Genomic DNA, 72,089 nt, shown 5'->3' with positions numbered 1-72,089 from the left:
CAATGATATATTGACTCCATGCAGGTTCAATGTTTACCTGAAACAATGTCGTGTGATCCACTGGTCATTTGGCACTACATATAGTACAATTGTTAACATAAGCATGTATGTCCGCGTACATAGTTGGCCAATAAACCCCTAATTTTTTCAGTCATCGCTGGTGTGTTTTCACTGTTGAACAATGAAATGCACAATCCTGGACATGTGCTTCTTCAAGATAACACTCGAATTCTTCCAGATTTATACATAATCGTAGAATTTGGTCCAATCCTAGATGATACATCCGTCCTGCAATCAACTGGAAGTTTTTTGTTTGTCGAATTGTTTGTTGTTTGGATCTGTCTTCCGTGTTATCAAACCTACCTGCAAAGGAAAGAATGCTAAAAATTTCCTGAGACCATTTGGGTATCATTTCAATATTGAAAAGCATCTGGTATGTCATCATCTACTCCTTCAAGGGCTTCCTCGTTGTGCAGCCTTGAAAGATGATCCGCCCGTAGATGAGTTTTACACTTTTTGACTACGACTGTGAAATCAAACTCTAGCAATATAATGAGCCATTGTACAATTCTCACTGTATTGCATGGTTTATTTACCAGATACAAAAGAGCTTGATGATCTGTAAAGAACACAAATTTGTTTGCGAGCATATAATGCCCAAATTCTTTTACATCATAAATCATTCCTAACCCCTCCCTTTCGGTGGTTGTGTAGTTCTTTTCCGCATTATTTAACTGTCGGCTTGCATAACAAACTGGAAAATCCATTGTTCCGTCTCTAGGTCGAGCCAGAATACTCCCGATTGCATATGCAGAAGCATCATTGTGAACATGGAATATCTTTTCCCAATACGGTGCTGATACAAGGTTTTTGTTTAGCTTTTGGAATGAAGTTTCACACTCCTCAGTCCATTCGAAATTGACTAACAAACTATACAGAGGTTGTACGATGGCTGCATACATATATATGAATCTTCAATAATATCCGCAGTGTCCCATGAAGGATTGCACTTGTTTCGCATTAGTAGGCCTGGGCAGGTCTACTATGACCTTGATTTTGTCTAGGTCTATGGTTATGCCCTTTCTTGAGACAATGTGTTCTAAGATGCGGCCTTGCCTAACCATGAAAATGCACTTTTCTGGGTTAAGACAGATTCGATATGTTCTGAATTTTTCAAATACCTTTTGCAAATGGTCAATATGTTCCTCTGGTAGAAGAGAGTGTACACAAAGATCATCCATGTATATTTCTAAGAATATTCTTAGGTATTCCTTGAACGCGTGTGTCATTAACCTTTGAAAGGTAGCTGGGGCATTAGTTAAGCCAAAAGGCATAACTCGATACGCATATATTCCCCATTTTATGGCAAATGCTGTCTTGTGTTGATCCTCTATTGCAATTGCCAGTTGGTTATATCTTGAAAATCCATCTAGAAAGGAATAAGCCCGTTTCCCGGCCACCCTCTCAAGTACATGTTCTGTGATCGGCAAGGGATAATTGTCCCTTATGGTGGCTGCATTTACCTTTTTGAGGTTGACACACCCTTGCAGTTTTTCGTTCTTCTTGGGCACTACCACAATGGGTGACACCCAATCTGTATGTTCGATTTCATAGATGAATTCAACATCCATCAGCTTGTCAATCTCCTCTTTGATTCGCTTGCAAATGTGTCATTATATGTATAAGGACGCTATTTGCTAGGTTTGGCATCTGATTTCAAAGGATTTCTATGTTGACATATCGATGGATCAACTCCTTTGAGGTCTTTGTAAAACCATGCAAAGACATCTTTATACTTCTTGAGAAGTTGTGTTAGCCGTTCTTCTTCAGGCTTTAAATCGGTTGCGATATAGATCGACTGAGGCTTCTCACCTGGTTAAGCGAGGTCTATCCCTTTTGCATTTTCTGGCCCATCGTAAGATTCTTGGTTTGTTCTTTCCCTGACAGGTGGTGTCATTATGATTTTTCTGTCCTGAATGGTGAATTTCCGATAGTGAGATGGTACATTCATGTTTCCTTTTTTCGACCCCCCTTTACCATCACTATCTTCCTCAGTAGTCCATACCTCTCGTAAAGACCGTTTTAGTTCTTGGTATTTCTGTTTACGCTCCAGTTTGGTCCACTCTGGATCTTTTGTTGTTTCTTGTTTTGATTTTTGAGATTTTTGTGATTTTGTTTTAGCTTTCCGTACTTGTCTTATTGGTCTCGCGTTCCTTCCCTTCGATTTTTTGAGAATCTTCCTGATATTTGATCTTTTACATAATCTTCTGCTTTTACAAGCAGTAGATAGTGAGTTTTATCTTTCATCCTGGGCATCAAGTTCTCTCTCATTTTGTTTTCTGCTCGTTTTCTTCTATAGCGTTCCTGGCGTCTAGGATGTTGATTCGCAAAATCATAAAACTTGATATTCTCTGTTTTCTCCCCACGCTCACTTGAGTTGTCTGAACACTCATTATCTGCATTGTCATTTACCTCCAGATGCTCAGAGGAGTTATAAAAATCTTCTTGTTTTGGTGGTTCTACCATCTCATCTCCTCCTGGTATAAGGCTTACCATGTAATAGGGTAGCACATCATAGCCATCCTTATCGCAAAATTTTGTTGTTGGACTATCTGTAATGGTACAGACATCCAATGTTGCTAGTATGTGTTCCCATTCCAGAGGTTCCAAGACATCTTCAAGAAAAGGTTCCGGAATATAATCCTTGTTCTCAATTGCTCTATTTAAGACGCATTACTCTCTTTTTAAGCTCCCACAATGTGAAGCTCCGCACATCCATAGCTCTTTTTGTTGCTCTAACCATGCTCGGAGTTCCGACCCTGCTAATGTAGCTGAATCAAACTCTTCCACTGGTGTTTGGTTCACATCTTTGTAACTATGGTCTTTCAGGTGTATTTTGGTTGTAGTCTCGCCATGTCTGAGGTATATGTGGTCATAACCCCAATCCTGGACCATCTTTAATTTTCTCATGAATGGTCTTCCCAAGATGATCTCGTAATTGTTCTTTTTGTCGAAATCGACTATTTCAAATGTATGCTCATACTCAATTCCGCACGAGGTGACAATCACTTTTTCTAAGAGTCCTAGAGGCTTCTCCATGAACCCATCTACCAATTGCAATTTCATTCTGGTAGCTCTCAAAGTTGGTTTTCCCCATTTCTTCCAGATTTCCTTAGTGGCGATAGCGACTCCTGCTCCACTGTTAAGAATAGCTTTGGAAACTACTCCTTGGAATTCGACTGGTAGCGTGGTGTTTCCATCTTGTCCCTCGCAATACTCTCCAACCTTGTTTAATGGTATTGGCATAGTGTTTAGTTGAGGCATGTCCAATTCTCTGATCCCTTCCTGAAGCTTCGAGGTGGGTCTTTCACTCCAAATTTTTCTAGGCATTTGCCTACTATGGTCCACATGTTTGGTCGTAACCTTAGGAGTTTGGCTAATGTGATTGTGCACGCCACCGGGGTGGACAATAACTCAATCAACCCTTGTGAATCCATCACTCTATTAGAGGAAAGTCTTTGAGATGGGATTGCTCCCACCTCCGACTTGGCTTCATACTCTCCTAGGTAAGAAGGTAGAGTTTTCAGCGAGTTTGGTTGGCTGTGCCGCAAACTAATTGACCCCTGGTCTCCCCCTTGTGAATGTATATCAAAGTTCATTTGTGATCTTGCCTCAAATTCTTCAATAGGAGGTAAGATCTCATTTTTCTCTTTTCTCGTGCTATTCATGTGGTAACTCACCCTATTAGCTTCGTTGGCCTCACAGATTTGCTTCCACAGATCATCTAGACCATTACAATCCTTACCCATTTCTACCAATGTTTTAGGCTAGAACCCGTCACTTGCCTCATATATCCTATTTGTCACTATGATAGGCTCTCCCCTAGACTCATAAGCCTTCGCGAGTCTTTCCTTTGTTTCTACTTGTTCCTCTAAAGCTGGTCTGATAGGGGTTGGAGGTGGTACTTCATGCCAATTTGCAGGTTTACCAAGCGGGTTTTCTATCAAATATTGAGTTGTTTCAATCATCTTTCTACACATTTCCAACCTCTATTTTTCTATTTCAGCATATGGATAAGTCATTCATCTTTGCTCTTGGGTTTGGTTCTTTTTGAGTCTGGCTTCGTAAGATTTTAGAAGTGCATCTAACTGTTCATTTAACTTGTCTGCCAGTATTGATCCTCCTGATCCTGCACTTTTGGGTTCTACTATTTCCTTGGGTGCTATGGTTGCCGCAGTGTGGGAGCTTAGGCTAGCTAGATCCTCTAACCGCTCTAATCTATCCTTTGTGTGTTTTAACTCCTCGGATAGAGCTGTTTGCTCTCATTCTTTCCTGGCTCTCATACATGCTTTTCTAGCTTTCCAAGTGCTTCTCTGATTTTTTGTTTCTGAACTTGGGGCATCGGTTTTTGGCTCTTCAGTTATGGGTTCGTTCGTCATTCTTTGAGCTTGGGCTCGCGTCACTGCCTGAATAGGTATTATTGTGTCATTTTCTGACCCTCCACTGGAAGGCACTGCTTCCAGCATGTTCAAGGTAGTTTTTGCTCCTTTGCTTGGGTTCTTAGGCAATTAGGAATCAAATGAGTAACTCCACACTCGGTGCAATATGCGTTGACTCTAATGATTTCATCATGAGGACAGTCTCTTAGCCAATGGTCTCCACCACACTTGTAGCAGGGTCCTTTAGGCTGTTGAGGTGCTCCTTGAGCTCCTCTTTGCTGGTATGCATGTCTCTACCCGCCCATGCCCCCGTTGGTTATGAACAACAATGTTCGTTCATCCAAGCTACATCTTCCTTCTCTTGCTGCCTGTGCAGTTGTATGTGGTCTTGCATTTCCTATCATGCTCCATGGTTCTGGTGTTGAGGGTTCTTCCGGTGGATAATAGGCAGGATTTGCAGCAGATCCATTGGGATCTTCATAATACACATACATAGGAACCAAAGCCTTCTCTTCTGATTCGGTTACGGTTGGTGTGTATCTTATGCGAACTGGTCGTAATCATGGTAGGGGTGGTTGTTGCCCCAACACTGGTTGTGGTCATTCTACATCTACAGGTTCTGGTAGGTTGCCTACTTGATACCTAGGCATCCGTGGAATTTGAGGAGATGCTACCTGAGCTTGGGGAGCATAAGGTCTCTCTCTCACATATCCCTTGTTATAATAACATTCCTCCGTCCCATGGTTTGTCCATTTTTGTTCAATACCACACCACTTGGGCTGTTTAGCCTGGGGTTTGGCGTACAAGTTAATCTTTTTTAGCACTTCCTCTACAAGCTGCTCCTAGTTTACAGCTACTTCTCCTTTCAGTGTTGTCTTAGAAGACTTGCTTCCGCTTTGTTTTGTGAGGATGAATCATTGTCAAGATCCTTGAACTCACCCTCTTTGTAGACCGCGCAATTGTCTACAAGGTAAAGAGCCTCCTTAGTTAACTCATTTAACGTCGTGCTCCTCTTCATATGTAAGTCCTTCTGGAGATCCGCATTCCTTAGTCCTTGGATATATATAAGCATAAGTATGGACTGAGTTGACAGTTCTTCCACAGGGCAGAACTTAACATATCTTTTTAGTCGTAGGGCTTCCTTTCGCATTGGTTCCCCGTCTTTCTGTTTGAATTTATGGATTTGTGAGACTGTATTATGAGCTATCCCCCTTTGTGAGAATTCCTCGATAAACTCGTCAAATACTTCCTCCATAGACTCAAAGTCTCTACGCTCCACAGAGTCAAACCAAGTAGCAGCGTCATCCTCTAGGGTTAGTCCAAACCCTGCAAATTGGGTAGGAAAGTCTAACACCTCTTCCGCTCTAATGACACGCACAAAGGCTGCTACATGATCTCTCGGATGTTTGTTTCTCGTGTATTTCTTGTTTACCCATTTTTGCACTTGAGAAGGTCTAATTCTACGATGGTCTACAAATCTCATCATTGGATCTCCATGTCCTAGTTGATATACCTCCTCTGGTCTTTTGTAGTAAGTTGGTTCCTCTCCCAATGGTGCTCCTAAGCCATAGTTTCTAACAATTCTTGCAAGAGATGGTTCATCTCTCCGAGCTCGTTCTATGGGTGGTCTTCCAGGCTCTATTGACCCTTGAGTCTTTGGCTTACTCTCTCCTTGATACCGTGAATAGAGTGGTGGTTCTTGTAAATCCCTTAGCCCTCGTGCGGCTTGATAACCATCTTGATTTTGGTCTTGCTCCAATGTTGCACTCTGTCAAAGCCATGCATACAATGATGGCTGAGTTGCTGGTTGGTTTTGGTTGTTGAGTGTTTGCGGTCGGGTAGAATGTGAGGTCGCGTCATACTCTTCTGAAAAGGGATTTGGCGACTTGCTAGGGGTGTAGGTGGCTCTTGGCACTTCCTTGGGGGCATATGTTGATGCTCCTAGAACTGTTGCCTTTTCTACCTTCTCTAGGAGAATACGTTGATATTCTCGCCCGTACCTATCAACAACAATGATATCCTTCCCCATAGCAATTTCATAAGAGAATAAGTAAAGAACCTTGTCTTTGCTTAACTCCTTTGGGTATGGTTCTTTGCAATGAAAGTAGGAGACTATTCCCTCACTCTCATGTTTGTAAATTCCCACATTCTCATTATAAGTTGAAACCCTGATTGTTTTCTTATCATACATAAAAATCGCTCCAGGTCGATCAATGTTTGGAGGCGGTTCTTGAGTTTCTGAAACCATTTTTCCCTTCGCCACGTTATCTCCATATCTGTTGTAATCTTCAGGGTTACTAACTATCAGATAGTGGTTCCCCTTTTCGTCCCGGAATCTATCTCCATCATCATAGACTCGAATTATCTCTAGTCTCTGAGCCGGTCTTTCCTTGATACAAATACACTTGCGTCCTCGATAGTCATAATAAACTAGGGCTCCCCTCAAGTTTGTTCCTTCTAAGAAGATCATAGTGAACTTGGAATCATTCAAAGGATTTAGGGAGGTTCTTCCTCTTGGCATTGGTCCGTCATAGGTGAACCCTCCTGACTGTTGACTACCCATCATGAAGAAGGATTTGTCTAATAAAGTGTCAGTATCACTACCCTCCTCAATAATCGGTGCTAGTGGATCTTGCCTTGCTTGAGTTACACTCTGCTCGGTGGACACTAAGCTACCTTGGTCACCTGCTCCTTTTGGTCTCTAAAAATATGTCTTCCTAATCTTAAATTCATCAAACTTATCAATGCAATTTATCACAAATCCAACCACTCACCTGGCAAAGGATCAGTCTCCGCACAACTTCTTGCTTTGCTGCTGAATATACATGTACACAAGCGTTTAATTTCGGCAATTGAATCAAAGCATCTAATCGCTAGAGGTGATTTTAGTAATGATTGGTATAACTGGAGAGTTAACCTCAACCACTACTGTATTTTATGCACTGCTAATGTTCTCGATTAGGTCTGCTAATCTGGAAATGTACTTCCCTCGGATGTTGGTCAATTTACGTGAGAAGTTTGAATTCAGTCTTTGCTCCGTCAAAAGGTCAAACAAGGTCCAAATTCACTTCTGAAAGAAGTTATGGAACCCTTAAGCCAAATGAACCTCACTGTATAAGCTCAGTCAATTTTTCTCTTCACTAAGCCCCAGTAGACATCCTACGCGTAGGATGTCTCCTGCTTTGTTTTGCTTGGATTTTTGCAATATGGATTCCCCTTGATGTGTTGAGTCCACAACTATTTTTACTTTTTTATTTGGACACCTATAAGTTGGTCAATGGATCTTTAATCTGTTTGGACAGCCTGTTGTTGCTGGTCTTGATCAGTCTAATCAGCTCCAATTTGGACCAAAATTGACTAGGAGGCTTGCCTAAGGCTATACAACACCCTGCCAGGCCTTCTGTTAGTATCTGGCTTAAATTTCTTGCTTTAGACATTCTACGCGTAGCATGTCTTTCTGCTCAGAATAGCTTCAAATGCAAAGCACAGACTCCTCTTGAGGTGCTGATCACTTTGATATGCTCAAAATTAGGTTAGGAGTGCAAAATCACACAGATGACATCCTACGTGTAGGATGTCTTTTTGTTCTGTTTGACCCCAAACTTGACCCAGAGCTTCCCCTTGATGTCAGCAACCCAGTGGTATGCTTAGATTTTGGTTTGGATTTCAAAAGTCCCCAATTTTAGCTGTTCTAGCCTTTTTCCAGTCAAAAGTGCTAAAGTCTGCTTAGAACCCAATTTTCTCACCCAAATGAGATGAAACCTCTCTCAATCACTCAATATATCATGCAGATCATGCTCATGCAGACATCCTATGGTTTTGGTCTTAAAATAATGCCTTGGCACAATTTGGGTAGGATGTGTGGCAGTTTCAGTATATCTGGCCTTATCCTGTCAAGATATGGTCAAATTTTCACTTTCCAGGTGAAAACAGGGTAAAACCTACCTTCTGAACACACTGGTCAACTCAAAATTCCAAAATTCCCACCAGATTAGCATGTAGACATCCTACGTGTAGGATGTCTCCTAGCTTAAAATTAATTTTTTTTCTGACAGAAATGCTCCTGATGCTCTGCAGCTCTATCAAAAATACTCACATTAACTTTTGGACTTCACTTCAGCTTTCAAACACACTTTTGTGTCTTTTACAACCTTGTGATGAATCTAACAAGCAAGTATACATGCATGAAGTGCTCTAGATCCTGAATCATGATGTCCTACTTACTCTACTCCTACTCATCATGTGAAATGGTGATAATGGTGTATTGGTTGCTTCCTGGCCTCTCCGGACTCTCAAGCTCTCCTCTCACCGCTTCCCGGATAGGTCACCTAATAAAATGTAACCTATCACATGAGTTCAACAGAAGGGTATTTAATGTTCTTGAAACTTACAGAAATATATATATAGAAGGGAATTATTTTTTCAAATTTGAAAAAAACTTACAGATTTTAAAAGAAAAGGGTACATTATATTCTTATCAAAATTCACAGATAAGGGGTTTACAAACATGTGTTGAACGCACGTGATATGGTAGTTTTACACATAGTGAACCCTCCGAGCACCGCTTCTACCACTCCAACTCCTACTCTTTACAACACAACTCAACTAAAAACTACCTAAAACCACCTAAGTCTACCTAAGTCGAAGGATCTAGGCAAGACACACCCTCCCTAGACTGCCTCTAAGACCTAGAGAGTCCTCCACCCTCTGATCCTATCTAAATGTAAAATGACACTCTGGGCAAGCCAAAGAATCCCTATCCTCAAGGACTAGTCTTGGTCACCTACCTAAGGTTTTCGTCCCCGGCAACGGTGCCAATGTTGGACGGATACGCCGCGACGGACGTCAAGACAATGAGAACTCACCTAACAAGATTTGTCAGCTAAGGACAAAGCTCGACCCGTAGGTGCGTGGAAGCAAGCATAGGGTGTCAACCTACACTCGACCGACTCCTAACTAATTCCTACAGAGGTCTCCCTTTCCTTTCTCCCCTCTTCATATCATGGGGTAATCATCGCTCGCTTAATTTGTTGATAAAATGTTATGGGCGTTTTGCCGCTGATATTATAGCGTAGCACTTACCATGTATTGTCCCTTCTCACTCCTTCCACCCATTTCCTTCCCTGAACAGAACCGTGCCCTTTTCCAAGTTAAATTTAAGAAAACCCTAGCATCTCTTACTAACTCTACTAAGGCCTTGCTCGGTGCTTTTACCCATGTAAATTTGCTTTAACGTCACTCTGATGCTTTAATTTTTACTCAAGCCTTCCTTTTGCGTTACCTTTTACAGCCTCTTAACAATTAGTTTGGTTTTATCTGCTACTCTACCTTTCCTGTCCTTCGTTTTGCTTGCCCAGCTTATCTCTACCTCCCTCTCCACCATCGCCTCCCTTCTGCGCGTTCTCTTGTCAGTCAAACTCTTACATGATTTGCTTGCACAAGTACCCTCACACTCGCCCTTGGCTCCAGAGCCTCAACACTACAACAAGAAGTAGGCTATGCTGCATCACGCTATGCTGTACTCAGTCAACACAGCAAGACGATCTTCGGATAGCTTCCTCCAAGCCAATCTTCCGACTCAGCACACAAGCAGAGCAAGCCGAGCTTCTGATAGCTTCCTCCAATCCAATCTTCCCACTCAGCGCACAAGCGGACAATGAGCATGAGCTTGCCCTTAAGCCATGGCGTGACACCCCGGAATAGCTGTGTATTTTATGCACCATTACCAGTCAAAGTAAAGTTTCGTAGCTGCCAATATACATTATGCTGCTGTAGCGATGGCTTTATCTCAAGCATGCTATTGAGACGATGTAAGCCCTCAACCTTGGAAAGACCCTACAAGCCTTTTAGTAAAGGGATGCTTCACCCACCTTTGCCCCTTCTCTGCTAGCGATCACCCAGGCTAATTTTGCTCTGCAGCACCCGCAAGTCACCTCTATCTCAAGGCTGCTTCTGGTGGCAATATTATCCCTCAACCTCTGAGGGCTGCCATACAGGCCTTCAACTACCAAGCATTTTGCTCCAAGCCTTAGACGTTAAGGGTGATGCACTATCTAACACAACGCTTCAAGTATTCAACAAGGGGGAGGCTTCACCAGCTTGATGCCCACTAGCCATCACCTTGGCCGTTTTTGCTGTGTAGCGCCCGCCGATTACCATGGATATGGTTCATGCCATTAACTAGATGTGAAGTTGTAAGCTCTCAATAGCAAGGGGCTGTTTGACTTACTCAACAAAGGGACCAGCTCGTTCACTCAGCCGCAGACCTCTTTTTGTTGTGATAATGCCTTATTGCTGTGATAAGGGGCCTCTTTTACTTTTCTTTGTATCTGCAATACTAACAATAGGGCACCTTAACTTGTAGCACCAAGACCTCAAGCTCATGGAGAACGTAGGAAAAGACTGAGCTACTGCTCAATAGCTTTGTTTACGCACTGCCTTTAATGCTCTACCTGCAACGACATCACTCTTAATTCTTTCTCCCTTCAAAAATGTAGCGCATGTTGCATATATTATAAGCTTTGAGGCTTGGTTGTTTCTTTTAAAAACTTCCTAACTTAGATAGTTAGTTTGAAAACAACCTATCTTTTTTCTTTCAAAAAACACCAAACTATCTAATAGTCCTCCTTTGGCTACATGGAGTCCTCTTCCACCCCTACTCTCCCCAATCCTACACTCCTACATTGTCTTTTGGAATCACCCTCTTTCTCTCATTGACTAACTCTACCATCGCCACTTCCACCATTGCCATGATCGCCCCCACTCCTTACCTCCTTCACCCGTCCTAGTACCCTCTTTATCAACTCTCCCCCTACTATCCTCCTAGGTTTATTTTTGGCTTCCGTCTTCACCAACCCGTTTGCACTTGTCACCCAACCAAGCACCCCCATTTCCCTCTTTAGTCCAGAGGAGATTCAAGGACTCGCCTCCAATCTTACTTTGGAGGAATTTGACTTCTTCCCACCTTACTCTAAAGAATTCATAAGTGCCAAGGCTCTCGGCACTCCTGCTACCCAAAGTGGAGTACTCCCCAATCCTCCCCTCACCACTCGATTATCCTTTGATTCCTTCTCCTCCACCTTTGCCACCACTCCCTCCCCCTTTTGTCTCCACTATCTCTTCCCTCAACCTTACCCCCTCCACTCCCACCCTTCCCGCCAACACTAAGTCGCAAGAATTTTACAAATTGTCTCTTTTTCCTTAGAAGAATTCAAGGCTATCTATATTAAACGTTCTAAATCTAAATCTCACCTCTTCCACCTCCAAAATCTTCATGCAAAAATACTTTCTCACTACCAAGTTTGTAAGCCTTAACATTCAATACCACCGACATTTATATCCAAGCCCAATCTATTCTTGTGAAATTTTTGTACTCCTTGTACTCCTTTCACAATCTTGTTGAGGAATGACTCAAAGATCTTATTAATAAACTTCCACCTATATCCTTCCCTAAAGCTTTCACCCACATCCTTTCCTAGAGTGCAACCGTTAGCTTGGGCCAATCAACTTGTATTGTGGCAGAGATCCTCTCTTTTAGAGTTTGACTCTTTTGTCCAAAACTCTATCCGTCCGACTCACTTGGCTGCTTCCCTAGAATTGGCGGCTTATTTTTCTATAAAGAAATCTCAACAAACACTCTTGGCTGAATCAATGGCCCTACCCAAAGAGGATACCGTTAGTGAGCTCGTTCAACATGAGGTTACCACCAAAATGAGAAGAATTCTCTCCCATAAGGCAGGTTTGGTTGTTTATAAAACCTCTCCTAAAACACCTTTTGCTTCTCATAAATCCCCTCCCCCTTGCCCTATCTTTTTGCTTGCAAAGCATAAAACCCCTTTTATCAATTACCCCCGCCAAAACGAGCTAACTCCTCTCCTAAAAGGTACCTCTGGTTGTTTGTTTGCAAAACCCCTCCTAAAGCACGTTTTTGCTTCTACTAAATCCTCTCCACCTTGTCGTATCTTTTACCATGCTAATCATATAACTTCTCCCTCGCTCTCCCTCCACCCCCATACTTGAAAAAATCCCTACTCTTTAGGCCTTGTTTCCCCACCCATCCCACATTTGCTAAAATCTCCCCTTTGTTCCATATCCACTCCGCTCCTCACCCTATTACCTCGTGGTAATCCTCCCCTTACCAAATCTAGCCTTCCTAAAAACCTAGATGTTCAAAAAAAAAAACAAAACTTGAAATGGAGGAGGATGTGAGTTTTGAGCACGCTACATAGTTCTTGATCCATTTTCTTTTTCTCCAAGCCCCCTCTCTTTACCCTTTTTTTTTGGACCCCTCCATTTTCTCCACCTTACTCTCCCACTTTCTACCAATATGGTGCTACTAAATGTAGGCATAAGTATTGGTTGCCACTCACCAATCGCTCTCTCTCTCTCTGTGTGTTAATATACCTCTCTCTCTGTACCTTAAGAACACACCAAAATTCTCCCACGTCCCCAAACCTATTGTTTATGGGCTAGATGCGTCTCCCACGTCCCCAAACCTATTGTTTATGGGCTAGATGCGTCCAACGTTGACTTTCCCTAGCCATTTTTTGAGTAACCATTTATTTGTTGTACCTAGGCCCTTCTTTACCTCTCCTCTAAATGTTTCTCCCCCAAAACAAATTTGTACCAGGACCTTGCTTTTCCTCTTCTATTAAATGCTTCTCCCCCACAATTTTGTACTCTGTACCTCATCCCCTCCTTTTAGCCTTTCTTATCTTGATGATACTCTCACAAATTCTGAACCTTTATACCAAAGAAATGGCTCTATTTAATGCTTTGTACCTAAATGCCCCTCTACCCTCCTCTTAAATGCTTCTCCCCCACAATTTTGTACTGTGCACCTCGTCCCCTCCTTTTAGCCTTCTTATCTTGATGATACTCTCTCAAATTCTGAACCTTTATACCAAAGAAATGACTCTATTTATTGCTTTGTACCTAAATGCCCTTCTACCCTCCTCTTAATCTTCCCATTGTACTCGTCTTGGGTTTACAATCCTCTACCCTCCATTTATAAAACCCCCCCACAACTTGTAAAAGATGAACACTACTGATGAGCTTAATTTAGCGAAACGCGTTTACTGTTTTCATCTTGGTATCTCTCCTCCCATCCTCTCCCTTTCCTTTCTCCCCTCTTCATATCATGGGGTAATCATCGCTCGCTTAATTTGTTGATAAAATGTTATGGGCGTTTTGCCGCTGATATTATAGCGTAGCACTTACCATGTATTGTCCCTTCTCACTCCTTCCACCCATTTCCTTCCCTGAACAGAACCGTGCCCTTTTCCAAGTTAAATTTAAGAAAACCCTAGCATCTCTTACTAACTCTACTAAGGCCTTGCTCGGTGCTTTTACCCATGTAAATTTGCTTTAACGTCACTCTGATGCTTTAATTTTTACTCAAGCCTTCCTTTTGCGTTACCTTTTACAGCCTCTTAACAATTAGTTTGGTTTTATCTGCTACTCTACCTTTCCTGTCCTTCGTTTTGCTTGCCCAGCTTATCTCTACCTCCCTCTCCACCATCGCCTCCCTTCTGCGCGTTCTCTTGTCAGTCAAACTCTTACATGATTTGCTTGCACAAGTACCCTCACACTCGCCCTTGGCTCCAGAGCCTCAACACTACAACCAGAAGTAGGCTATGCTGCATCAGGCTATGCTGTACTCATTCAACACAGCAAGACGATCTTCGGATAGCTTCCTCCAAGCCAATCTTCCGACTCAGCACACAAGCAGAGCAAGCCGAGCTTCTGATAGCTTCCTCCAATCCAATCTTCCCACTCAGCGCACAAGCGTACAATGAGCATGAGCTTGCCCTTAAGCCATGGCGTGACACCCCGGAATAGCTGTGTATTTTATGCACCATTTCCAGTCAAAGTAAAGTTTCGTAGCTGCCAATATACATTATGCTGCTGTAGCGATGGCTTTATCTCAAGCATGCTACTGAGACGATGTAAGCCCTCAACCTTGGAAAGACCCTACAAGCCTTTTAGTAAAGGGATGATTCACCCACCTTTGCGCCTTCTCTGCTAGCGATCACCCAGGCTAATTTTGCTCTGCAGCACCCGCAAGTCACCTCTATCTCAAGCCTGCTTTTGGTGGCAATATTATCCCTCAACCTCTGAGGGCTGCCATACATGCCTTCAACTACCAAGCATTTTTCTCCAAGCCTTAGACGTTAAGGGTGATGCACTATCTAACACAACGCTTCAAGTTTTCAACAAGGGGGTGGCTTCACCAGCTTGATGCCCACTAGCCATCACCTTGGCCGTTTTTGCTGTGTAGCGCCCGCCGATTACCATGGATATGGTTCATGCCATTAACTAGCTGTGAAGTTGTAAGCTCTCAATAGCAAGGGGCTGTTTGACTTACTCAACAAAGGGACCAGCTCGTTCACTCAGCCGCAGACCTCTTTTTGTTGTGATAATGCCTTATTGCTGTGATAAGGGGCCTCTTTTACTTTTCTTTGTATCTGCAATACTAACAATAGGGCACCTTAACTTGTAGCACCAAGACCTCAAGCTCATGGAGAACGTAGGAAAAGACTGAGCTACTGCTCAATAGCTTTGTTTACGCACTGCCTTTAATGCTCTACCTGCAACGACATCACTCTTAATTCTTTCTCCCTTCAAAAATGTAGCGCATGTTGCATATATTATAAGCTTTGAGGCTTGGTTGTTTCTTTTAAAAACTTCCTAACTTAGATAGTTAGTTTGAAAACAACCTATCTTTTTTCTTTCAAAAAACACCAAACTATCTAATAGTCCTCCTTTGGCTACATGGAGTCCTCTTCCACCCCTACTCTCCCCAATCCTACACTCCTACATTGTCTTTTGGAATCACCCTCTTTCTCTCATTGACTAACTCTACCATCGCCACTTCCACCATTGCCATGATCGCCCCCACTCCTTACCTCCTTCACCCGTCCTAGTACCCTCTTTATCAACTCTCCCCCTACTATCCTCCTAGGTTTATTTTTGGCTTCCGTCTTCACCAACCTGTTTGCACTTGTCACCCAACCAAGCACCCCCATTTCCCTCTTTAGTCCAGAGGAGATTCAAGGACTCGCCTCCAATCTTACTTTGGAGGAATTTGACTTCTTCCCACCTTACTCTAAAGAATTCATAAGTGCCAAGGCTCTCGGCACTCCTGCTACCCAAAGTGGAGTACTCCCCAATCCTCCCCTCACCACTCGATTATCCTTTGATTCCTTCTCCTCCACCTTTGCCACCACTCCCTCCCCCTTTTGTCTCCACTATCTCTTCCCTCAACCTTACCCCCTCCACTCCCACCCTTCCCGCCAACACTAAGTCGCAAGAATTTTACAAATTGTCTCTTTTTCCTTAGAATAATTCAAGGCTATCTATATTAAACGTTCTAAATCTAAATCTCACCTCTTCCACCTCCAAAATCTTCATGCAAAAAGACTTTCTCACTACCAAGTTTGTAAGCCTTAACATTCAATACCACCGACATTTATATCCAAGCCCAATCTATTCTTGTGAAATTTTTGTACTCCTTCTACTCCTTTCACAATCTTGTTGAGGAATGACTCAAAGATCTTATTAATAAACTTCCACCTATATCCTTCCCTAAAGCTTTCACCCATATCCTTTCCTAGAGTGCAACCGTTAGCTTGGGCCAATCAACTTGTATTGTGGCAGAGATCCTCTCTTTTAGAGTTTGACTCTTTTGTCCAAAACTCTATCCGTCCGACTCACTTGGCTGCTTCCCTAGAATCGACGGCTTATTTTTCTATAAAGAAATCTCAACAAACACTCTTGGCTGAATCAATGGCCCTACCCAAAGAGGATACCGTTAGTGAGCTCGTTCAACATGAGGTTACCACCAAAATGAGAAGAATTCTCTCCCATAAGGCAGGTTTGGTTGTTTATAAAACCTCTCCTAAAACACCTTTTGCTTCTCATAAATCCCCTCCCCCTTGCCCTATCTTTTTGCTTGCAAAGCATAAAACCCCTTTTATCAATTACCCCCGCCAAAACGAGCTAACTCCTCTCCTAAAAGGTACCTCTGGTTGTTTGTTTGCAAAACCCCTCCTAAAGCACGTTTTTGCTTCTACTAAATCCTCTCCACCTTGCCGTATCTTTTACCATGCTAATCATATAACTTCTCCCTCGCTCTCCCTCCACCCCCATACTTGAAAAAATCCCTACTCTTTAGGCCTTGTTTCCCCACCCATCCCACATTTGCTAAAATCTCCCCTTTGTTCCATATCCACTCCGCTCCTCACCCTATTACCTCGTGGTAATCCTCCCCTTCCCAAATCTAGCCTTCCTAAAAACCTAGATGTTCAAAAAAAAAAACAAAACTTGAAATGGAGGAGGATGTGAGTTTTGAGCACCCTACGTAGTTCTTGATCCATTTTCTTTTTCTCCAAGCCCCCTCTCTTTACCCTTTTTTTTTGGAACCCTCCATTTTCTCCACCTTACTCTCCCACTTTCTACCAATATGGTGCTACTAAATGTAGGCATAAGTATTGGTTGCCACTCACCAATCGCTCCCTCTCTCTCTCTGTGTTAATATACCTCTCTCTCTGTACCTTAAGAACACACCAAAATTCTCCCACGTCCCCAAACCTATTGTTTATGGGCTAGATGCGTCCAACGTTGACTTTCCCTAGCCATTTTTTGAGTAACCATTTATTTGTTGTACCTAGGCCCTTCTTTACCTCTCCTCTAAATGTTTCTCCCCCAAAACAAATTTGTACCAGGACCCTGCTTTTCCTCTTCTCTTAAATGCTTCTCCCCCACAATTTTGTACTCTGTACCTCATCCCCTCCTTTTAGCCTTTCTTATCTTGATGATACTCTCACAAATTCTGAACCTTTATACCAAAGAAATGGCTCTATTTAATGCTTTGTACCTAAATGCCCCTCTACCCTCCTCTTAAATGCTTCTCCCCCACAATTTTGTACTCTGTACCTCGTCCCCTCCTTTTAGCCTTCTTATCTTGATGATACTCTCTCAAATTCTGAACCTTTATACCAAAGAAATGGCTCTTTTTATTGCTTTGTACCTAAATGCCCTTCTACCCTCCTCTTAATCCTCCCATTGCACTCGTCTTGGGTTTACAACCCTCTACCCTCCATTTATAAAACCCCCCCACAACTTGTAAAAGATGAACACTACTGATGAGCTTAATTTAGCGAAACGCGTTTAGTGTTTTCATCTTGGTATCGCTCCTCCCATCCTCTCCCTTTCCTTTCTCCCCTCTTCATATCATGGGGTAAGCATCGCCACCTTAATTTGTTGATAAAATGATGGGTGATAGCTAGGTAGCTTCATGAATTGATTTTATAAACCCATCATTTCCAACAACTTGTCCATCTCTTGCTTAATCTGTTGTGCAAAATTTGGATTCATTTTCTACCTTTGTTGCAGAATCAAAATTGCATCCTCTTTGAGATTAATATGATGCTGATGTAAAGTAGGATCTATTCCCTTAACTTCAAAATAATCCCATGAAAAAACATTTTTATATTCCATCAATAATTGAAAAAAATCCTACAAGAACTCTCCATCCACATGAATAATGACCTTCACTATCTTTGGATCTTCTTCAATGCCCAAATTGAGGTCCTTTAAATCCTCTTGCTTAACTCTCTTTGATCTTCCAAATCTTTTGTTATATATCTTCTCAACCGAATCTTTTGCTTCCTTTTTCTCTTGTTGTAAAGATTCCTTTGAGTTAGAGGCCAGATTCTAATCCTCCATCTGCACCAACTTTGCTCCTTGAATTTCCTATCCAAGAAGTAGGTCTAAATCCAGCTCTTCTACTTCATGTTCTTTCTACAAGACCCCTTCTATATCAGCTTTAAATACAGGTATAATGGTTGGGTTAACCCTCAAAAGGGCTTCTTCTACATCATCTTCGATATCCTCCATCCAACAACACTTCATTTAAAGAAAATCCTTGAAAAACCACCTTGATAATTGGTACTATAAAGTCCACATCTACTAAATCAATGTTGTTTACTACTCGTTCAACTGTATGGTTTGCATGAACTAAATACTCTATAACTAGAAATTCAACAATCTTTCCTTGAAAGCTGGAACCATAAATAGCAACTGATCTAATGACAATTGTAATGAAGAGTTGATTAATATCTCAAACCAATCTTTATCATCCTTTTTCATTGAATGATACTTCTATTGGCCCTCTTGACTATCTGAAATCATGTCATTCAAAATCTAAATTTTTTGCTGCTTCTGAACCTGATCTGTGATTCCCTTCTGCTGTTTCCAACCAATAGGTCCCTTAGCTTTAGACCTAGTAGCAACCATAACATCCACACCCTGGCTTTCTAAACATTGATAACACATTAGGAAGGGAATGGGGTATAGGAGGGTTTTTTCATTTGACAGTTTAAGGAAATATTTAAAACTTAATCAATTGACCAAGGGCTAGAATGGTGGGGTAGATAGCCTAGACATGCCTACATAAAAATGCTTTTGCTTATTTTCTTCGAGAATTTTTATGCATATTTTACTAGATCTGGTTGGATTTACTCTCCCCCCAAAAGCACCTTTTCAATTTTCAAGTATTAAAAGTTTCCCTCTCTTGTCCCCTCTTTGTCTTCTCTCTCTTCTTGTTTCTCCCCCTCCAAAAGTTTCCCAAGCTCTCTTTCTCTCCCCTCGGTTGCTGAAAAGTGTAGATCTACAATCTTTATCCCCTTCTCTCTAAATTGTCATGACATCTCTCTTTGCTCCTCTTCTCATGCTAGGGCATCGTTTTGTAAAGTAGCCTACCACACATCATTCTATCTTTGTAACATCTCCTTCTAGATTTGCAACCTCTTCCTCCATAGCTACAACATCTCCTTCTAAACCTACAACCTCTTCCTCCATAGCTACAACATCTCCTTGTAAACCTGCAACCTCTTTCTCCATAGCTACAACATCTCCTTCTAGATCTGCAATCTCTTTCTACATAGCTCCAACATTTCCTTCTAGATCTACAATCACTTTCTCCATAGCTCCAACATCTTCTCTTCTAGATTTGCAACCTCTTTCTCTATAGCTCCACATCTCATTCTGCATTTGCAACTTCTATCTCCATAGCTCCAACTTCTAGGCTCCCAGTCCACTTTCACTCCCTTCCCAAGCTTACATCTCTCTTTTGAATTTCATAACCTCTTTCTTGATGTGCAAAATCAACCTACTCTAGCTCCCTATCTCTTTTAAAAAACCTTTTCACAAGTGATACAACATATCCTTCTTTACTGTGTATATGTGTGTGTGAACTATGCACTATGCAAGTAATTTCTAGCAAGAGTGTACTTGCTCATAGCTACCTGAGAAATGATTACAATCCAATAGAGATCTACTATACATGGTGCCAATGTAGCAGAATGCAAGGGGTGTATGTAAGGCTTATGAAGGGTCACAAATTTTCAATGTTGGAGATCTTTTTCCTTTGAAATTAGAAGGATTCTGTATTAATCATCTCTTGTTTTAGCAAATTCTCCTATATTCAACAACATTGAAGACGGGTACTAGTGCCTCCAAAAGATTTATTTGAAAGATGCTAGTCACTGGTTGGAAAACTTGACTCCAATGCATTTGAGCAATGTAGGCCACAATATGAGTTGGTGTGAATTCAACAATGTTCAAATACTTTATCTTGGAAGAGGTAAAATTTTGAATGTTTATATTGCAATAAAATTCAGCTATGGATTTAAGAAGCTGACAATGTATTTAGCTTCTGATATTGTAGATCTATGTGTTCATGTTTTATCTACAGAAAGTGTATTCCAAAATTTAATAACGTGGAATCTCATGCCTGGAATATTTGAATAGTCAATCCCTAGGGAGATATAATCAGTCACTTTGTGGCTCAATTGTAGAACAAGAACCAACCAAGCCAAGATGGACATTCAAGTTTGGAACCAAATCTCAACAACCAAGATTTGGTTGAAAGTATTTGCAAAACTTACAGCTTCAAAGAAAGGTGCTGCGAATGGAAGGCAAGACGAACGGGCAAAAAGATGGAGCAATAGAGTGGTAGAGAGAGAGAGAGAGAGAGAGAGAGAGAGAGAGAGAGACTAGCTTTGTTCTCATTTACAAAACACTTAAGTACACAACTCATATGCTAAGCCAGAAGGCTCATGTAATTGATTAATGCAATACAACCTTTACCATCTTATTGTGTCATCTCTTTACTTGTACTGAGCTTTGTCATTGTTTTGAAGTTACTTTATGTTGTCATTCAGGTTAATTGTGTGCACTTGTTTTGAAATACTATTGTTTCCCCTCATTTTTTGGCCCCACAAAAATTTGTGTCGAGAACTAAGTTAGCCAAGAATGTTTGTAGTTGATACGTTCTTGTACATAATTGGATATCAATAGTGGCTGGTGAAAGGATGGTCACAAGGCACCATAAAACAAAGGAAAGCTCATTTTTCATATTTCTGAATAAAGGACATCTAAATCTGAAATGTGAACATTAAACATATAGTTGCTAATAGTACAATTACACTTTATATAAATTAGGAAGAGAATAGGATATAGGAGGGCCTCTTATTTGGAAGTTTAAGTAAGTACTTAAAACTTAATGAATATGCTAGAATGGTGGGGTACGTGGTGTACTTTAGGACATATGCACAAAAGTTCCTTGGATCAATTTAGTGGCTTAGACACTCACATCATGGTAGATTTTGATAATCTGACCATAACTTCTATATACAACATGAAATATTCATGGAAGTATAGTTTTAATACGTTAAAAACATGACAAGACTTTTATTTGATTTCAAAGGACCCAAAACATTGATTAAAAAAAAAAGTTTATGCAATAAGTTGTAATTTATTACTGAGCCTAAATGAGTATTGAATTCCATCAATGTTACTGAGGCTAAATGCTTCACAACTTTACTACATACCTAGAATGGAATTTTCAAAAAAGTTTGAGCCAACTTAAGAAATTTCTAACCTACTTTTGCCAAAATATATTGGCCGTATTGTGGTTGAAAAATTGAAGTTTTCCATGTGTGGCCATGTTTCGGGGGAAAATTATGGCCAAATCATGCATCTTTTGCACCAAAAAACCGCATGGGGGGGTGTTTCAAGATCCGAGGGGTCTATACCAAGCTCCGGTCTTGAGACACCCCCCCCCCCCCTCCCCCGGCGCAGTTCTTTGGTGCAAAAGATGCTTGATTTGTTCATAATCTACAAGTCAAACAGGGCTTTCGTGCGCCGTGGTGCACGAAGCTTGGTATAGACCCCTTGGGTCCCAAAACACCCCACGGCATGGTTCTTTGGTGCAAAAGATACTTGATTTGACATAATCTACCCCCGAAAAGATACAAGAATGATGTCCTTGCATGGAAACAACGATCACCTCCTCCCCCACCACTAATGAATAAAAAGAATAGGAAATGGAGAGCCATCATAGTCACTTTGCATGATATACAAAAGTAGAAAAAGAGCATGAATTCCATAATTTCCAAAGCTCCATACTAAAGGCTAGAGTGTCAAATAATTAAGAATTTTGTTTATACTACGAAAGTCCAGCAGTCTTTGAAAATGTCATTGTCAAAAAGAAATTGATGACCCTTTATCACCATTGCATGCAAAGGGAGTAGATGGAAGTCTAGAACCTCCTCTATCACCTCATATCCATCTAGTTTTTAGTTTATGTTGTCCGTCATATTAGAGTCATGTAGGAGCACAAGCTTCATTGAGGCCTCTTCATGCTCACTTATATCTTTAACCTCCCTATCTCTCCTCATGCTTTTTCCTTTGTTCTTATCCCTCTCTATGTCCTTAAGCACTAGCAAAGCTATACCCATGCCCCAATTAAGAAATTTAATAGCTATACACCCCATGTCCAAGTCGATGAGGCCATGGTGATCATCTACCTTGTAATCCCTCTTAGCAAGCCCTTTGAAAAATTTCAATAGGCAATATAAAAAATTCTTGTCAAATTTGTACACATGCTTTAGAAAATCAATTGATACAATCATATGGTGTAAGTCCTTTAAAACGAGTTCATATTCACACATGTGTTCCTCTAGGTAGTACTACTTAGAATTCACTTAATTACTAAAAATTGAGTTTTAATTTTCTTTTTGTAGAGAAGATAAATAGAGAACTAAACGTATACTTGCACAATGATACACCTCTTGGATGCCATTTTCTAAGACTTAATTACTTTTAATGTTGAAATGCCCATAACTCAAAAAATTCATGAAATACCAACACCTCTAAAATTGAATGAAAGATTAAAAGAACTTAGATTAAACTTTACAATCAATAGTTATGTACAGAGTTGGGATATAAAACAAAATTTTCATTAAGATAAGGCTCTATGTTTGAGCTTGTACAATGATACATCACGGGAATGAGATGTCCCTACAAATAAAACCCTTCTCTTTTCCAAACATTACAATTTTTCTATCCACACAAAAAGAATACTATTCATGGATTGAGGTACTTGCAAAGATTGATAATGTGCCAGTCATCATTGACATAAATATTGGGAACAATATTAGTGTGGGGGTATATTTGAAGGTCCAGCATCTCTTAAACAATATTAGAGGCGATCACCTCCCATACTGCCATTGTTTGCTTCCATCTTCTGTATGGAAATTTCCTTGACAAGCGTTGCTTTGCAATACGATATCTACATACCAATTTTCACCACTAATAGAGCATTTGATGTGGCATAAGAGTGGCCATAGAGGTATCTCTCTTGTGAGGAAGCCCCAAAGACATGGAAAACTCTACGAGTTTCCATCATGAAGCAATTACTTGAAAGCAATGCAAAGGACAAAGTGCTTACCAAATGGTGGAGCTTGAAGCTTCTCTCCCACGGGTCTATCCACAAATATGTGGTTAAATTTTGGGATTTACATCTCAAGGCTACTGTCTTTCAAGAGATAGACTTTCTTAAGAAAAAGCAACAATTTTGTGTGGGATTACATGAAGAGGTGGCCGAGCATGCCAACTCCCAACAGCCTGGTTCTATCATCAAAGTAATCCACCACGCTATGGTTTCTTCGTGCATCAATTTCTAACAAGGGGCTAGAAGGAATGTCAAGCCCATAAAAAGCAAATACAAAATTGATGCAAAGGGGAAAACCAATGCCCAAAATTATTTCCAAGGCAATTCGAACACAACAACAACAACAATAGGTCCAAGGAGAAGAGAGTTTACAAAGGTAAAAATAAACTCTCTCCTGAAGAGATTGAAGATTTTTGCAAGAACACAAATTTTTTAAGTGTGGGGAGCAACGACATGGCTATCGTTCTTGCCCCAGGAGAAATGCCCTCAATGAAACTCCTAGAGCTTCCACTATCGAAGCTCCAAAAAAGGATGCTCATTGCAAAGGATCACCTCTCTCCTATGCTTGGGGAAAGGTAAGGTAGCATGATGCATTCATTCTATTTTACCATTTCTCTACTCAAAACTTCATATCAATGGAGTTGGCCACTAAGTTGGGCATTCAAGCTTTTAAGATGGGAGATATTTGTAACTACCGATGGAACTTTCAAGGAACAACAAGCCTCCATTACTTCCTTGGTTGGGAAGTCAAGGCTTCATGTCCAAGATACATCGACAAAGAATACTTTTTCATCTCTCCTCTCCAACATGAGGATGTTATCCTAGGGACACCATGGCTCAACCGCATGGCTGCCAACATGAAGTTCCCTGAAAGGAGAATCTAGTTCACCTATAGAGAAAAGAGCATGTATATAGATGCTAGTGCATACGATGGTACTATACCACTTGTAAATTCACCTACTTTTGATAAGTCAATGAAAAGATTAGTTTTCGTGTACATGATTTTTGTCAAAGAGTCCTTAAAAGGTCCTAATGTTTCATCAAATGTAAATGGTAGGAATCAAGAAGATTTAGACTAGTCTAACTTTTAAATGGATTTCAAGATGTTTTTATCGATGATATCCCTATGGACTTAATCTCCAAAATGAGGGATGATGACCATCGAATTGAGGTCCTACCCGGAAGCTCACCGCCCAACAAGTCTCCTTATCATGTTTCCCAAGCTGAACAAGAGGAGATCATGCGGCAAGTAAAAGAACTGATAGACAAAGGGATGGTGAGGCCTATCTCCTCTCCCTTTTGTTTTACAGTCCTTTTAGTGCAAAATAAATATGGTACATATTGTATGTGTGTGGACTATTGAGCACTAAACCATATCACTGTCAAAAACATATTTCCCATATAGTAGGTAAAAGATCTATTTGATAAGAAATATGGTTCTACCTACTTCAGAAGGATTGACCTTAAAAATGGCTACCATCAAATAAGGATTTTCATAAAATCTAATATCTAATCAACCTCAATCTTATATTAAACGGATTATTTTATGTGAGAGAATAAATGTGAACAAGGGTAAGAATATAGACATGTTCTTATGGATCTATCTAAACAGGGCCAAGGTTAAAGGGGGTCCAAATGAGAGACGATCTGTCAAAGAGAAAGGCCAGCTAATGGAGCTTAAAGACCTTAGGGTTAGCCTCATTGACGACCTCCAAAGGTTAGTGCTAAAAGTCCTTTGACCTTAGTCAAGCTAGGGTTGTGCTTGAGGTGGGAACCCTGCACAAGCTTAAGGTGCTTTTCATGCTTGCTAACTAAGGTGCTTGAGGTTCTTGTTGTTCTTGCTAAATAAGGTGCTTGAGGTGCTCAGAATGACTTGCAATTTTTACCCCAGCTTCTCCTTGATGTGCTGATCACAATGGTGTGCTCATAGGTTGGTTTGGAGTCCTAAATCAAGCTGGAGACATCCTACGCGTAGGATGTCTAACTGCTCAGATTTTGTCCAAACTTGCACTGTAGCTTCCCCTTGATGTGCTAAGCTCACAGCTATTTTACTTTTTGATTCTGACAGATATAGGTTGGTCAAATGATCAAGAATCTGTTCCAAAAGCCTGATGTCTGTTCTGATGAATTCCTAAGTCAAATCAAATCCAAACTGAACCAAATTTGACTAGGAGGCTTGCCTAAGGCTATACAACACCATGATATGTCCACAGTTTGAATTTGGCCTCTAAATTATGCCTTAGACATCCTACGCATAGGATGTCTAACTGCTCAGAATTGCCCCAAATTTGAACCACAGACTCTCCTTAAGGTGTTGATCACTGTGGTATGCTCATAGGTTGATTTGGAGTGCTAAATCATGGTGAAGACATCCTACGCGTAGGATGTCTAAGTGCTTAGAATTTCCCCAAACTTGACCCATAGCTTCCCCTTGATGTCAGCAACCCAATGCTATGCTTAGATTTCAACTTGGATGTCAAAAGACCCCAAAAGTAGCTGTTCTTGCCTTTTTCAGTCAAAAATGCTAAAGTCTGCTTTGAACCCAATTTTCTCTCCCAAATGAGCTGAAAACTCTCACATGCACTCAAAACATCATGTATAACAGGCACATGAAGTCACCCTATGGTTTGGTCTCAAAATTATGCCTTGGACACAATTTGGGTAGGATGTTTGGCAATTTCTCGTCTTTTGGCTTTGATCTATCAAAATTTGGTCACATTTCCACTTTCCAGGTGAAAATAGGGTAAAACCTACTTTCTAAACACATTGGTAACCTCAGATTTTCAAAAAAATGCCCAGATCACTCTGTAGACATCCTACGCGTAGGATGTCAACTGCTGATTTTTTGAGACTGAAGTGTCCTTGATGCTTCCTTATGCTCTCAGCCAGTGCAAGTATGCTTCACAATTGCAAAAACATGCAAAAATCACTCAATTTAAGCCTTTTCTGAAATTTTATGTTTTCTGACTCCGCCTTTTTGCTTTTGGTAAACAAAAATAGGGAAAAACACCCAAGTCAATATATTACTAGGGTAAAATCTACCCTCTGAACACACTGGTGCAGTCAAAATTTTTAAATTTGGTCTCTAGAACCCCCTTGAGACATCCTATGCGTAGGATGTCTATGTTTACAGAATTGCAGGTTTTCTTCACAGAACCATTGCAAATGCTTTTTTATATGCACAGCATCAGTCAGTCATACAAAAATATCCACAAAAGCTTGTTTAATGCATTTTTACCCTCAAAAGAACACTTTTCCGTGATTTCAAATGCAATCAAGCACTTTAGCAAATAATTCAATGCTGAATTGCTCTAGATCAGAATCGGATCACTTACCTAAAGCTACTCCTACAAATCATATGGGGTTTTGCATCTATGAGTAGAAAAACGCTTCACTGCCACACACGGACTAGTAAACGCTTTTATCACCTCACAAATCACTCGACCACCAACAACTACTCTAATCCATAGATCCTGACTAAACCTATCTAGTCGCAGACCCTCGGCAAGACACACGCTTCCTGGCTATCCACTTGATCGCGGAATATCCTCTTCCGGATCCACTTAAGAAAAACGCTTTCTTTAGCCGAAACTAAATCAAGAAACCATCACACGAGTGTTAGTAGGAAACCTACTTAGGTCCTTGTGTCCCCGGCAACGGCGCCAATGTTGGACGGGGAGCGACTCACACACCCATGAAGTGCATGCAAACACTACCTAGATCAAACATAATGTCAATCGAGGACACAGATGACACGATAGGCACACGGAGTAAAGCTCTTAAGCTTGTCAGGCTGAGACCATCCTAGACATACAACACTCTGGAAGGCCAACTATACCACAATCAAGAACCTCACTGCTCTCAACTACACCATCTAGCCACATACACACATACGAAAGGTAACTCACCTAATCATTCCAGATTTGTAGGAAACTTAAGGAACACCATCCCCTCACTAGGATACACCTGTCCCTAAGCTTCTACACCCCGGCTTCTGAAACTAGAATAACTACTCATTACAAATGACCTTTCTAGCCATAATCCGCAGCATTTCATAACTCGCAAAAGATAAGACTTTGGTATGAAACTTGAGTTATGTTGTGTTGTTGACCCAGCGGTCAACATTCCCCCCTTCCGCGTTCATGTCGTCCCTGACATGACCTGATTGTCGATGGTGATGTGGTCTTTGCTGTCGTTTTGTTTTTGTAAAGAAAGTATAGACTATAGACTTTGCAGTAGCTTGTCTTGTTCGCCCAATCCGATGTACATAGTCTTCACATGATTCAGGAAAATCATAATTGATGACGAACTTTATGTCTTTCGCATCCACGCTCCGAGCTGCAGCATCTATTTTTGTCATTATAGGTCTACTGCCAAATCTAAATTCAAAAAGAACCCAATGTCGTTTAACTTGACTCTTATCATCATGGATAGAGAAAGCTCCATCCATCATTTGCTCCAGCAAATCTATGAATTCCGAGTATTTGTGATTCTCAGAAACAACTTCTACAATTTGTAGAATTGAGTGATTGGCTTTTTGATCTTGTGAGCCAATGACAACTTTGTAAGGATTTTGTAGAAGTTGTATGGCTAAACCCTTAACTTCTTTAGGCCAAGTTGCACTCCAATGCAAAGTTTGTCGCTAGGCCGAATCCAGGACTTAATTATTCTAATTTGAGGTTCAAAACCCTGCCAAGCATTCGATGCGCATTATCAAGGACAAGCTTTTGAGATCCTCTGATTACCCTTATGTCTTCTCTTTGTCATTGAGGACTTCTTTGTTCGTGAGTTATGTTGTGTTGGTCAACACTTTGCTGTTGTTTTGGCTTCATCTGTTTCACTGCTTGTAACTTTGTCGAACCACAACAAGAACTATGATCCATTAGAGCGGACTTCTATCATCATAACCATTCATCTTTTGAGATCCTCTGATTACTTTTATGTCTGCTCTTCTTCATTGGGGACTTCTTTGTTCCTGTGCAATCATGTTGTTAGTGTTGTCTGTAGCTTTGTCATTGTAGGCCATTCTTAGACTCGCCATTGAGGAGAAGTATGCTATGATCTGAAATTGGTGCTCCAATTCATTTGTCAATTGATTTGAGTAGCATTTCCTTATTGTTGATGTAGAAGGAATATGTACAAGAGGATGGTGATAGGTGTCTTTAGATTAGGGTCTAAAACCTGGATGACCAAAGGGAAAAAACCCGGTGGGAAAAAATGCCTTTGGTATACGCTCTTATTGGAGTTGAGCAGTTGAACGTGAAGTACATGTTCATGAAAGGTGAGTGCTTGGGTGAAACATGGAAAGAGTGCCTGATGCAAGTGCCAATTATGGGACACTCTATATGCATATGAGAAATTTGTCAACAAAAGCATGCAATGTCTAAGAAGGAGATGATGGGTGTTTCGAGGAATAAATGTAGCACATGTGACATCAAAAGATGTCTCAATAGCTTCCACCTTTCCAAGAAGGGTTTTTGATGTACAAGTTTCTCCACTCGTATCTCACTGTGCTCAGTACGTGAGTGTCTTTTGGACCTTCTCCTTCACTTCACCAGACTTAAGTACTTAGACTTCGACTCTTTTGCTCACCTATACCAGCATGAGCGACACAACGTAAATATGCTCAACTCTTCCAGCTTGATCAGTACCTAGAATAGCTAAGACGCTAAGACCACAGAGAATATTACTTGAAGCTTTGGGACTAACACCCCACTCATTTTGTGGCTTAGCTACTCGACTCTGACTTTTATGACTTGTCGGTTGCCCGTTTGACACTGCTTTGTGACAAGTTCTTCGGCTGTTATAGTGGCTGCTGAGACATACTTCGTGAAGTTTCATTGTTTCTCTATACCTTCTTCTCTTTGTAGTGCTCAAGCCTCTCGTCAGTCTTTTCTTCATGTGGATTATGGATTTTTATTTTTTTTCTTAATAATAAACAAAGAAAATCTTAAAAAAACTTAACAAAAGAAAAATCATTCAAATAGAAATCTAAATGCTATGTATACTATACACATGTCCCTAGGGGCTCAATATATGGATTTTGTCCCCATACTCCTCTGTAACACTACTATGAGGGCATATACTCTAAATTTCGTCAAAAAAATATCACAATAAAACACAAAAATTCAACGCATCTCACAAAACATTGCCCTCTAATAGTCACAATGTTAGGTCCGCATTCAGAATGCCTCCCCCCTTCCTATTTGGAGTCATCCTTTACGACAGGGTATCGCAAAGGGTATGTGTTGTGCTTGGGCGATTAAAAGTTGTGCCTATGCAGGCCTTGTAATGTAGCCCTATTATGCATACACAGTCAATGCATGGAAAAGATTTATGTTGTGCAAGATGTGGGTATAAGCAATTTGCTTATTGGCATTTGTTGGCGAGGCTTCCTATTCTAAGCAATGTAGTGGTCTTTGAAGATCCTGTATCGTTGCTTGATTGAAGAGACTTTCTCTCTTCTAACTATACTGTAATCGTAAGAAGAATTGTAAGAATTCAAGCGGTGATGCACTGACAGCAGTTTTGTTGTTCTTCTTTGGGACCCATTTCTTTGCGATTATTGGTTGTTTTGTTGCTGGATATCGTTTGGGAACCCATACTTGCCCGTGCTTCGTTTGTGTTTGAAGAGACTTCTTTGGGCTCCACCTTTTTGTTGTGTGAGTCAACAGTGTTCTTTGCTTCAGCCCTTCTACGCTTGGTTGAGGACGGGATTTAGGCTTTGAAAGTTGATACTGTGGTTGTTTTGGAATCCAAATGAATTCGTGCTTGAATCAACTTCTTTGGAGCCCAAACCTGAGTTGTGAAAGCTTGCGACTTTGTGATATTCTTACCCGTTCGTGCACGCTTTCTTGTTTCTGTTTTGGTGTTGGATCTTGTGATTTGTCATTAGAGATCTTTGTCTTCTTGATCCATATCTGTTTTTGGCCAATCTGGCTTTTTGGTATCCAGATTTGTCGAGCTTTTTGGCTTTGACTTTTTGTCCTATTCTTTTGACCTGTCATGGTTGTTGCTGAAGGGGTTGGTGATAGTGATGGCCTGAGTTGATGATAGGGGATGTTGTAAGATTCATCACTATCGCTACTATCCTCAGCAAGGTTGACTTCTTGTACTTTCCCTTGATTTTTTGGCTGGTAGTGGAAAGTTACTGTCTGTTTGCTCGTGGGTGGTAGTTACTTGGAGGACTTTTCTAGCCCATTGATTAGAGCATTGTTAGCTCGTTGCTCTAGTCGTATTCCTCCTAGCCGAGTCTTTGCATCCTTATTAGAAGCCATGTATGAGGATGCTTGTGGTGGTTGTGTTTTCACCGAGGACTTTGGAATCCACTTTTGATGCACGTTATTTGTGTAGCGATGACATTGATTCCCGGGTCGTTGATCTTCTTGAAGCTCGAAGTGTTCTACAGAGTCATAGAACTCGTCGTCTTCTTCATCTTTTGATTCTCCACATTTCTTTGTTTGCTCCTTATGTCGAGAGCTTGTTGATATCTGGTTCTCTTCGTTTTCCTGGATTACACTCACTGCAAAATAAGGAAAGACATCATAGCCATTTTCATCACAAAACTTTGTTGTGCGAGCATCCTCCACGGCGTACACGTCCAGAGTAGCCAAGATGTGTTCCCATCCAAAAGGCTCTAACTCTTCTTCTAGAAATGGTTCTGAGATATAGTCCTTATCCTCTATAGCTCGCTCTAGGATACATTCCTCACATTTCAAGCTACCACATTGTGAAGCTCCACACATCCACATTTCTTTAGGCTTACCCAACCAAGCTGGAAGTTCTGATCCTGCTACTGTGGCAGAATCAAACTCCTCAACCGGTGTTCTCGTCACATCCCTATAGCTATGGTCCCTCAAGTTTACCTTTGTTATGGTTTCCATATGTCTCATGTATATGGTCATAACCCCAATCTTGGACCATTTTCAATTGTCGCATGAATGGTCTTCCCAGAATGATGTCATAGTTGTTCTTCTTGCTAAAGTCAACAACAGCAAAAGTGTGTTCATATTCAATGCCACAAGAAGTAACAAGTACTTTTTCTAGCAGTCCTAGGGGCTTTTCCTTGTGTCCGTCTGCAAGCTGCAGGGTCATTCGTGTGGATCTCAAGGCAAGTTTTCCCCACTTTTTCCAAACCTCTTTGGTTGCAATGGCCACACCAACTCCACTGTCAAGGATTTCCATGGTTTTTACACCATTGAATTCCATAGGAAGGGTGGTGTTTCCATCTTCTTCCTCGTAATACTCACCTACCTTGTTTAATGGCACTGGCCTAGTATTTAGTTGAGGCATTTCAAGCTCTTTGATGCCTTCCTTGATTTGAGTCATTGGGGGTTTTACACCAAATTTCTCTAGACATTTACCCACATTAGCCCACATGTTTGTTCTTATTCTGAGCAACTCGGATAACATTATTGTACAGGTGACTGGGGTAGATAGAATATCTACTAGCCCCTTTGAATCGATGGCCTTGTTGGGAGACAGTCTCTGTGATGGGAATGCAACCACATCTGACTTGTTCTTGTACTCTCCCATGTAGGACGGTAGTGTTCTTAGAGAATGGGGTTGACTATCCATAGATTGTACAGATCCTTTGTCGCCCCAATACGATTGTACGTCTAGATTTATTTGAGATCCAGTCTCAAATTCCTCTATTGGTGGTAGAAACACTCCTCGTTCATCACCAGTCTTGTCTACTCGTCTTCTTAGATCATCGGCTTCATTGGCCTCTCTAACTTTTTTCCACAATTCGTCAAGACCATCTATCTCTTTACAATCCTCAGGTATATCTTGGTGAAATCCCTCGGAAGAGTTATCCGTGGTATTCAATACTATCCTTGGTTCTAGTGTTGGGCCTTTGAGGTTTGGTCTGTGCTCATGACTAGAATCTGGCTCTTTTAGTTCCTCGTTTGGTGGGATTACTTGTGTAGGCATGACACGGATCACATCCACAGGTTTTGCAACTGGTGGTTCTAGTAAAGCTTGGGCTATTTGAATCATTTTCTTGCACATTTCAAACCTTTTCTTTCTAGTTCCGCATAGGGATATGTCATCCACCTGTGTTCTTGGGTTTGGTTGTTTTTGAGCCTCACATCATAGGCTTTTAAGAGGGTATCTAATATCTCATTAAGCTTCTCTGCCAACACAGATCCTCCTGAACTAGTACTCTTCAGTTTCTCGTCCGTGGATGGTTCTTCTTGAGGTTTAACCATCTGTGTAAGAGAAGGTGCCTCCTTTTCCTCATGTTTTTTTATCTTCTTCTCAGCTTCGGTAAGCTTCTCAGCTAGGGATTTTTGCTCTCGCTCCCTGCGTGCTTTCATCCTAGTCTTTCTAGCTTTCCAACTATTTCGTTTGCTCTTGGTTTTTTGACTAGGTATGTCTGTCTTTGGTCCATCATCTGTCTTTCGACTCGTGTCAATTTCCGTGTTCTTTGTCTCTGGATTCTCATCAGCTTTCTTTTGAGCTTGTGCTCTCGTAACCACTTGAACTGGTACGACATTTTCATTTTCTGAGCTACTAGGGAGCTGAACAATCCCTAATACATTTGTCATGATTTTCCTGATTTGGTTTGGGTTTTTCGGGAAATCGGGGATCAAGTGAGTGATGCCACACTCAAGACAATAGGCATTTACTTTAGTGATCTCCGTATGAGGACATTGTTTGACCAAGTGGTTGTCACGACTTTTGTGAAAATATGTCTCTGGTTGAGGAGATTCTTTTAGCATTTCCTCTTGGCTATAAGCAAGCTTTGACCTAGATAAGCCGCTATTTGCAATGAATCGCAATGTCCTTTCATCCATTTCATACCTTCTTTCTTTTGACTGAAACCCAGGAGGTGGAGGTTGTACCGGCCTCACTACTCCATGTGTTTCTCTCACATTTTGTTGCTCCGAAGGGTAGTACTCACTTCGGTTCCTATACCACATTGTAGCTGGTACTGGCGTTGGTTTATTTGATGCTTCCATCATTGGCATGTATCTCATGTCTACCTGCATTCTAGCACCTGGTAGCGGAGGTTGTTGTCCTAAGACAAGCTGTGGCCTTAAAACTCCTACTGGTCTTGGCGCATTCCCCGTAATGTATCTAGGTGGAGTAGGTGCTTCTGGAATAGGTTGTACATACCTCTCCCTAGCATTTTCCATGCTATAATAGCACTCTTCCCCCGTATGGTTTGTCCATTTTCTCTCAATTTCACACCACTTCGGCTCTCCCGAATCAGACCTTACAAGAGGAATCAACCTCTTGACCAAGTCGTCGATAATCTTTTCTTGATCAATAGGTGCCGTTGGCTTGGCAATGGACTCACTTATCTATGAAACATTGTGCTGAGAGGATGTGTCATCTCCTTGACTCTTTAAGTCCTTTTCTTTGTATGCCTCATAGTTATCCACTAGATAAAGATCTTCTTTGATCAACTCGTTTAGCGTCATCCTCCTTATCATATGCAGATCCTTCTGAAGGCCCGCATGTCTCATTCCCTTGATAAAGATAAGCATCAGTCGTGCTTGCGTAGGTAATTCCGCTCTCGGACATAGCTTAACATATCTCTTGAGCCGTAATGATGCTTTGCGTACTGATTCATTCTCTTTCTGTTTGAATCTATGGATTTGCGAGACCGTGTTGTGAGCAATGCCTTTTGGCGAGAATTCTTCAATAAACTCTTCAAACAGCTCATCTAGGGTCTCAAAATCCCATTTTTCCACCGAGTCGAACCATGTAGCTGCATCATCTTCTAGAGTCGATCCAAATCCCGCAAACTGTGCCGCAAAATCTGAAACTTTCTCTGCTCTAGTCACTCCTCTAAAAGCTGCTACGTGATCTCTCGGATCTTTATCTTCGGAGTATTTTCTGTTTACCCATTTCTGGAATTGGGATGGTCTAACTCGTCGATTTTCTACAAGTCTAACCAGACACTCTCCCAATCCTTCTTTCGTTGTCGCTCTTGAAGGGAATCCTGGTGGCTCTCTTCTTGGAATTCCTGTAGGAATTCTCGTGTTTGGTGGAGGCATTTGTGGTCCTTCATTGACCAAATATCCACCTCTTTCTAATGCAGTCAGTGGATTTGTGCTTTCTACAACTCTGTATTCCCGTCCATACTTGTCGACAACTATAGATCTCCATTGACAGTCAACTCCGTATGTGTAGACATATAAGAGCTTGTAATCCGTTATCTCTTATAGGTATGTATCTGAGCACCTATAAATATTGACCTCATTGTCGTCAATGTATCTATATAGTCCTTCACTCTCATGACCAATCATCCAAAATTTCTCAACAAGATGGGTCTTTATCAATTGCAAGTTTGGAAGATCCATTGTGGGAGGATATTCCTCTATCGTCGGGACTCCAAGCTTGTGTAAGCTGCGTTTGATTGTAGGGTAGACATGATTTCTCGGCTTAAGAGATTTTGCTTGGTTCAAGTAGACTTAGTACACTGTGTTCAAGTGCTTTGGTTAGGGAAAATTCGAAACTATGTCCAAAACCGCAACCGTTTCGTCACAATTCTCGCAAATTGTCGCTTTTAGACACCCCTGACTTCCGGATGAATTTTGAGGCCTTAAACGATGTTTTTTTCAAAGTTGAACTAAATGGTTGTAGGCATACATTTAGTTCAAGTTTTGATCTAAGATCTGTAGAGCCGCTCTGAGGCTACGTTTTGATATAAAAACTTTTCTGATTCGATACCGTTTGTGAAAGTTATGGCCAAAACAGTGAAATGCAGTTTAGACTGGTCAAAATGAGTCCAAATTCAATTTTGAAAAAAGTTTTGGGATCTCTGTGACACTGCAAACACTTCTGTATGGTCAAAATTACAGTTGGACCCTAAAACTGGCCTAGAGACATCCTACGCGTAGGATGTCTATATTCTTAGAATTTAACAAAATTTGGTCTAGAGACTCCCCTTAAGTCCAGCAACACAATGGTATGCTCAGAATTTCATTGGGACCTAAAAATGGCCTTGAGACATCCTACGCGTAGGATGTATTTTTGCTCAGAATGACTTGAAATTTTCACCCCAGCTTCTCCTTGATGTGCTGATCACAGTGGTGTGCTCATAGGTTGGTTTGGAGTCCTAAATCAAGTTGGAGACATCCTACGCATAGGATGTCTAACTACTCAGATTTTGTCCAAACTTGCACTGTAGCTTCCCCTTGATGTGCTAAGCTCACAACTATTTTTACTTTTTGATTCTGACACATATAGGTTGGTCAAATGATCAAGAATCTGTTCCAAAAGCCTGATGTCTGTTCTGATGAATTCCTAAGTCAAATCAACTCCAAACTGGACCAAATTTGACTAGGAGGCTTGCCTAAGGCTATACAACACCCTGCTATGTCCACAGTTTGAATTTGGCCTCTAAATTATGCCTTAGACATCCTACGCATAGGATGTCTAACTACTCAGAACTGCCCCAAATTTGAACCACAGACTCTGCTTAAGGTGTTGATCACTATGGTATGCTCATAGGTTGATTTGGAGTGCTAAATCATGGTGAAGACATCCTACGTGTAGGATGTCTAAGTGCTTAGAATTGCCCCAAACTTGACCCACAACTTCCCCTTGATGTCAGCAACCCAATGCTATGCTTAGATTTCAACTTGGATGTCAAAAGACCCCAAAAGTAGATGTCCTTGCCTTTTTTAGTCAAAAATGCTAAAGTCTGCTTTGAACCCAATTTTCTCTCCCAAATGAGCTGAAAACTCTCACATGCACTCAAAACATCATGTATAACATGCACATGAAGTCACAAATCCACAGATCCTAACTAAACCTATCTAGTCGCAGACCCTCGGCAAGACACACGCTTCCTGGCTATCCACTTGATCGCGGAATATCCTCTTCCGGATCTACTTAAGAAAAACGCTTTCTTTAGCCGAAACTAAATCAAGAAACCATCACATGAGTGTTAGTAGGAAACCTACTTAGGTCCTTGTGTCCCCGGCAGCAGCGCCAATGTTGGACGGGGAGCGACTCACACACCCATGAAGTGCATGCAAACACTACCTAGATCAACATAATGTCAATCGAGGACACAGATGACACGATAGGCACACGGAGGAAATCTCTTAAGCTTGTCAGGCTGAGACCATCCTACACATACAACACTCTGGAAGGCCAACTATACCACAATCAAGAACCTCACTGCTCTCAACTACACCACCTAGCCACATACACACATACGGAAGGTAACTCACCTAATCATGCCAGATTTGTAGGAAACTTAAGGAACACCATCCCCTCACTAGGATACACCTGTCCCTAAGATTCTACACTGAAAACCCTCACTCTAAACCCATCTGCGGAAAACGCGTAGGATGACAGAGCCGAATCTGGAAAGTGCCCAAAACTGAAATTTATGAGTACCTATGCGTAGCTTATGTCGCCATGATTCTATAGACTACTAGCACGCAGAAAACAGACATCGTTTGATACACTTACAACCACAAATAGCTCATAGATGCGTCGGCGTGTGCGCTTTATCTCGAGTGGAATGCTTGGCGTCGTCGCGTAGCTCTCCTCGAGCCTACAACAATGGTGCAGTCGGATCTCCAATGTGTTGAGCGAGCCGGGCGTAGCGAGAGGATGAAGCTCACACTCACTCTCTTTCTCTCTCACACACAGTAGACGGCAGTGCTAAGTTTTTGATTATGATAAAAGTCCCTTTTTTACAAAATGACCTAGGTACCTTATATACTAAGGCTACCTTAGGTTTAACCAAAAATGGGGTTGAAAGGGTCAAATGGCTTTGTATTTACAATCTGGAAGTGCCATTGCACCCTGGCTTCTGAAACTAGAATAACTACTCATTACAAATGACGTTTATAGCCATAATCCGTAGCATTTCAGAACTGGCAAAAGATAAGACTTTGGTATGAAACTTGAGTTATGTTGTGTTGTTGACCCAGCGGTCAACACACACACACACACACACACACACACACACACACACACACTCATGGTGTGAATTGCAAAGTGCAAAGAGATCCATGTCCTTCTTCAAGCCTGTAGAGAAGTTAAGACCCTACACCAACACTCTTGGCTATGGAATGCAAATCCAACCAAGAGCCATGCTCCAATTCTTAATTTTGCCATCTTCTCCATCTTCATTGTATGCTATTATGTATGCTAAGCAACAAGAGTGATGATCAGTGAGGAACTATTTCTTTCTTCTATGAATGTTTCTTCTTGCTCTTCCCTAACCTCATTCCCTGCTAGCTCTCTCTCCACCTTTGTAGGCATTTGAGGCCTTGGGACTGAGGCAAGGGATGGTTAATGCTTTTTACAAAGTCTATGCTACGCTCCTGATGCATGAAGCTTTCCATGTTCATTGCATCACCTAGGTCACAAGAAACATGAAGATTGTATTGTAGCAAGTCTCTCTCAATGGGAGAATCTATAATACAAAATCCTATTGGAGGGGGGACTCACTCCACATAAATATGGTCCTCAACTGTTGCCAACTCTCTAAAATCTCTCTCTTGCAAAAGTATTGTTCATGCCAAGTTCATTAAGTACTATGTTTATGTTGCTACCACTAAGTAAGTTCACCCTCTATGCTCTCAAGGTAGTCTCACAAAAATGCTCACTCTAATTATCCTATTCCCTCTATTCTTAAAGTACTAGGTCATTTCCATTACATTGGTATCAGAGCTATTTGCTTTCTCTTTTCTTGCTTCAGACGATAGGTCCTTAAGTCTACCATGAAAGGTTGGGCATGCTTATTGCAATAGGGTAAGTGGGACAGGGGTCTATTATCTTGGTTGAGAAGGACTTAGTTCGAGGTACACCATTGGAAACTATAGTATTAATAATGGAGTCTCTCGAGGATTGCCTTTGTCTTAACCATTATTGAGCTACAAGCAATCTCAACAGGAGCCATAATCAACCGAGAAATGTTAGACCCTCTCCACTAGTATTTGCAATCAACAATGTCTAAACCACGGGTGTGGCTGCTTGCAAACTTATTTTCGAAGGTAAAGAAGAGTAGCGACTAAGGTTTTTGAGGGTACCAAAGCACAAAGTAGTCTATACATAAGTTTAATTAGAATGGAATACAATAATCATGAGAGAAAAATGAACATTGATAGCTTTGATTTTGCGCATGAAGGTGCTAACGATGATGACCCCATGTTTGTAAATTATCTTGTTTCTAGGTTGAAACAAGCTATGGGCAGCCCTGATTTGTAAGCCGAAGTTACTCAACAACTTGTTTCTAGGTTGCAACAAGCTATGGGCAACCCTGATTTGCAAGCCGAGGTTACTCAACAACTTCTTGGTTATGGGATTTCCTTTCCTCTCCAAGAGGAGAGAGAGCTTAGGAGGCCTCTTGGCGAGACTCCCAAAAGAATACACTCTCCCATAAGAGAGGAGGAATCCAAAGAACGAGAATAAAGAAAATCCCTAAGTTTCTTTGAAGATGTGGCTCCACCAAGAGATGATCTCCAAGTCCTCCCAAGAGCAAACGGTCAACCCATAGTCCTTCTCCTCGTCACTCCAAAAGGAAAGAGAGGAAACAAAGGAAGAAAAAGGTAAGAAAGAGGTCACCGTCTTATCCCTCTTCTTCACCTTCCTCCTCTTCCGACGAAAGAAGTGGATATTCTCTTAGAGAATACAATAGGAGAGGCCGTCACAAATCCTACCGTGTGTGGAGAAGGTCCCACAAACTCAAGAAATTCAAAGAGGTAGGAAAGATTATCACCTTTTTTTAAACCTATGATGACACCTTTGGTGCTATCGACAAAGTATTGGAATTCATCTAGCAATTTGATGCGACCTTTGGGGATGATGGCTTCACAAAGTCTTCCAAGCTACATCATGTAGCTATGTACTTTCAGAAATTTTCTTGTCAATGGTGGGCTAGCCTTCTTGGAAATGGCGAAGCACCAAGGACATGGAAAACTCTACGAGTGTCCATGATGCAATTCCTTACAAGTGATGCAAAGGAAAAAGTTCTTACCAAATGGCGAAGTGTGAAGATGCTCTCCAATGGGTCTATCCACAAATATGTGGACAAGTTTTGGGATTTACATCTCAAGGCTACAGTCTTTCAAAAGATAGACTTTGTTAAGATAAATCAGCAATTTTGTGCTGGGATAAACTGAAGAAATGGCCGAGTATGTCAACTTTCAACAGCTTGCTTCTATTATCGAATTAATCCACCACAATATGGTTGCTTCGCACATCAACTTTCAACAAGGGACTAGAAGGAATTTCAAGCCCATGGAAAGCAAAGAAAAAAGTGATGCAAAGAGGAAAAACAATGCCCAAAATTCTTTCCAAGGCAATTCCAATAACAACAACAACAACAAAAATCAATCCAAGGAGAAGGGAGTTTACAAAGGTAAAAATAAACTCTCTCCTAAAGAGCTTGAAGCTTTTCACAAGGACCACAAATGTTTTAAGTGTGGGGAGAAAGTACATGGCTATCATTCTTTCCCCAAGAGAAATGTCTGCACTAAGACTCCTAGAGCTTCCACTATCAAAGCTCCAAAAGAGGATGCTCATTCCAAAGGATCACCTCTCTCCTATGCTTGGGGAAAGGTAAGGGAGAATGATGCCTTCATTCTATTTCACCTTGGCTCTACTCACAACTTCATATCAATGGAGTTGGCCACTAATTTGGGAATTCAAGCTTTCAATATGGAAGATACTATAGCTACCGGTGGAACTTTCAAGGGACAGCAAGCCTCCCTTACTCCCTTGATTGGGATGTTGAGGCTTCATGTCCAAAGCTACGTTGACAAAGAATAATTTTTCATCTCTCCTCTCCAACATGAGGATGTTATCCTAGGGGCACCATGGTTCAACTACATGGTTGCCCACATGAAGTTCCTTGAAAGGAAAATCTACTTCACCTACAAGGAAAAGAGCACCGGTTATACTATACCACTTGTAAATTCACTTGCGTTTGATAAGTCAATGAAAATCCGTGTTTTTGTATACATGATTTTTGTCAAAGAGTCCTTAAAAAGTCCTAATGTTTCATCAAATGTAAATGATAGGAATCAAGAATCGTTAGACTTGTCTAATTTTTTAATTGGATTCCAATATGTTTTTATCACAATGATATCTCTATGAACTTACCTCCAAAATGAGGGGATGATGACCATCAAATTGAGCTCCTACCAAGAATCTCACCGCCTAACAAGCCTCCTTATCAAGTTTCCCAATCTCAACAAGAGGAGATCATGAGGCAAAGACAAGAACTGGTAGACAAAGGGATGGTGAGGCCTAGCTCCTTTCCCTTTTGTTCTCTAGTCCTTTTAATGCAAAATAAAGATAGTACATACCGTATGTGTGTGGACTATCGAGCACTAAACCATATCAATATCAAAACTAGATTTCCCATACCATAGGTAGAAGATCTGTTTGTGATAAGCTTCAAGGCTCTATCTACTTCAATAGGATTGACCTCAAAAGTGGCTTCCATCAAATAAGGATTGTCATAAAATCTAATATCTAACCAACCCAAATGATTTTCTCATAATAAATGTATCAATCAATGTGGGAGAATAAATGGGAACAAGGGTTAGAATATAGACATCTGCTTATGGATCTATCTCAACACGAGGCCAATGCTAAAGGGGATCCAAATGAGAGATGATATGTCAAAGAGCAAGGCTAGCTAATGGAGCTTAAAGACCTTAGGGTTAGCTTCATTAAAAACCTCCAAAGGTTGTTTAGTGTTAAAAGTCCTTTGATCTTACGCAAGCTAGGGTTGTTCTTGAGGTGGGAACCTGGCTCAAGCTTCAGCTGCTTGTCATGTTTGCTGCCTAAGGTGCTTGTCGTGCTTGCTGACTAAGGTGCTTGAGGTGCTTGTCGTGCTTGCTGACTAAGGTGCTTGAGGTTCTTGTCGTGCTTACTAACTAAGGTGCTTGAGGTGCTTGTTGTGCTTGCAGACTAAGGTGCTTGAGGGGCTAAGGTGCTGAAAAATTCAAAGCATATCCCTACTCATGAGGGGGCGAGCCTTCTTTATAGGATCTAGAGAGAGAACACACACACCCTCACACAAGGCAAGCTTGGTACAAAGAAAACAATAATGACACTTGTCAAGCTCCTCTTCATGTTGCACTCATGATGTGCCTAAAGCCTATTGGTTTGATAATTTAGTTAATCTAATTACTTGTTTTTGCATTTATCAAGTCCTCTCTCTCAAAGGGGAAGGGGGACAAGGCTACCCTATTTGCTTGATATGCACTAAGCATGTGATTGGTCAAGCTTGAGAAGGTCCAATCAAGTGCAAGCTAGTGCTAGAAGAGGGGGTCAACCAAAGCAAGGAGGGGGCTAGATTGGGGGTTATACTTTCCAACACACACACACACACACGCACACACACAGACATGGTGTGATTTGCAAAGTACAAGAGCTCCATCTCCTTCTCCAATCCTGTAGAGAAGTTGAGAGCCTAACCAACACTCTTGGCTATTGAATGCAAATCCAACCAAGAGCCATGCTCCAATGCTTAAGCTTACCATATTCTCCATCTTCATTACTGTGCTATTATGTATGCTAATCAAGAAGATTGATGATAAGTGAGGAACTATTTCTTTCTCTTATGAATGTTTTTTCTTCCTCCTCCTTAACCTCATACCCTGCTAGCTCTCTCTCCACCTTTTAAGGTGTTTAAGGCCTTAGGACTGAGGCCACGGGTGGTTAATGCTTTTTACAAAATCTATGTTATGCGCGTGGTGATGCATGAAGCTTTCCATCTTCATTGCATCACCTAGGTCACAAGAAACAAAAATATTGTATTGTACCAAGTCTCTCTCGATGGGAGAAACTATAATACAAAATCCTATTGAAGGGGGGACCGGCTCCACATAAATCCTGTCCTCAACTATTGTCAAGTTCAATAAACTCTCATTTGCAAAAGTATTGTTCATGCCAAGTTAAATTAAGTACTATGGTTATGTTGCTACCACTAATTAAGTTCATCCTCCATGTTCTCAAAGTAGTCTCACAAAAATGCTCACTCCAATTCCGGTATTCTCAAAGCTCATAGTCCATTTCCATTACATTGGTATCAGAGCTATTGGTTTCTCTTGTCTTTCTTAAGAAGAGAGGTTCTTAAGTTGTCCATGAAAGTTTGAGCCTATTTATTGCAATAGGGTAAGTGGGATAGGAATATACTACCTTGGTTGAGAAGGACTTAGTTCAAGGTACACCATTGGGAACTATAGTCTTAATAATGGAGCCTCTTGGGGCTTGCCTTTGGCTTAACCATTATTAAGCTATAAGCAAGCTCAATAAGAACCATAATCAACCAAGCAATGTTAGACCCTCTCCACTAGTCTTTTCAATCAGCAGTGTCTAAACCACAGGTGTGCCTGCTTGAGGAGGACTGATTTTCAAAGGTAAAGAAGAGCAACAACTAAGGTTTTTGAGGGTACAAAAGCACAATGTAATCTATACATAAGTTTAATTAGCATGGTTGACAATAACCAAGACAGTAGAATGAATATTGATAACTTTGATTTTGCACATGAAGGTGCTTATGATGATGCCCCCATATTCGTCAATTATCTTGTTACTAGGTTGCAACAAGCTATGGGCAACCCTGCTTTGCAAGAAAAAGTTACTCAACAACTTTGTGCTTATGGGATTTCCCTTCCTCTCCAAGAGGAGAGAGAGCTTAGGAGGCCTATTGATGAGACTCCAAAGAGAAGACTCTCTCCCATAAGATAGGAGGAATCCAAAGAACGAGAACGAAGAAAATCCCTAAAAGTTTTCCTAAAGATGTGGCTCCACGAAGAGATGATTACCAAGTCCTCCCAAGAGGAAATGGTCAACGCATAGTCCTTCTCCTCCTCACTCCAAAAGGGAAGAGAGGAAAAAAAGGAAGAAAAGTGTTGAGCCAGCAGAGCCAGCAGAGGATCACACCCACATTTTTTGCTCACACTCATCATTTTTGTAACCATTGATTGTAATAAATGTCTTTCCGACATTGATTTTGAATTGAGCCATTCGTTAAGTAACGGGACTCAATTGAGTTTCCAGCTTGTAAATCCGAAGTAATTTCACTTGCCGATGTAATTAGTTAGAGATGTTCTCACCTCCAAGGCTGTGGTATATAAGCCAAAGTTTTGTAACCTAAGGAGATTCAGTTTTTATTAATCAAAGGTGAGTTTTTGGAGCGCCGTGACTGTGTCTGAGGGAGAGAGAGAGAGAGAGAGAGAGTCTTATCTACTTGCTACGCGAGCTACGGAGCCGCCATTGGAGAAGTGACACCGCCATTGTGTTAGCAACGGCGAGAGCTACGCACAGATACCAAGAGTGCGCGCTATCGGCTTCTATGTGTGGTAAGTTCCTACGAGCTTCAGTGTGAGTTTTCTTCCAACTTGTGTGTCGGAATAGAGCGTGCAGCATATCTATAGAACCACAACGAGTAGAGCTACACATTAGTACCATCGGGGTCAAGTTTCGATCACCTGTATTTTTCGGCCTGTCTTCATATGCGTTTACCGCACGGAGTGATTATAGGTTGATTTTGTAGTTCAAGTCTTTAGGGTGTTGTTCTTACCTAGTGTATAGACTTCCCCTTGAGTTTGAGATCGATCCAATGATTCTAGATCCTGTTTCGTTGTGCGCTCCTTGCCGCACTGTCGAAGCAAGGGACTTGCCAATACACCGTATGCGAGCCACAAACGGCTCCAAGCACACAACAAGCCTAAACTAGCAATCTCAAGGAAACAAAGGGTGTGTCACTCACCGCTCTACGCTCGCCTTCGTGGTGGATTCCTCGCCGCGATGAAGAAGAAGCTGCAGTCGTGCCGCGCTCAACCGCTTTGCTGCCGTCGTGCCTTCGTAATGCTCGATCGCACACACACTCTCCCTCTCTCTCTCTCTCACACACACACACACAAGGAGGTGAAGAAGAAGAAGATGGAGATGGAGCAAGAGCACTCTTCAATTGCACAAATGAGAGAATGAGTAAAAATTAGGTTTAGTTGGCTTTTATAGGAGCTCACCCCATTCACACTTGGGCGCCCATGCTTAACCAACTAATCCCTTGAATGTCCAAGTTAAAGTGCGCCTCTCATCGGCGATCACTCTACCTTTCCCTATTGGTCCAACAAGCCCGGTACCTGACTCTACCAAATACATAATACGCGTCCATCGTAGGTGATGGGTGTCCGTGTGCCGTGAGGGTTAACATGCCCCCCTTCCTGATGTAGATTCCGTCCTCGGAAGCTATTGAGTTGAAGCTGGATCGTCGAGGTGGAAGAGCATTTGAGATGAATGTCCTTAGCCTTCTTCAGTCACTGCAAAATCAAACAACATTGGCACAGTAATGGCATTCTCTTAAAAAGCATATGCAGTTTTAGGTAGACACATTGATTGGTAAAAGAATTTCAAACAATTTGTTAGCAATGAACATTAAATTGCAATGTAATCAAATGCATAAACAGATGTAAAGGCAAAAAATTAAACAAGTCTGGGGTCGCTAATTTGACGGTCGAAAAGCACTAGAGATCGAATATTAATACCATGGGTAAGCTTCTTAATTTTCTGTGGTCAATTAAGTTGTTTAATCGCGAAAGCCAAGTATTCATGTTCGAGGGCTGACTAGAGGCTATATCTAGAAAACCTTGTAGTTAAGCTACCATAAAAGGAATTTCTCATGAAATCATCGCCTGACTGATTACTTTTTCTTTGACCCCCCAAGGTCTTTTCACATTGATTCAATTATGATGTGTGTGCTTATTTTGTATGCCTTGGGTTTTTTGATTCTCAAGGAAAAACGCCCACACTGGGAACCTCTAGGGCTCTAGTACCATAGGCAATACGTGTGAGTGAAGTACCAATTCAAGCCAGAATTTCTCTTCCAGCTTAAAATTTTACATTGTGGCACTTTGATTTTTTGTTTGTTCATTTTCAACATTTTAATTTTGTAACTTTGGGGGGTCATATAACACTGTTACCCTCCCCAGGCTCATCACATTAGTAAACTCCCTCTATAATACTTAAGCTAAAGATCAATAGGGTTAAGCCCACTAGAAAGCCCTAGTACATACAATGCTGCCTAAATCGGATTAAGAACCTAAGTAACCATTGTTTATTAGGAAGGCATTCCCCATGGTATTAAGAGAAGATTTCTAATACCTAGCTTGGTCAAACTAGCTTAGTCGGACTGCTTGATTTTTACCCCTAGACAAGTGATTATGACAAAACATTACATTGAATTAAATGTTTGATACTAAGCCAATGCGCTGAATATTATGCTACCAATCACAATCAAAGCAGACAAACATGGATGCAAAAAGATAAGGGCAATGCTAATGGATAAGAAACACCTGTTTGTGTTGATGGTCGCGCTTGATTTGAAGTGTGAACGAGAGAAAGGTTCCATGAAGGTCCAAATCCTATCAATAGCAACATGCTCCTGTACACACTAGGAAACAAAAGGAATACCTCCAGGAGGCACATTAGTGGGAAAAGAGAACTTCGCTAATCTCTCAACTCTAAAACAGAAACACTCCTATCGTACTAATCTTACCTACCCTCCATCACTCAAGTGATGAGGATCAAAGGTGTTTCATGGCATAGGTTTCTGTTTCACTGTACCAGATGTGACATGTGTAGGTCTGAGTCAATGTTTTGACTTTTAATGTGCATACTCGTTTGCTAATTGCTCTTGCTCTTTATTTTTTGTTTTTGTGAGTATAAAGCTTTATATGTACATTCCCTAAGATCGGAATTGAGAGGTCAGGGAAAAAGGTTGAGAGGGAAACAAATGAATGAGGACTGTCAGCAAACACTCCCCCCTTCCTTGGGTAGATCATACCTTTTGAAATGAGCTTGTCACCCTTTGAAACCAATTGTTCCAGTTGGTAATAGGTGAGGATTTTTGCCAGTAGTTTTCTATTACCCTAGGTGCCTCGTCAAGCTGCAAGGGTGGTAAGGTACTCTCCCAGGATTTTATTTGCAACGTTGTTGTAGGTGGTGAACTTACCCCGGAAGGTGCAAATTCTTTCGTGCTTGGATGGATATGTACAGTGTTAGGTGGAGGTTGTGTCGAAGCTTCTATTTGCATATAGGGACTACATGAAGAGCAAAAAGCTTCATTTGATTTCCCTGTTCCTGAGCTAGGTGGAACAAATCGTTCTTTCTTTGGTACCCAAACTAGCTCTAGAACGGGTGTGTAACGTTCCATGATTTTTTCCTTTCCGCAATTTTCAATTTGTTTTGGAGCCACAGGATTGGGTTTACATGGGCCAGGTGACAGGTAAGAGTACACTTTACGTTTGGGCACCCAGATTTGATCATTTCCTTCATAGTATCCTTGGGCTTCCAATAGTCGTTTAGGAATCCAATGCAGCGTTTCTTTACATTTCTTGGAGCGAGTGATACGTTTCTTACAAGGCTTCTGTTTTTTAGCACTAGCTATGGTCACTAAAGAAGCTTTAGGGACCCACTTGTATGTTTTCTTCGTTACCTTAGGATGAGTCTTGTCGGAAGCGATATGCATTGCTTGTAGCATATTTAAGGGTATAGGCATTTCATCCCCCTCAGGTGTTACCCAGGTCGTCCCCCTATTTCCCCAAGTGTCTATGGTTGATGCTAGGTGGACCCAATCCACATTGTCTGATTCCGTCATACCCGGTAACACATCCATGTAAGGAGAATCTTGGCCAATGTCTGTATCCTTCTTACAAGTGTAACAATATTGTAGTGGGGCCGAGTGAACTGTGGTGTCAGAGCGATGATCAATAATGGTTTTACTCCCTAAGGGGTGTACCTTACCAGTCACCAAATCCACTCTAAGGACAGAGTCTTGGAATTGCAAATAGACATGATTTTTAGACCAATCGTGAACCATTTGTGCTTCCCTCATGAATGGTCGTCCTAAAATCATTTCATATGACATAAGGTGTTTAGAGAAATCCATTACAATGAACGTATGTCGTACCTTGTGTCCTAGAACTTTGATCTTAAGATCCTTGAGCATCCCCATAGGTTTGGCTATGGTACCATTTGCCATCTTTACCACAATGTTAGTAACACTGAGGCGGGGTTTTCCCATGGATTCCCAACAATCTTTTGTAACGATGCTAACTCCCGCACCACCATCAAGAATTCCCTTTATAGTTAATCCCTTGGTAGTGATGGGTAGGGTCGCATTAGACTCGTCGCCTTCAAAATACTGCCCTAATTCGTTAATGGGTACCTCAATCACAGACTCGTGTCCATCTAAGTCAAGTGATTGCACATGATTTTCCTCATCAATCATAATCGAGTCAGGCCTATTTGGTTGCGCAAACTGCGGTAATCCCGTTCGTAGCTCTCCGTTAAGGAATGCTCGAAGTGCAAGGAATAACTCAGGATCTCCATACAGCTTTGCTATGATCGTGGTTCGGACCTCAGAAGACATGAAGTCCACTAGTTTGGCAACATTCATTGGCGTTTTGCAGGGTGTAGGTCCTTGACTAGGAACTGGTGAGGATGGAATCTCATATTCCTCAATGGGATCAGGTATTCCTTCGTTAAACATCCTTTCCAACAAGAAGGGTGTATGCTCACTTTCTGATGTCCTGTCCTCACTCCCTTCTTGGATGATACTAGATATGGCTAACGGTCTATGGTTCATGTGGGGTGGATGAACTTGCGTGGGAAACACTGTGTCATGAATTTTGATATGCATGGGTTCTGGTTCTAGTTTCCTTTGAGTCTCCTCCACTAAACCTCTTAGATGTTTCACCTACTTAATCTCGTCTACAGGGTTTGGGTACGTCCCAATCTTCTTTTTATGATTCTTCCCTTTTTGCCCCTGCGGTTTATCTTGGGGTTCTTGGATTGGATTTGGAAACACTTGTGGTGTTTTCAGAGGCTCTTTATGGTTTTCTCTCATTCGGTTTTCATTTGGTCCCATGTTACGGTTTTCCTTGTCGGTCTTTCCCTTTGTGGTATTGGTTCTAGTCTCCATTGTGTCGACTGAATCTGAATCATCCTCGAGGTCATTCATATACACGGGGTCATCTCCTATTCCTATGTTTGTTTTGGAACTTGGCTTTGAATTTTCCGTATTCTGTGACTTCTTCCTTCGTGTCTTCTTTTTCTTTGCTTGGATAATTGACGCGGTATCTCTCTCTTCGAGGATATGTCCTGGCCCTTGAAGCATGGACCGTGTAATCGCATAAGCGGGTGCGACGGGTGGTATTGGCGATGTCACTCTAGCAATTTCGATCAAATTTAGGGGTGTGATTTTAGGCGCATTTGGGTTATAGGGGCATTGGGCAATCAAGTGATCTATGCCACAACGATTACATGTGAGTATTGGCATTGCAGACGTGCTCCCTTGATTCATTTGCATCTGTGCAGCATTCTTTTGCAGCCTAATAGGGCACTCCGCTACTCGATGTGGTCCCCCACACTCGTAGCATTGAAGAGGTGGCCTCCTAGCCTGGGTGTTGATATTTTGACCTCTGGATGCGAGAGCAGCAGCTTGATAAACCGGCTTGACTTGTCCCCAACAATCTTCCATGTAGTATATAGGACACTCTTCCAATGTATCAAGTCCGTAGGCAATACTAGTGTCTATTTCCTCCTCACAGCCATCTGCATAAGCATTTGATGGCTCGCAACCCACTTGGTTCATAGGGGCGACTCTTGGATGCGGGGGTTGCGGTCCCAGCACAGGAGGTGGTAATGGTGTAGCTTGTACAACATTTTGAGATCTAGGGACCATGTGTTGCGGTAGTTGCTCAACAGGTGGAGCAGGCATCAATACAGGAGCTCGAGGCGCATCCGTCCAGGCTACAGGTGGTCTATTTGCCATCATACGTTTGATCATTAAACAATCCTTAGCTTGGTGACCATACCTACCACATGCGTTGCAAGTTCCATTAAATTTTACTCTAAACGTAGGGCACTCACTAGTGCTATGTGGACCTAAGCAAATGGAACACCATTGTTGCTCCCTTCTTGGATACATGTGACTATTTTGAGGGGGTCGATTATCCTTAAGAGACTCTTGGATTGCCTTGGTGAGGTCTGTCAAGAATGTCTCAAATACCTTTGGCTCATTGGCAATGGGCTTTGCAGTCATGGGTTCATACTCAATGGCTTGTGAGCTAGTGGATCTCGTGTCAGTAGACACCCTCATGCCTGCTATCATCAAGTTGTCCTCTAATTGGATTGCATTGGCAGTGACATCTTCCCAGGTTGTGATACCTCTAATCACTAGTCCATTATAGATTCCTTCATTCCTCAACCCTCGAATGAATCGATCAAGCAATTGGTTATTGTTGAAGCGCTCATTTACAGAGCAGCGAGAGTTTAAGTGCTTTAGACGACTAATGAAGTCCCTTACTGACTCTCCTTCCTTACGTTCGGCCTTCTGTAGCTGAGATGCTACACCCCAAAGCACACCTTTTCGTATGTACTCCTTTAGAAACAACCTTCGAAGGGTAGGGTAGATTGTTTTCTCGTCCACCCTTAGGGTCCTATACCAATCTCCAACCTTCCCACTTAATGTCAAGCTTAAGGCATTGCACTTATGTAGTTCGTTGTGTTCCCCTAAGGAATCACATACTTGTTCAAACACTTCAATGTGTTTCCTAGCATCTTCATCCCCATTGAATTTTTGCGTGAGTTTGGCAATTTGTACTGCCTTACTTCTAGGCTCTCTATCAGATGCGTGACGCATATTTTCCGCGATAGATCGACCTATGGTTTGAGCAAATGCTGCCAAGTCACCTATGTGAGGAGGTAGGGCCGGTGGAGGTACTCTTGGAATCATATGTGGGAGAGGAACGGGTACCGGTCTTGGCATATGTGTGGATGATGCAGGATATGGAACATAACCGGGCATAGGTCCACTCGGATAAGAGCTAGGGAGCGGCACTCGAGGAGCATAAGCAAGTGGTACAATTGGAGGTGTGGGGGCCATGTGTGCATAAGGGGCTAGAGGCACATATGGTCGAGGCCCCATTTTAGGTACTACAACACTAGGTAGTGGCACTGCGCTAACCGTAGATGTCATCGGTACATTCTCTGTTAGGCTTATCCCTGGAGTGAGCACTGTGTTTTCCTTGATAGAGGGTTGAGCCAAGTTAGGGAAGCTAAAGTTTTCGCTCGGAGGCTCAGATTGCATAGAGACCCCAGGTGAAATGACGTAAGATGGGTCCATGGGGCTCATTAGAGGAGTCTCCATTTGAGATAGAGTAGGCTGTTGAGCCTTGCTCGTATCCAGAAATCTCATGGGGCCAGTTGAGAGTATATTTACCCTTCGGTTTTGCCTTTCTGATTGAATAATGCCATGGATAACATTACAGATCATTTTCTGTTGATCTTCGATGCTCGTGGCACTAGAGGTGGATTGTACAATCTCTATCCATCCTACATGGTAGGCGTGGCCAGAGTGTAGATCCGTCAACACCTCAGTGTGGAGGTCGTATGTCCAATGATCATTAATGAACAATCCTTCTAGAGTCGACGTGTTAACGGTTTCTTGTGAGGTAGAAGCAATGTTGCTCCCCATGGTTTTACTTGTCACCAACGGTACTCTAGAGGGAACTTCTGAAGGAGGCAGCTCAACAGGGCCTTTTTGGTAAGAAGTTGGTAGGATATCCACATGGACACTCTTTGGGGGTGTGGGGTCCACGTGCGATGTGAAAGGAGATTCCACTTCCCCACCCCCTTCGCGTGCTTCATCTGCATCAGGTTCCGAGCGAGTAGCTCTACCTAATGTTTCCATGAAACGGCTAAACATACTAGTACTAGGCTGTGGAGCTTCGGGAGGTGCATGGCCTTCTCTCTCAGTGTTTTGGGTAGGGTATGCTTCCATGATTTCTGAGTCGGAGGAGGAATCACTAGCGGCTATTTTAGGGTCTTGGGTGGTGCTACCTTGTGTCCCCGCTGAGGGTCTAGAGCTTATCGTGGATGGGTAATGGGTGTCCGTATGAACAGAGGCACCCTCAATATGCTCGTGTTCTAGCACCCGCCCAGAGCGTAAGTGCATGTGCTTTTGATACCCTAAGGTGTCAAAAAGCTGCTCTAGGAGGCCTTGTGACTAGTTTTTAGCGTGTTTTTTGTTTGTTTTTTTGCTAGATTTTTTAGAGCGTGTCGTGGAATGGGCCGTGTGATAGCTCGAAACGAGCGTATCGGTCAGAGGGTCGTGCCGTGCTTTACAGCCCTCCGTTTGGTCACTCTATGCTCTCGGAATCCCTAAAACTGTCAATTTCCAGTAGGGAACTAGGCCCAAACTAGAAAGTCTAAGGGTGCAAGTGGGAAGAGAAAGGAGGAGAGTGGAGGACTTGTCCCACATGCTCTCATTCTCTCTTGAGGGAGTAGGGTATATATATAAGAGTGAGTCTAGTATATATCATAAGACTAAGGACTGAGGCCTGGGCCTGGGCTTGGGCTTGGGCTTGGGCAAATGATCTTGATCCCGATCTATCTTTTATACAAACCAACCCGTCCGTTTTAAGAGTCACGTTTTTTATTTTCGAAAAATTTCGCCGCCCGCTCACTCGCGTTTTTTTATTTCTGAATTTTTATTTTCTTTTTTTTTTTCCTTTTTTTTTTTTTTTTTGGGGAGAAAAAATAAAAAACTTTTTTTTTTTTTTTTTGCAGAAAATACAGAAATTGAAAACGCAGGTATGCAAAAAATGCAGAAATTGCAGAAAATTGCAGAAATTGCAGGAAAAAACGCAGAAATTGCAGAAAATGCAGAAATTGCGGAAAATTAAAAAAACGCAGAAATGCAGAAAATTGCAGAAATTGAAAACGCCGAACTTGAAAATGCAGAAATTGCGGAAATTGAAAAACGCAGACAATAGCAGAAATTGAAACTTGACAGCAATTGCAGAAAACGCAAAAAACAGAAATCTCCACACACTCCTTCCCTGCCTTTCCTATGATAGAAATTGCACCACAAGGAAGCGTAAAGTGCTAACCGAGCTTAGTGTAGGGCATATCCCCGGCAGCGGCGCCAAAAATGTGCGCTCCTTGCCGCACTGTCGAAGCAAGGGACTTGCCAATACACCGTATGCGAGCCACAAACGGCTCCAAGCACACAACAAGCCTAAACTAGCAAGCTCAAGGAAACAAAGGGTGTGTCACTCACCGCTCTACGCTCGCCGCCGTCGTGCCGCGCTCAACCGCTTCGCCGCCGTCGTGCCTTCGTAATGCTCGATCGCACACACACTCTCCCTCTCTCTCTCTCTCACACACACACACACAAGGAGGTGAAGAAGAAGAAGATGGAGATGGAGCAAGAGCACTCTTCAATTGCACAAATGAGAGAATGAGTAAAAATTAGGTTTAGTTGGCTTTTATAGGAGCTTACCCCATTCACACTTGGGCGCCCATGCTTAACCAACTAATCCCTTGAATGTCCAAGTTAAAGTGCGCCTCTCATCGGCGATCACTCTACCTTTTCCTATTGGTCCGACAAGCCCGGTACCTGACTCTACCAAATACATAATACGCGTCCATCGTAGGTGATGGGTGTCCGTGTGCCGTGAGGGTTAACATTCGTATAGCATTCGTTCGTAGTAAGGATTTCAGTCACTTGCGTATTTTAGAACTCAGATTTGATTTCCTTAGTAGTGATTGTCATTAGAAGGTCGAGTAGGTGATTTGACACCCACCTAGTTGTTTCCATGCGCCTGCGGGTCAAGCTCCGTCCTCGTCTGACAAATTCTGTTGTTGGTTGAGTTCTCGCTATTTAGCTTCCGCTAGCGGCGTAACCGCCTTAACATTTGGCGCCGTTGCCGGGGACGAGAGCCCTAAGTAGGTGACCTTAGACTAATCCTACGAGGTGAGTCGTATAAACTACTTTGTATACTTTAGTTAGAAAAGATCTAGGAGTGGTGGACTCCGAAGATCTCGAGAGATACTAGGAAGTGGGGTATTCCTGGGTCTTCCGTGTTGACAGTAATTTTAGTTTAGCTTAGATTTGTTTGTTGTTTTGTTGGTGTTGAGTAGTTGTTGATAGAAGAAGAATTTGCTAGTCCGTGAGTGGCAGTGGATCTCTTTAAAATCACAATTACCAAACCCATTTTATGATTAGGGATAGCTTAGGTAGGACTTCATTTGATCCTGATCTAGAGCTAGCAATCATTGGAGTATTTGCTTGATATGGTTGATTGCATGTTAGATCACTAAACCGTCGAGTTGGTAGTGAAACTTGCAATAAACAAAAGTCAGAGAAATTTTCTGTGTATCTGTGAGTTGCTGAGCACTAGAGAAAGCTTTAGGAAGGATTCTGTGCCAAAAAACTGGAAATCTGCAACTTTAGACATCATACGCGTATGATGTCTAAATGACCAAACAGAGACCAAAACAGAAATTTTGACTTTACCAGAGTGTTCAAAAGGGGGGTTATACCCTAATTTCAACTTAAAACAAGAGCATTAACACTCAAAGAAACCCAAAAAGACAAGTCGGAGTCCAAGAAACGCAAAGAAGAGGAAAGTTTGGATTCAGATCTTGTTTTTACATTCAAACCTGACAAAAACACTTGAAACTCAATTGTAAACATTGGAGAAGGCTTAAAACCCAGAATAGTCAAAATCTGGGACAAAGGACATCATACGCGTAGAATGTCTTTTGGCACATCCATTGCTTATTTTTGATATCTGACCTGACAAGATTGTTACAAGCACTGTAGGAAGCATAAATATCAAGTTTTGACCCAAATTGATGAAAAAGACATCATACGCGTATGATGTCTTTGACCTAATTTTGATACTTTGCCGACACAGATCCATTGTAATAGTTGTCTAGAGGTTATATTTCAAGTTTCATCCCATTTGGATCACAATTGACCCAAAACAAGTCAAAAGCGGAAAATTGCCAAGAAAAGCCTAAATTAGCCATAACTTGCTCAAACAGAGTTCAAACTGAATTTTGTGAGTGGACAGAGCATAAGGGGGCTCCTGAGAGTGAGCATAACCAAAATAGTCCAAATCTGTGAAAAAGGACATCATACGCGTATAATGTCTTTTTCAGCATAACTGCAACAAAATTCTCACTTGATGAAACAGAAGTTGTCCAACTGACAAGATTAAACAATTGACCAAGTATCAATCAGTTTGGATCAATTCTGACCACAAAAACTTGGGGAAAACAAATTGCCGAGACGGAAAAGTTAAAGTCCTTTAGGGGAATTGATGAATTTGAGATCGGGCAGGAATCTCCAGAATAACCAACCAAAACAAGGGGAACAAGCAAGTGTCATATCAACCGAGGGAAGTGTAAACCAAAGTTGGGTGCAACCATAAGAGCCGATCTTTGAAGGAAGTGTTTCTGATACTTCTTCGGAGAGATCTTACGAGATTTTCACCGAACACTTGGAACACTTGAACCTGAACAACAGAGAAAATATGGCAGCAGGATCATCAAACCCTTCCGCCACAATGAAGCTATTGTTCATAAAATACCAGTACGACAATGAGCAAGGTGCCAAGATCTACAAAGATGGAATGGACCGCTATTCTGTAAAGATAGAGGAGAGACCTAGTGAGTTCAAGGACTTAGTGCCTGTGAGCTATAGCGGACATAGATATCTAGATGACGAGGGTACCATGTACTTGGTAGTCCTAAACCCTAACATTGTGGACAAGTGGGGATTGATGGGCACCAAAGCCAAAGTAGATGAAGAACTTGAGGAGAAGGCACCAATAATGAACTTCCCTGATGCGAGGTTAAGAAGAGAGAATGAAACTACAAGGATCAACACTGATAACATCTATGTGGGGCTATACAAATATAATAATGGGGAGCAGGATCTCTATTATAGATGTGAAGAACCCTACACTGGAGAGTTGACAGACCGAAAAAGACTTTATGTCTTTACCTACACAGAGGGATCGGAAGTGAAAATTGCCGCTTACGACAAGTATGGGAGGCAATACTCAACAATGGGCAAGAAAGAATTAGAAGGATATACATACTTTGGGGGACCACTACATCAGTATTATGTTACTTCTAGCTCACAAAGACCAGCACCAACAAATGGAGTGCAAAACCCAATGACAACAGGAGGACAAAGAACTCAGGTTGCTGACTCTTTCAGCCAACCTCCGTACTCGAATCTTGGGCCAATGGGATCATTACATTCCAGAGAGTCAATGGATACGAATCGAGGCAATGCAGTTCCAATCCACACATATACCACTCCAGGTCCAAGGTTCGAAGCGGAACCATCACATTTACCTCCTAGTAGTAGATTCAGGGCAGGGGAACCAACAAGGGTAACCCATGAAGTCCATGATGCTAGAGAAAGCTTTAGCCGGGACACAGGAGCAATGAGATTGGTAGCAGACCATAGACGTATGAGACCGTCTCAAGTTACGAAGTGTATGACAAAGAAGTATGGTGGTTCAGGAGATCCGTATGCACATGTGTCACTCTTTAAGCAAGTCTTAAGAGCTGAGCAGATAACAAATTTCCATACACAATACGAGGGATTTGGTCTTACTCTAGAAGGTACGGCATTGACATGGTTTCAACCACTGAACATAGGGGGATTCCATGACATTGACCATTTGCTAAGAGAGTTTGCTGAGGAATTCTCAAAACGAGGGATTAAGCACAATACGGTCTCACAAATATATGCTTTTAAACAGAGAGAACACGAAAAAGTGAAGGAAGCTTCACTTCGCTTCAAACAATACATTGAGAGATGTCCAGTACGTGAACGACCACAAGATGACAGACTATCGGTTCTCTTTATTGAGGGATTGAGAAACGACACTCTCAAGAAGGACTTGCACTTGAAAGCTTGTACAAGTTTCGAGCAAGTAACGAGAGAAGCATTGTACTTAGTGGATAACTGTACGGTTTATGGAGAGGTGTCAGCGGATACAGATTTTGCATCCAGTAGCTCTTCCTCCGTAGCGAGCGGGACTACCACTAAAAAGAATGTTCAAACAACAACCATGCCAAATGTAGAGCAAATGATAGAAGATGCTCTAAAAAGGATGGCACCATACCAAAAACCATTGCCAAAAACACCGAAATGGTGTGCTATTGAACAAAAATGGACAAACCATCCAACAGAGGAGTGCTATTACAACAAAGGGTATGTAAGGGAACGTCAGTATGCACCTCCTGCTCAATTAGCACCACCTCAGGTACATCCAGTACCTCGATACCCAACGGGAAATGTACCAGGACCTATGGGGATAGAAAGACCTCAACCGGTATTGGGACAACAACCGCCTTTACCAGGAGCAAGACCAGTGGGCATTAGATATGCACCAACCTTAGAGATTCAGGAAGAACAAGCCTTAGTGCCTGTTCAAGCCTATTATGAAGAATCTGGTGCACACATGTCTCCAACTGTGTATTACCCACCAGAAGAACCCAAACAACCAGAACCATGGGGCATGATTGGGAATGTTGGAACCCCAACAGTTACAAGTGCTACTGATGAAGAGAGATACAATTTAGACGCAAGAACATTGATGTTCATAGCTCATGGAGGGTTAACAGGACAAAGACCATCCTATCCACAAAGGACGAATCAAGTGGGACCAAGACCAGCACTAGGACCTTGTTACAAGTGTGGAGGTGACCATCTGATGAATGTTTGTCCACATACGGAAATCATTAGAATTAACGCTTATTGCACTGAGTGTGGGGTTACTCACTTCATTGAGGATTGTTCAAAGAATCCAAACAAAGTGCAAAAGACGACATTGAATATGCTAGAAACTATTCCTACCAGCAATGGGTCTGAAAATGAAACTCTGATACCAACGCAAGTTGTTACTAGAGCTCAAGCTAAGAAAACCACTAGAGAACCTGAGAATGGAAAGTTAGCGACTGAAGTGGTTAGTCAAGGACCGCGGAGTCAAAGAAACACATGGAAAGCTAGAAAAGCACGCATGAAGTTGAGAAAAGAACGTGAAGACGCTATTCTAGCTGAGGAACTAAAGCGAACTAAAGATAGATTAGAAAAACTTGAGAGTCAAAACGGGAAACGAGAGATGAGCCCGGAAAGAACGAAACAAAAGAGTATCAAAGAAACAACGAGCTTAAGCTCAGGGGGATCAGTGCTAGTTGACAAAGTACACGAACCATTGGATGCACTGATGAGAGCTTACGAAGCTAGGTTAAAGAACAACCAAACACAAGAACAGAGGTGGATGACATACCCAAACGCGGAATTGGAAAAGCAGAGACTTGAAATGTGCCAGAGAATGATCGAGACTGCACAAGCCTTATTAGAACCACCAAAAGAAACAATGAATTGTGGAACGGAAAACCCAATTCAGGAAGAGACTATTGTTTCACGGGTAGTTGAAAAGACTCCCAGTGCACAAAAGCCTGAAAATACACACAAGGATGACCGCATAGTATTGAACACAACCGATCAGGAGATAGAGAGTTTTCATCCAGTCATACAGAGGTCTTACGGAAGAGATGAGGATTACAATGAATTTTGGAAACAAGTGAGAGAGGCAAACTTTGCAAACGAGCTAAGTTGCCAAGCTAATTAGACAAATTGGGAAAAGGACATCAGGAACCCTCCCATAGTGGAATTTGAGGCAGGATCTCAAGTGGACTTGGATCTGCAATCTTACTGGGGAGATGGGGGCTCTGTTAGAACAATGGAGAGCAAACCTCACTCACTGAAAACCTTACCTTCATACTTAGGAGAGTATGAAGCAAAATCCGAGATTAAAGCACTTCTCTCACGAAGAATTTCATCAGAAAAAGTCATGGACTCGCAAGGATTGATAGAGATCTTGTCAACACCAGTGACATGCACTATCACTCTAGCTGAGCTTTTGAGGCTAAGACCACATATGTGGACCACTGTAGGAAAATGCTTGGAGAAATTTGGGATAAAAGACCCAACATCGAGACTGCAAGAGGGTATACAAGAGCTGAGCAAACCACAAAAGAACGCTAAGCCTGTACCCTTAAACAAGGTCGAAGAGTATTGCGAAGGTGAAGAGGGGAATACAACCTTACCAGTTGAATTCCAAGGCGTGAACACGATGGCAATACTAGACAGCGGAGCTGGGGTAGCCATTGCTACAAAAGAAATCTGGAAAAAATGGGGGAAACCAGCAATAAGGAAGACTAGGTTGAAACTCCAATTAGCAGATGGACACATGGAGAAACCTATGGGGTTATTAGAGAAAGTCGTAGTGACTTCTTGCGGCATTGAATACGAACATACTTTTGCTATTGTCGATTTTGGCAAGGAGAATAACTATGATATCATATTGGGAAGACCATTCATGAGACAGTTGAAAATGGTCCAAGATTGGGGCTACGATCACCTATACCTGAGAAATATGGAAACCACTACACGTGTGAACCTGAAAGACCATAGCTACAAAGATGTGAACCGAACACCGGTAGAGGAGTTTGATTCAACTACTTTGGCGGGATCCGAATTTCCAGCTTGGTTAGGTAAGCCCAAGGAGTTATGGATGTGTGGAGCTTCGAAATGTGGAAGTCTGAAACGAGAAGAATGTGTTTTAGAAAGGGCTATCGAAGACGAAACTTATATAGGAGAACCCTTTCCAGAGGACACGCTTGAACCATTAGAATGGACACACATTCTAGCAACCCTAGATGTTTGTGCAATTCCGGATGGTCCCACAACGAAATTTTGCGACAAGGACGGGTACGACGTGGTTCCGTACTTCATGTTGAGAACTGTACTCGAAAAAGAAACTGAAAAGAACGATACACTGGAAAAGGAAGATGAAGAGGAGGTGTTTCACGACATTCCCGATCATCCTGAGTGGGGAAATGAAGCAGACAACGAGTCAACGGACAATTCAAGCGGAAACGAAGAAACTATAACGGATGTCCGATTTTATGATTTTCCGAACCAAACTAAACAACGCCAGAAACGCTATAGAGCAAAGAAAAAAACAAAGGGGGTTAGAACCAATCAGATGCCTAGAATAAGAGAAAAAAATCAATTCCTAATGCTAGTAAAGGCGGAAGATTGTGTTAAGGACAAGGTTTCTGGAAGAATGAGAGGCAATGATCAAAAGAGCTTACGAAAAAACAAAAAAGGCTCAAGAAATCGAGTTCAAGGGAATGGAACGAAAACTGAAACTGAAAAATCAGAAAAGAACAAGCGCAACAGAGAACACACGGCGTCCAAGCTAGAACGTAGAAACAAGTACAGAGAGCTCAAGAAAACTCTGAAAGAAGTTTGGACAACAGAATTTGAGAGTGGAGAGGACGAAAACGCCAAAATCAAGGAAAACATGGATGTTCCCTCTCACTATAGGAAATTCACAATAGAGAATAGGAAGGTGGTATTAACCCAACCTATTCGAGAGAGAAGGGAGAACGAATCTTATGACGGACCGGAGGATGCAAAAAAAGTTGATTTAGCAGCTCCAGGGGAGACACCTAGACCGGTGTACATAGCCACGGATTTGTATCCAGGTGAGGAAGAGAGACTTTTGAGTCTTCTCAGAGAGTATAGGGATGTGTTTGCATGGTCTTATAAGGACTTAAAGGGAGTTGACCCATCGATATGCCAACACACAATCCCACTGAAACAAGACGCAAAGCCTAGCAGACAGAGACCATACACATATAATGATACGTTTGCTAAGCGAATCAAAGAAGAGATAGATAAGCTAATGGAAGCTGAATTCATCTACGAGATTGAACACACCGATTGGGTATCTCCAATTGTGGTGGTACCCAAGAAGAACGGAAAACTCCGAGTGTGTGTCAACTTAAAGAAAGTGAATGCTGCAACAATCCGGGACAATTATCCCCTGCCGATAACTGATCATGTTCTAGAGCGTGTATCAGGGAAAACAGCATACTCTTTTCTTGATGGTTTTTCAGGATATAATCAGCTAGCCATAGCACTGGAAGATCAACATAAAACAGCTTTTGCAACGGAGTGGGGAATTTATGCTTAGCGGGTTATGCCTTTTGGTCTAACCAATGCTCCCGCAACCTTCCAGAGGCTGATGACGCATGCTTTCAAAGAATACTTAAGGTTGTTTCTAGAAATATACATGGATGACTTATGTGTACATTCTCTTCTGAGAGATGATCATCTAGAACACCTAAGAAAAGTATTTGAGAAATGTAGGACATATCGCATTTGTCTCAATCCTGAGAAATGTGTGTTTATGGTCCGACAGGGAAGAATTTTGGGACATATTGTCTCACAAAATGGAATATCCACGGATTTAGAGAAGATAAAAGTTATAGTGGATATGCCTAGACCAACCAATGAGAAACAAGTGCAGAGCTTTATGGGACATTGCGGATATTATAGACGATTCATTTACATGTACGCTACAATAGGCCAACCACTTTACAGGCTAATAGTGAACTTTGAATGGACAAAGGAGTGTGAGTAATCGTTCAAGAAATTGAAAGAGGCACTCATTACTGCTCCAGTCTTGAAATCACCAGATTGGGAGAAGATATTCCATGTGCACATAGATGCTTCGGCATATGCAATAGGATGCATTCTGGCTCAGCCAGAAGAAGGAAACATGGATTTTCCTATCTGTTACGCCAGTCGACAGCTCAACAATGCAGAGAAGAATTACACCACAACAGAGCGAGAGGGATTAGGAATGATATATGCTGTGAAGAAATTTCGGCACTATCTTCTAGCCAACAAGTTTGTGTTTTTTACGGATCACCAAGCCTTGCTCTACCTAGTGAATAAACCATGCAATACCGGGAGAATAGTGAGATGGTTCATTATCTTGCTGGAATTCGACTTCACGGTAGTAGTAAAGAAAGGAAAAACACATCTTAGAGCTGATCATCTTTCGCGATTGACGAATGGAGAAGACCCTATAGGAGTAGATGACGACATGCCAGACGCGTACTTGTTCAACATAGAAATGATACCGAAGTGGTCTCAAAATGTCGTTAACCTATTATCTTGCTGGAATTCGACTTCACGGTAGTAGTAAAGAAAGGAAAAACACATCTTAGAGCTGATCATCTTTCGCGATTGACGAATGGAGAAGACCCTATAGGAGTAGATGACGACATGCCAGACGCGTACTTGTTCAACATAGAAATGATACCGAAGTGGTCTCAAAATGTCGTTAACCTATTAACCTATGGAGGAGAGTTCGATAGAAGAGAATACAACCAGAAACATATTGCTATTCAGCAATCCAAGAATCTTCAATTGGTTGCAGGAAGGTTGTATCAATTGGGAAATGATCATGTTTTATGACTATGCATCAATCCTGAGGAATATAATATATATCTGCGCGAAGCACATGTTCAGGAATGTGCATTTCATTGTTCAAGAAGGAACACATATAGAAATTTGTTACAATTGGGAGTCTATTGGCCAGGAATGAAAGAAAGCGTACATGAATATGTCACTGTATGTATTGTATGTTCATCAAAACCGCCAGCAGAGTATTCGACATTATATCAGATAACGATCGCTCCAGAATGGAGTCAGTATATTGTTGAATATCTCACAAATAGAACTTTCCCAGAAGGAACGTCAAAAGCTCGTCAGAAATCTGTAGAGACAGAAGCTAGAGATTACGCTTTAATAGGAGATCAACTCTATAAGAGACGTAAAGACAACCAGCTTAGGATTTGCGCATCAGAGTCTGAGTATGTGATAATCCTAGAGCAAGCTCATGGAGGAGTAGGTGGAGGCCATTTCTCAGGTGATAAGACAGCAAAACTTGTCTTAGCCGCAGGAATATGGTGGCCAACATTACATATGGACGCTGAGGAATACGTTAAACGGTGCGATGACTGTCAGCGGACCAAAGTACCACTTAAAAGAGATGATATGCTGCTTAGACCAATGATGGGGGCAAGAGCTTTTGCAAAATGGGGGATTGATTATGTCGGACCCATTTCACCTCCTGCATATAAGACTCATGCACAATACATCATTGTGGCTATAGACTATCTAACAAAGTGGGTCGAAGCAAAGGTAACTCAAAAAGCAGATGCCAGGACCACGGCACAGTTTCTATATGAATACGTCTTTGTACGATATGGATTGCCAATAGAAATTGTGAGTGATCGAGGCACACATTTTATAAATGAAGTGATAGAGATCCTTCTAGATGAATTCATGGTAATCCATAGGAAATCAGCCCCGTATCATCCACAAGCAAACGGACAAGCTGAAGCAACAAACAAAACCATATGCACGGTCCTCACGAAGATTGTATCTGAGTCAAGAACTGACTGGGACCAGAAGTTGCATTCAACATTATGGGCATATAGGGTAGCATATAAAACATCAATAGGAACGACCCCATATAACATGGTTTTTGGGCTAAATGCTATCTTACCAATAGAATTCTTGATTTCAACCTTAAGGGTGGCTAAGGATCTAGAGTGGACAGGACACGAGCTTTCTGATAGAATAGATGACCTGGAAAAGCTAGATGAGCTTCGCCTAAAAGCAGTGGCTTCTATCTATGCTCAAAAAATGCGACAAAAAGAATTTTTTGATAAGCATGTGTGGACTAAAGAGTTTAAGGTTGGGGACTATGTCCTAGTTTACACTCTGAAACAGCATGCTAAGAAGCTTAAAAAGCGAGGGATGGGACCTCTGGTGATTAAAGATCTATCACCAAATGGAGTCGTCAAGCTTGCTACATTAGACGGAGAAGAAATGCCCAATTGGATTAGTGGATGCAGAGTGAAAAAGTATCTTTTGCCGCTAACCCAAGACATGCTTCTCAAAATACATCAAGAAAAGCTGCGTGTCCAGAAAAAGAAAAAGATTTTGGAGGAAGCGCAGGCCGAGGCGAAGGAAAGAATGGAGAAAAGAAAACTACTGCGTCAGAAACAGCGCAATGAAGGAGCAATACGAATAAACGCAGTCAGTATAGCAGAAATGGATAATGACAAAGAAGAACCCATCATTGAATGCAAAGTAGGAAACAACCAAATCAAAGCCAGAGCACTATTGGATTCAGGAGCTCAAGCTAACCTACTTTCACTCAGTTTGTATAGACAATTGACAAATGACACTAAACTACAAACTGCCAAGCAAGAGTTAAAGAGTTACTCTGAGAATTCAATCAAAACTGTCGGATGCACAGTTTTACATATACAAATTAACCAGTATGTGTATCCTCATATGTTTTACGTGGTTGAAGACCAAGCTACACAACAACCATTATTGCTAGGACAACCATGGCCGAAGCAATACAATGCAATGATTGACTGGAGTTCTAAATCAGTGCTTATCAAATACGAAGGTGAAAGTCAATCAGTTAAGTTCACCAGAGGATCAGAGACAACTCCAAAGGAAGAATCCAAGAACAAAGGTAAACAACAACCAGAGAAAAAGAAGAAGCAATGGCAACCAAAAGTTTCTATACAACTGGATTGCTCTTCGACGAGGAATTCTCAACAGTGGATAAGGAAGACAAGCAATAATATAACAGCTCAACCTTGGGAAAAAACGGAGTCAAAGTTGGTATGGAGACCAAAAAAGGTTGTGCCAGAGAACACAAAGGTGGAAAACAGAGTCTTCAATACCAGACAACAGAGTGATTCCAGACAATCAAGGACAGTGAAACAGATCTGGATTCCAAAGAAGTTCATGACGGCACAAAGCTATAGCAAGCAAATTTGGATCCCAAAGATTTGTAAACAAGAACTCCCTTCAGTACAATCAACGGACACTCCTAGGTATTTCAAGTCGAGGAAATCAACACAAAGAACAAGGCCGGTTTGGGTCGCAAAGAGTTTGTGGCAAGCACAAGTGAAGCGGAAGCAGATTTGGATTGTGAAAGAGAACAACAAAGTAAAGAAGAATCCATCTACTGATTCTACTACCGAAGTGCCAAAACCCAACCACCAATCCTTCAATCAAACAAAGAGCAGCTTTATTGGAAAGACTGTTGTATCATCGCTCTACAATTGCATTGGGAACTTATGACCAAAACAACTACAATGCTTCGCCCACAGACACTTCATAGTCGTCCGCGAGGACTCAGACTAGGAGGGGGGGAGGTATACAGGTATACAGGAGTTACAAAGCAGCTACAAGCGCCAAAAACAAAGAAAAACAAAAATTATATTACAAGGACAGTGTCTTACGTGATTTTGTAATTTTTATGTTTGATTGCGGATATTGATAATATTTATGCCCTTATATAACTTGTTTTGCAACAAGAAGAGATCAAATGATGAATTTGGGTCTCTAGACGTGTAAATATCACTAAATAAGAGTGTTTTTGGAGCTAAAAAGTGGTAATCCAAGTCCAAAAATCACAAATAAGTGTATATTCATATACACAGGGTTACTAGCTATTTATTGTGTATGTTTGGAATTTTTTGGCTTCAATTTGCTATTTTCTTTTATTTTTTATGATTTTCTTGATAAAAGTAAAAGAAAAATAAGAAAGCAGGTGAAATGAGATCGAAAAAAAGAAAAGAATAGACGGTGATGGTCCTAATGACAAGGGCAACCCATGGTAAAAATTGGGTACAATTCTGAAAAAGTTGCGGAAAGCCCGAAATGACAGAATTTTGGCAAAGTGGACAGATTTCTCAGAAACAGGTCAAACGGAGTCCAAATTGAGAAATTTCAAATCCTAAAGTGCATTTCACGACGAGATAGGAGCACATGTCAAATTTGGTAACAAGTGATCCGGGAAGCCCGAAGTTAAGTATTTTTCACATCACTTTCAAGCTCATTTCCACTATTACCTTCTTAGAGAGAGCAAAGAGCACACAGGAGCATCCGACCTTCTACCGCCTTCTACGACTGCTACGAGAGCTCAGAGGACACCAGACATGAGAGGTAGACTCGTTGCATTAAGCTTTTGATGCTTATCGATTACTTTTGTCGCGAAAACTAACCAAAACCAAGAAACAAGAGCAGACGGGAAATGGGGAAGAATGCTAGGTAGGGGCACAACCGCCTAACCAAACCTTGCAAGAACTTAGAGGTGGGTTACCCTAGCATAGAAGATGGGTTTCTAACATTCAAAGCTCGAGAAAGAACGACTTGAAAAACCCTAGGTCAACAGAGCCTACAAGAGGCCAGCAGGAAAAAGTTGTCGAAACGACACAAAACTTCTCAGGAAGCTTAACAACATCGAGGGCAATGCAACCATGGAGTATCTCCGGGCTTGGATCACCAAAAGTAGGTCAGAACAACGGATTCGGCTTCGAACACACAAAGCGTCATTTTGGCATAACGGCTAAAATTGACGACCAAATGACATGAAACTTCACAAGCAGCTTCAAATATACATGGATGACTTATGTTTGCAAGCAAAACCCAAAAGAAAGCTGATTCACTTACCGATGGTGAAAAAGACGCTTTCGGGCAACCAAATGGAGAAAGATGGAGAACGGGGAGCCAAAGTCAAGTTCAACCAAATAGGTGGCTTCACAACATATCCAATGAGCTGGAAATGCAACTCTCGAGAAAAAAAAAAGTTGAAGAAATTCAACTCCAAGGCAAAAAGACGACTTCGGAGACTGAAATGCCTATAAGGGGGCTTTTTAGCTAAACTGATGACTTTTTAAGTTGAAAACTAGTTATCAGGGCTTAGGGCACTAGCACAAAGCATTCTTTGCACAAAAAGACCAACATTTCAAGAAAAGACATCATACGCGTATGATGTCTCACAGCATGATTTTCACATCCATTTCAACACTTGAGTGCATAGCCTCATTCCACATGTTAATCACATCCTATGAACCAAGTATCATGAGAATTGGAGTTAGAAAACCCAAGGAAAACCAAAAAGACGCAAAGTAGGCCATAAAATTGATTTTTGGTCCTAATTTTGTCAAAATAACTCCAAACTCATTGAAACTTTGTAGGATTGTTGATTAACACATCTACAAGCTATCGGGAACCAAAAAGCACCATTTTGACACAAAAGACATCATACGCGTATGATGTATATTTGCACTTACAGAGCTAAAACTGCTCATTTGACATCATACATCCATTGTATATATCTAATACATGCTACATATGAAATTTGGAACCATTTGGTCAAGTGGATCACCCCATTAGCCCAATTGAGGGAAAATCCTTCATCCAAAGCCTATTTTAGCCCAAATCCAACATACTCAAGTCCAAACCAAGATTTGAGTAGGGACATTCCTTCACTAGTACATGGGGGGTCCACAGAACCAATCCCATGAAAAATTGATGAAAAAGACATCATACGCGTATGATGTCTCCAGAGCCATTTTTAGCCCAAAATCTATCCAAACTTCATAAATCCACTGAATAAGCCTATCTAAAGCCAAATCCAAGCTTATAGAGAAATTTGGTCCAAAAATACACTAAAAGACATCATACGCGTATGATGTCTCACTATGTGATTTTGGCACCTCAGGGATTCAACCACCAAACAGAAGTGATCTACATGCCATTTGAAGGTGAACCACCAAGTTTTATCCAATTTGGATCATAAAATCCAATTCCCTTTCAAAATTTTGCCAAGAGCCTGAACTGGACTAAACTGGCATAAACTTGACCAAATGGTAGCCAAAATCAAATCCAAGCATATGATACTCATGTATACACTATCAGCTACAAGCACAACCAATATGAAGTCATTTTGACACAAAAGACATCATACGCGTATGATGTCTCCAGCATGATTTTGAGCCCAGTTTGCATATTTTTTCACCTACCCTGCATCCTTAGGCCCTGAATAGCTCATGTTTCAATTTTCAAGTCATTTGAATAGTTAAAAGCTTCATTTCGGCTTTCAGTACTAAAAAGACGCTAACTTCTGAAATTGGAGTTACAAGATCCATGGATTCCGCCAAGTTATCAGCAACGAAGAGAAAAAGACCGACAATCAAAGATGCTCTTGCAGAAGAGGAACCCTTTGACATTCCAGCAGAAACCCTCAAACCAACCAAAACTTGGGTGGAGGAAGCAGTACTAGAACAAGAGGGAATAAAGATCTACCAGGGGACTTTCAGAGATCCTCAAGGGCAAGCGGTGGATATACCGATGATCCCACAAGAATTGGTGGATTATAGCAGGTCAGAGAACATCAGCAGGTACCTGGAAAGGGCAGACTTGCACAGATTCTTCACCTCAAGACCATCAGGTGTTGATACAAGAAGAGTGTATGAGTTGGAAACCTCCATTCATAAGGATGGGAAAGCCACATTAACAGCAATAGATGGAGAGAAAGTAGAGGTACAGATCACTCCACAGCTCATTGCAGATGCATTGAAGCTGCATAACAAAGGGAGCTCTGTCAGGGAAAGAAGGGAGGCTATAGAGGTTTATGGGTCCAAGAAACAGAATGCAGCTTATGGAGATATGGCAGACCAAAGAGCGGCAACCCTTTGCCGACTGTACAACCAATTTCTCCATATTTGCAGTAAAAGACCGCAAAAGTATACGACACCACCCCATGCCATTGCAATGACCATCACATGGGCATTAAAGAGCAATATGCCAAAAGAGGTGAATTACGCTCAACACATCCACGAGCAGGTAATTTCCATGCACAATGAGAAGCCAAAGTATATAGGAGGAGCTGAAGTTCTGACAAGAATAGCTTATGAAGCTATTGGAGCCAGAGATCAATGGCCAAAGGTTCCCTCCCAGAATGAGTGGCTTAGAGAAGCCGATGAGGAGGAAGAACAGCCTGAAGTATCCAAGAGGGCGTCCACAAGAGCACGCAGGAAACTAGAAATAGTTTCAGATCCGGAAGAGAATGTGGATGAGCCCCTTATGAAGAAAGCAAAGAAGAAGGTTGCTCCCAAGCAAACCAAAAGTCAGAAAGCGGCAAGAATGTAAGACTGGTGGATCAGTTTATAGCTCAGCCAGGCCACATGTTGATCAATATGATCAATATATTAGAGCTTATGAGGAGTCAGAGGCTATATTGGAGCAGCAACCTGTCGAGCCATACACTGAAGAGGAAGTACAGCTTTTAAAAGCTGAGCTGAAAAAGGACGACAAGGGGAAGAAGAAAGTAGATGAGTCTACTGAACCTCAAGAGAATGACGGGCAAGCAAACAAAGGGAAAGCCAAGATGACTGAGGACAATCAGCCCTCCTTTACTGATGTACCAAGCCCGAAGAAGACGGAAATCATTGTGGAAGAGACCACAGTAGAGATGGACACGGCTGGTATGGAAAAGCCGGAGGCCGGGACCAAGGAAAAGGAGATAGATCCAATTCAGCAAAAGAAAAACGATTATGAGGATCTGGTAGCAATAGGGTACACTGAAGCAGAGGCCCTTGGGGCAGTCTATGGGATCACCCTACAAAAACAAGATGATCGGAGAGGGACGGAGGAAAAAACAAGGAGTACAAAAGAAAGTGAAGAGAAACTGGACGAGCAGAACGTACTAGAAGAGCCGAAGCCAGTGGAGGTGGTGGCAGAAAAAGCTTTAGAGTTGACCGATGAAGATGAAAAAGACATGCACATGGTGCATGAACCGCTCAGCAAGATCAAAGAAAGATCCAAGGCAAAGGAAGTGGAGATTGAGACAGCCAAACAAAGGGAAGCCAAGTTGCAGAGGAAATTAGAGAATGCTATGACTGAATCTGAAAGTCATAAAGCATCACTCTACGACGCGGAAAACGAGAGAGATGGCTTGATACTCCAGCTAGCCGAGGCTTCAAGAGAAGTAACAAGTGCACAGGAAGCAAGGGAGCGGATGGAAGACGACTTGGAGGCGGCTAAAGATGAGCTCATTGAGCTAAGGGAGAGAGTCGAGCTCGAAGAAAGAACAATCACTAGACTCAGGACTACTCCTAGAGCTAGCAGAGCAGGAACCGAACAAGAGGGAGCTCTTGTACTAGCTCTGGAGGACCAGGTCCGAAGCTTACAAAGAGAGCTAAGATTAGAGGAAGTGCAAAGGTTGCACATTGTGGAGGGATCATTGGCAGCAGAGGAGAGGCTCACTTTAGAAAATCAAACACTAAGAACAGAGAATGAGACCCTCCGCAAACAGCTCCAAGATCTACAAGAGCAACAAAGAAGAGAGACAGAGACACCACAAGAAGAATCAGGTGGAGCAGCCATAGAACTACCAAAAACTGGAGAGGCAACCACAATTGAAGATCCAGCCCCAGTTCACGAGGTGGCCTCGACTTCAGGAATCTCTGAAGAAGAAGAACAAAGGCTCCATGACCAAATAGAAAAGTCAGCAGAGGAGAGTGCCAAGGCGGAAATGGAATGGGAGAGGAGACTCCTCATCTCCATTAGACTTCAGGGATTAGACACAAAAGTGCTCCATGAAGAGTGGATGCAACCCAGCCTGCCTTTCCCTTTGATGAAGTTTGAAGTGATAAAAACGAAAAAGAGAATAGAGGAGGAGCAGTATGTCGCTCTTTACGAAGGCGACATCACAAAAGAGGAACAATCAAAGAAGATTGTAGATTCGCAGCCTAGATGGAGGAAAGGTTGGCTGAACAAATACCCAGCCTACCTCATCTACTTGGTAGAGGCACCAAAGAAGATTCGGGAGGATGCAACCTTCTGCCCGGTGCCAAGAGTCAGAAGCTGGAAAGAGCATGGCAGGATTGTAGAAAAGAAGCCAAATTGGCTTAATTACACCAGGATGCCAGGACCAAAGGCAGGAGAGAGAATAGGTAAATCCTACATGGTGAAAACCCTAACGGGCACCATCAAGCTCTTTACTGGCTCTCCTGACCTTTCGTGTCAGATGCTCAAGAAAATTTGCAGGACTCTCTTAGCTTGCATTGAAGTGTTCGCGCCAGATAAAGCCACGACCTCGAGTCTACTATCGACGGTCGACACAGTGACTGATATGATATATGATCTTTCATTGCAGCCTTCTCCAAAAGTGTTGCACCTCCTATACGAGAGGATTATGTTTTTGCCTAGCTTCCACATGCAAACATTCGAAGAAGCTTTCTACACCGGCTTTTTCACCCACGAAAGCAAAATATTTGGCCCAACCTTGACCATCGGCAACCTACGATACGAATAACATTTGCAGATGCTCAAGACGACAGGACTTTATTGACCAAGCATAAAAGTCATGTCAGGGACAACATGAACGCGGAGGGGGGGAGTGTTGAGCCAGCAGAGCCAGCAGAGGATCACACCCACATTTTTTGCTCACACTCATCATTTTTGTAACCATTGATTGTAATAAATGTCTTTCCGACATTGATTTTGAATTGAGCCATTTGTTAAGTAACGGGACTCAATTGAGTTTCCAGCTTGTAAATCCGAAGTAATTTCACTTGCCCATGTAATTAGTTAGAGATGTTCTCACCTCCAAGGCTGTGGTACATAAGCCAAAGTTTTGTAACCTAAGGAGATTCAGTTTTTATTAATCAAAGGTGAGTTTTTGGAGCGCCGTGACTGTGTCTGAGGGAGAGAGAGAGAGAGAGAGTCTTATCTACTTGCTACGCGAGCTACGGAGCCGCCATTGGAGAAGTGACACCGCCATTGTGTTAGCAACGGCGAGAGCTACGCACAGATACCAAGAGTGCGCGCTATCGGCTTCTATGTGTGGTAAGTTCCTACGAGCTTCGGTGTGAGTTTTCTTCCAACTCGTGTGTCGGAATAGAGCGTGCAGCATATCTATAGAACCACAACGAGTAGAGCTACACATTAGTACCATCGGGGTCAAGTTTCGATCACCTGTATTTTTCGGCCTGTCTTCATACACGTTTACCGCACGGAGTGATTATAGGTTGATTTTGTAGTTCAAGTCTTTAGGGTGTTGTTCTTACCTAGTGTATAGACTTCCCCTTGAGTTTGAGATCGATCCAATGATTCTAGATCCTGTTTCGTATAGCATTCGTTCGTAGTAAGGATTTCAGTCACTTGCGTATTTTAGAACTCAGATTTGATTTCCTTAGTAGTGATTGTCATTAGAAGGTCGAGTAGGTGATTTGACACCCACCTAGTTGTTTCCATGCGCCTGCGGGTCAAGCTCCGTCCTCGTCTGACAAATTCTGTTGTTGGTTGAGTTCTCGCTATTTAGCTTCCGCTAGCGGCGTAACCGCCTTAACAAAAAGGGTAAGAAAGAGGCCACCCTCTTCTCCCTCTTCTTCACCTTCCTCCTCTTATGATGAAAGCAAAAACTATTCTCTTAGAGAATACAAGAGGGGAGGACATTGCAAAGCTACCCTGCATGGACAAGGTCGCAAAAGCTCAAGAAGTTCAAAGAGAGAGAAAAGAGTATCTCTTTTCTCACCTATGATGGAACTTTTGGTGCTATCGATAAAGTTTTGACCTTCATCTAGCAATTTGATGTGGCCTTTGCAGGCGAGGGCTTCACAGAGTCCTCCAAGCTATACTATGTAGCTATGCACTTTCAAAAATCTACTCGTCAATGGTGGGCTAGCCTCTGTGGCAATTGTGAACCCCCAAAGACATGGAAAACTCTACGAGTTCCCATCATGAGGAAATTCCTTGCAAGAGATGCAAAGGAAAAAGTGCTTACCGAATGGTGGAGTTTGAAGCTTCTCTCCCATGAGTCTACCAACAAATCTGTGGACAATTTTTGAGATTTACATCTCAAAGCTATTGTCTTTCAAAAGATAGACTTCAATGAGCAAAAGCAACAATCTACGCAGGATTACTTGAAGAGATGTCCGAGTACGTCAACTCCCAATGGCCTGGTTCTATCACCAAAGTAATCCACCACACTATGATTGCTTTGTGCATCTATTCCCAACAAGGGGCTAGAAGGAATGTCAAGCCCATGGAAACAAAAGACAACAATGATGCAAAGAATAAAACCAATGCCCAAAATTCTTCCCAAGGCAATCCCAATAACAACAACAATCGGTCTGAGGAGAAGGGAGTTTACAAAGGTAAAAATAAACTCTCTCCTTAAGAGCTTGAAGCTTTTTGAAAGGACCACAAATGTTTTAAGTGTGGGGAGCAAGGACATGGCTATTGTTCTTGCCCCAAGAGAAATGCCCGCAATGAGACT

Source organism: Adiantum capillus-veneris, chromosome 17, assembly GCF_014529385.1.
Source record: "Adiantum capillus-veneris isolate H3 chromosome 17, ASM1452938v2, whole genome shotgun sequence".
In the NCBI taxonomy this organism is placed as follows: Eukaryota; Viridiplantae; Streptophyta; class Polypodiopsida; order Polypodiales; family Pteridaceae; genus Adiantum; species Adiantum capillus-veneris.
Note: the sequence above shows the minus strand (reverse complement) of the source record.